The following is a 71,179-nucleotide window of genomic DNA, read 5'->3' as shown; positions in this document are numbered from 1 at the left end:
AAATGACTAGTGAAGTAAGGACCGATTTCACCAAGGTCGCCCAGTCGGTCGTAGTTATGTTCCTTCCCTGCCAGTGAGGTAGCTTCGTCGCGCCCTTATCCTCAAGGTGTTGGTAGTCAACCCTTTTCAGCTGCCGAATAGAGAGGGGGGGGGGGGGCTGAGGTTCTTCAGTGGAAGGACGTCCGCATGGCAGGAAGGCTGTGTAGAATGTCGGCAAGGACCCGGAGGGATCGACTGTCAAGACATGGTGTCCAGATAATTGATAATTCGGAAGCGAGAATGGAAGAGCCGCCCAAAGGTTGGCCCAAGCGACGGTTTCCTTGGATCCAAATGTTCATCGAAACGAGATGTTCCAAATCCCATTATGGATGGCCGAGGAAATGAACAATAGCAATCTTAGCAAATAGCAAATAAGGCTAGAAACTCATAAGCAAGTGGAGCTTCCCCCAACCAAGGGTATAGGCAGAATACCCCCCCCCCCCCCCAACGCCACCCATGGAGATAGTGAGACCTAGGCAAATCTCATTCTTGATAGATTTTATCGATTTTCAGAACTAGGATCCCTCCTTGCGATCACACGGAAGAAGGGGTAACCCCGAAAATACTTCGCTTTAATAAGTTGTAACCACAAGCCCCCATCATCACCGAGGATCCTCCAAGCCTAACGTACCATCAGGACCACATTAGGGGGTCTAGGGATGGCCGAGGAACTCTTATCCCTAGCCACAGCTGTTGCAGCACAAGGCTTTGTTGCGATTAGGCCATATGTCAATACTATATTCCCCGTGACGGGATAATACCTAGACCCCCATCCCCGGTCCTTAGACAAGCAGATCTCATCCCACCCAACCATATGATAATTCGGTTGCACGTCTGTGGCCTACAAGAAGAAGCAAGATGCATCCTTATCAATGGAGTTATGCACTCCTTCAGGCGGTGAATACAGCTCCATCATATACATGGGAAGACTAGAGAGCAAGAGTCAATAAGCACAGATTTACTCCCTTTGGACGTAAAGCGACTGCATCACGACTCAGACCTGGAGGACACACGACCCATAAGCGGGTCAAAATCCTAGATATGGACATTCGAGTCAGACAATGCCATCCCCAAGGAAGCAATGGGGAATGAGGACAACTTCTATTAAAGTTGTCCGCAATTTGCTGCTTGTGGCTATAAAATATACTAACACCATAACTTCAATCTTATAGAAATTGATCTTAAAGCCAGGCATGGCCCCAAAGCAAAGGAGAAGGACCTTAAGGGTATGATATATATTAAGTTTCGACCCCTCTACCATGATCATGGTGTCATCCACATACTAAACATGAGTAACCCCGCCTTCAGGAATAATATGCCCAACCACACCAGTGATGTGGCCCACCATTCTAGCTTGATCTAGGATGACTGCTAGGGCATAGACCATGGTGTTAAAGAGTAAGAGAGAGAGAGAGAGAGAGAGAGAATACCCTGGCCTCACCCCGCGAGAAGGCCTAAAGAAGGGGCTAACCTAACATTAATCGCGGTGCAACCGCTCTTGATCAACTGCGTGATCCATGAACACCAGCACTCATCGTATACCCTTCGCTCAAGAACGAAGCGTAGGAAAGACCGGCCAAAGCGGTCATATGACTTCTAAAAGTCCAGCTTGAAGGACACGTCTTTCGGACGTCCTACATTGACCTCATGAACTATTGCATGGAGAGCCAGCATCCCATTGGATTTGACATCCCTTCAGGAAGGCAGATTGGGGGGGGGGGTGGGGGGCGCTAGAGGCGTTTCATCATCGGGGCACATCGCGTCACGCACACCTCCGAGAAAATCCGTTGAAGAACTTTAATCATCGTGATAGGCTAAAGTGTCGAATATCCGTCACCCCAACTATTTTTTAGGGTAATGACACCCAAAACTTCCGTAAGAAGATGACCGGAAGGCCATCCAGATCGAGAGCCGAATTCACCTTCATCTCAGAAATCAAGCGACCAACCTCCTCAGACGAGAACAGGATGGTAAGTTCCGTGTTCTCCTCCGCAGTGACCTTGGCCACCATAGGCCAACAGTCAGCCGCCAGCGAAACTCCGGAATGGGGATCCATCGTGAAGAGCTCCTTATAAAAAAGGAGTGAATGCAATGGCCGATGGACAATATGCAAAATGAGTGGATTTTAATCCAGATGCTATCAGTAACATACACCACTACTATCTCAGAAGGCGAAGAGCAGTGATGTCACTGTAAAATTATACTCCCTCCGTTCCTAAATATAAATTTTTCTAGAGATTTCACTATGAACAATATACGGATGTATATAGACGTAGTTTAGAGTGTAGATTCACTCAGTTTGCTCCGTGTGTAGTCTCTTATTGGAATCCCTAAAAAGACTTACATTTAGGAACGGAGGAAGTACATTGGTTGCTCTGCTCACTCTACTTGGCATCCTTCCCTCCCGCCAAAGACAGCAAAACCGTGTGAGATGCCTTAACGTGCAGGGTGCGGAGTACACTACCAAGATGGCAATACTCACCCACTAGTCCACTACAAATTAATCGAGCCAAAATGAGGATACAAGTTGCATCCAATCTTTCGTCCATGTAGGAACAAAACGAGTCCTGTTGTACAGTACCCATACTCAATTTCAGTGCATGCACCCTGGCATTCATTCCCTCTCCTCAATCATGCCCCGTACGCCGCCGCAAAGAACCCACGCTCCGTACACGGCTCACAGAATACGTGCACGAAGCACCGCAGAGCGCAGAGAACGTACGGTATACGTGGCAAGACAAACAAAAATCATGCGCGCCCGTGTGCGTCTGCATGCGTTCACGTGCCACTTGTAGGAGTATCGTAATCGTACTCGCGCGCGTCGCGTCGCCGGCCGTGCCGTGCCGCGCGTCGTGGCGCATGATTGTGCCGGTGGTGCGCGGCCTGCATCCGGTCCGACAAGAACGCCTGGCCGCTTGATGATGAGTGGGGGAGAGGAAAAGGATGGCGCGCAAGCGAGCGACCCAGCCCACGTTCTCCCGCCCTCTTTCGAGCTGGCGGAGGAATCTTGTGCTCCTTCCCCTCCCCCCTTTCGTTCCAATGATCCGCCATCGGTTAGGGTTTAGCAGATGGTTAATGTGCGGTTCCCTCCCCGCACCATCGTCGCTGTTGTACGCGCGCACTCGCTGGTCCCGATCGATCACAGCAGTTGCGAGATCGACGGGGACGAATCATTGGGCCGAGGCCGGCAAGGGCGAGGTTCGCTCGCTGATTAACCAAAGCTGCAACCGACGTACGTATAATTTAGGAATCTGCTTTAGTTCATTAGTTGTGGGCGTTCGTGTAGGTTGTGGCGGCCGATCTTCTCCCTCGTCGTGATACGGCGAGCACATGCGCCGGATAATGCCCGATCGCCCCTGTTCGAGGGGGATACGCGTGGCTAAATTATTTGCTATGCTGGCTCGAGATGATTAGATTAGATGATGATGCCGCAAATCTGGTGGTTAGAGGGAGGCTCTTCTTCCGTGCGCATTCCTTCGATTTGATCCACCTATCTGTCTGACAAGTGGCCTACGTGCAACAGGAGAAGTACGGCGGAAGAGCATCGTCTGATTCTACGAATCATGTCTCAACAAATGTTTTGATCTATCCATCTACGTAGCTGATAGATAGAGAGCCACGTTCTTTGCACCAGTGCCGGTGACACTGCTGCAAGTTTAAGACCGGCGTGGTGTGTCATGTGTCATGTGCGTGGTGATGTGCAGCAGCGCCATTTGTTTTGGGCTGCCGGACATGTTCCAGATTGAGATGTATATCCAGTCCAACAGGGCATGCATGCATGCATGAACCTTATGGCACACCATGCGTTGATTTGTCCTACCACGATGAGCCGGCTTGCATTGCATGAGCCTCGATGATCCGACCTGAATGCAAGCATGCATGCATGCAGCATCTCCGGCCCTTGACCGTATGGTTCGGCCCTACGCGTCCATGCCGAGCTATCAGGCTTTCATGATTGGATAATCACCCAAGACTACCCGAGTGTTTCGCATGCAAATGCAATATGTCAAATTTTGCAGGCACACCACCACTTGGCAAGTAGCACGCCGGCCGCTTTCCAGGAATACGGAGACGAGCGACCGCTTTTGTCTGTGTACGTACACCAGCTGTTTTGGGACGGACGTAATTTCTTCTGTCAAATGGGTCCGTTCAAAATAGCCAGTTGTAGTAACTGTTACGACTTTGGATACCTATGCAAGTACTCAGCTTGTCAGGTATGCTGACGGCATCTTTTCCTCACTGCGAGTGCTTGTCAGGCGTTCAAGATCTCTGGCGGAAGGTACACTGCTATATGTGGCACCAACCCATTTACTGCGCGTTCAGTCGCCATTGACCGTCTCGGTAATATACTGCGACTCGTGACCGCCGAAACAGAAACCATGCTGCACCTTGCCATTGCAAAGAGAGGATACGTGCCACCCCGTCGCACGGACTCGTGACGGAAGCCAGACACAAAAATGGCGGATCGATTGGCCTTTACCAATCATTCACCGGCAGTCGAGTACAATAGATATTGGACGCACCACAAGAACAACAAAAAACGGCCGGCTGCACAACAAAAAACGACCACGAGAGCTTGATCTACGCCGCTGCACAACATGGCTAGGCCAAAACGGGGCCACGCCACCACGCATTGGATCGTCGTCACCGGCGAGGCTCACCGCGTCTCCCCACACTAGGCACGTACAGTACAGTAGGTCGACAACACCAAAAGCTCGCCGGCCCCGGTGCATGTTTGGACCGATCGACCGGAGTACAGATCCGCATTAAAACCCTGCCCCAACTCAAAAAGAAAGAGAAAACCCTGCCGCGGAAGGAATGGGAGGATGGAACGAACGAACGAGCCAACGATTGAACGAAACGCCGGCACGATCGGGGACGCGTACAAATCCGCATCCGCTCAACCAACTCCGGGACGGGAGACATGGCATGTGCGGCGGGCCCATTATTCCGATGCCAATCTTGCGGGAAAGCGCCCCACTTTCCGTGCCCGCCGAGCTACCGCGACCCGGGAGAGGGACGGGTGCGCGGCGGAGAGCAGGCTGGCCGCGGGACAGCCGTCGTGCGGGCAATGTGCACCGGTGCTGGGTCGGTCTCGGCGGAGGGTGGGACGCAGCGCATGATGGGCGGCCACGTACGTGGGCGACGTCCCCGCCGTGCCCTCGAGATGAACGAGCGAATGAATGGATGGATGGATTCCGCTTGCACCACATGCGTGCGTGCCTGCCAGGTTGGTGGATTGCACCACAGTTCCTTGAATAGCCGGTGCAGGGCTACGGGGCAACATCGTGTTGGGGCTAGCCTGGTCCATGTGTTGGGCTAGGCCAGGCCGGCCCGGGTCCTTCTCACATTTGGGAGCAGATGAATGAAGTCTGTGATTTCTTCCCAGAGTTGTTCGGCTCATTGACTCGCACAGAGCATACAATGCACCAACTGTGAATCGTGCAAGGTTCATTCACGGCTGCCCCCCTTGTAGTGCTGCGACAGTGTTACAGACTTCAGGTACAACAACAGTAAAAGTGCAGTTTCACTGGAAATAAAGATGAATCACACTAAACTGGATCCATGTACAGCAACGAAGACTCATCCTTCAGATGCGAAATGTGGAAGCATGGGGCCCCAGTTTCTGAAGAGCATCCAACGCTTGACGCCTTCGTCATCCCAGACTAAACCGTCCCACCAATGCGTCTCTCCCACTACTGTTGTGATAATGAACGTGCTGTTTTCAGTCACACCAACAGGAATCCTCTTCAGCTTTCCACAGCCTCTCACCTTCAGGGCCTTGAGAGACGGCAAGACTCCTCCACACACGCAGCTAAGAGCATCTCCAGCCGTTGGCCCCTAGGAGGCGCTAAAAATCGCCCCTTGGAGGCGCACCGGCGCTAATCGCGTGCTGGGGGCGTGATGCCCCCAGTCGCGGCGGTCACGTTTTTTTGAAAATTTAAATTCCGACACAAATACGGCGCAAATTTAACCAAACTTCGGCGAGTTCGTTCATATTTAAAATATTTTACAAAAAAGGAAAAAAAAAACGCTACTAGGCTGCTCCTTGCCGTCTCCCTCGCCGCCCGCCGCCCTTGTAGTTCTACATGCCGAGGAGGCTGTAGAACCGCGTGTAGTCGCCATCGTCGTCGTCGTCGTCATCGTCGCCTCCGCCGCGGCCGCCGTCCCTGCTGCAACCCTCCCCCGGTTGGCGCGGCGGGTTGGACGGTCCGGGGGCGTCCTCGTCGTCGTCGCTATCGAGGATCACGACGCCGTGCTCGTCTTCGCGCCCACGTTTGCGGGCGGCTATCTCCTCCAGGGCCCGGCGCTGCCGGACCATCTCGTTGCGGAGGTAGTCGTCCCGCGCCCACTGTAGGGCGTCCTCGTCGGAGAAGCCGCGCCGGGCTATCTCCTCGTACTCCGCGGGGAGGCCGAGCTCCGGCTTGGGCGCGACGAGGACGAGGCGGACAGAGGCGGGGGTGGAGTCGCCGATGCGGATGCCGGAGCTGCGGGTGTGCCGGCTGACAGGCGTGTCCTGGGGCTCCGGCTTGACGGGGCGGAGGCAGGGAGAGCCGGATAAGCGGCCGGACGATGAGGAGGACGCCTCGGGCTCCATGCGCCTCGGCGTCCACGAGCTCCCACGTTGGCGAGAGAAGGACGGGGGAGCGGGTTACTCCAGCCTCGGCGTGTTGCCGCCCTCGATGTACTCGAGGACGACCTCCAGCGTGCGACCGGGCATGCCCCACCATCGGCGCCGCCCCTCGGAGTTGAGCCTTCCGGAGTGTAAAACTATTGATGGAAACGTAGAACCCCTGAGGGCCGCGTGTGTTGTATTAATAGGAGACAAGCCTTGGCGTACAAGTAGTTGGCGATCGCTAGGATACACCACGAGAGTTTACAGGAGATCGGGAGAAGGTAAAACAGAAGAAGAGATAGAAAAGGATTACAAGAGTTTAAACATCTTTCCTATCTCTGAAACTATTCTAACACTCCCTCTCAATCTAAACCTTAAGGAATCCTATCAAGGTGAAGATTGTACTTGAATTCATCCAACCTTCTCATAGTAAGAGGTTTTGTAAAGCCATTGGCGAGTTGATCTCCAGTGGGTATGAATCGAATATCAAGTAGCTTTTGAGCTACTCTTTCTCTGACAAAGTGATAATCAACTTCAATGTGTTTTGTGCGTGCATGAAAAACAGGATTGGCTGTGAGATAGGTTGCACCAAGATTATCACACCATAGTCTCGCAGCCCTTGGAGCTTTAACACCAAGCTCATAGAGTAAAGTTTGTATCCACATTACTTCAGCTGTAGCATTTGCTAAAGCTTTATACTCAGCCTCCGTACTTGACCTAGATACAGTGGCCTGTTTTCTTGCACTCCATGACACAAGATTTGTTCCCAGAAACACAGCAAAGCCACCTGTGGATCTTCTATCATCAGGACATCCCGCCCAATCTACATCAGAATAGGCGGTAACAAGCATGGATGGAGACTTGACAATCCGAAGTCCAAGTCCTTCTGTAAACTTTAGATACCTCAAAATTCTCTTTACTGCAGTCCAATGAGCTGTACTAGGAGCATGCAAATACTGACATACTTTATTCACTGAATAGGAAATATCAGGACGAGTAAGAGTCAAGTATTGTAATGCACCTACAACACTTCTGTAGTTTTTTGCATCCTCTGATCCAAGTGCTACTCCACTCTCAACTGTGAGTTTTTCTGAGGTTGAGATTGGTGTACTTACAGGTTTGCAACTTTCCATTCCTACTCTCTTGAGTATGTCAGTAGTATATTTCTCTTGTGTAAGAATTATGCCATCTGTTACCTGTTTAACTTCTATGCCAAGGAAGTAATGGAGATTTCCCAAATCCTTTAGTGCAGACTCCAACTTCAGATCCTTAAGTAGACAGGTAGTGGCATCTGAACTGGAACTGGCAACGACTATATCATGAACATAAAGAAATACAAATATGGTAATGTTGCCTTTACTGTAGAAAAACAATGAGGTATTTGCCTTAGATGGAGTAAACCCAAGATGTTGTAACTGTGTGCTTAACCTGGAGTACCATGCTCTTGGTGCCTGTTTAAGTCCATATAAAGCTTTATCCAACTTACAAACATACTCTGGTTTGCGTTTGTTCTCATACCTTGGTGGCTACCGCATGAACACTTCTTCCTCCAGAACACCATGGAGAAACGCGTTCTGAACATCTAGCTGTCTTAGACTCCAACCTCTGGAAATAGCAATTGACAGCACAAGTCGAATAGTAGCTGATTTTACAACAGGACTAAAGGTATCTTCATAATCAATGCCAAACCTTTGTTTAAATCCTTTTGCAACTAGTCTAGCCTTGTATCTGTCTATACTACCATCTGACTTTCTCTTTATCTTGTAAACCCATTTACAGTCAATGACATTTTTACCTTTTTCTGGTGGTACTAGATGCCAAGTTTTATTATCCATAAGCGCATGATATTCAATATCCATAGCCTTTTTTCCATTCATCATGGGCAAGTGCATCATATAAATTAATAGGTTCACCAATACTAGTGAGGAAAGCGCGCTTGATCTTGTCATACCTTATTGTACCATCCTTGTATTCTTTTGGTTGAACAACACCTGTTTTGACCTTGTAATACGTGTAGGAATTTTTGGCACACGAGAAGGCGCTGCTGTCCTTATCACAGAAGACCTGGGCTGTTCCGTCGCTTCTGCCGCAGAAGATCCAGACGAAGCTGTTGTGGCCACAGAAGATCCCACCGGATCCAGGGCCGGTTCCCGATCCAAGACGGAATCCTCGGCAGGGATCTGCCTCGAGTTTCCTCCGCCACTAGTCACGCGCCAGGTAGCGCTATCGGGCGACCCAGACCCAGGTGTCCGGCACGGAGAGCCAGCGCTGGGCCCCGTAGTGGTCGCCTGGTCTCCTGGTGGGCTGCCCCGCTCGGACATGGAGCGAGACAAGTCGCTCGCCCATGCATTGGCTGGGCCACTGCGCCGTCCGGTGCGGCTGCACGCCCAGCTGGCCGCCTGTCGCCGAAATCCTCCTGGGATCGCGCACTGCCAGGCGCTGACGAAGGCTGCGCACCTAAGTCCACCTGGGATCTGGTGCTGTCTCCGTTGGCTGTTTCCTCATACATAAAATGACGTTCATGATCTGCACAGTCAACAGCGACATAATTTTCTTTTTCTTTCGGATTAATCACAAGATAAGCATCATTAGTTAATTCACCCCCGTGATCTGGACTAGGGAGAAATTCTGGAAGAAGTGCTATTTCAGCACGTAGAAGGGCGCCTGCATTGGGATGAAGCTTTGCAAAGGGGAATATGGTTTCATCAAAAACAACATCGCGCGAAATATAAATGCGTCCAGTTGCAACTTCAAGATATTTGTATCCTTTGTGGAGATTTCTATAGCCAATAAAAACGCATTGGTTGGAACGAAACTCAAGCTTGTGGCGATTGTAAGGACGTAAATTTGGATAGCAAGCACAGCCAAATATTTTGAGAGAATTTTAGTCTGGTTTTTGATGAAACAATCGTTCTAAAGGAGTGGAATTTCCAATCACTTTGCTAGGCAAACGATTGATGAGATATGTGGCTGCAATGAAAGCTTCATCCCAATACTTAAGTGGCATTGATGCATGTGCAAGTAGAGAAAGGCCAACTTCCACAATGTGGCGATGTTTACGTTCGGCAGAGCCGTTTTGTTGGTGGGCATGCGGGCAAGATACATGATGTTCTATGGCTATGTCTCGAAAGAAAGAGTTGAGTTTTTCATACTCACCTCCTCAGTCAGTTTGGACTGTGAGGATTTTTCTATCAAATTGTCGTTCAACAAGCTTTTGGAATTCTTGGAAAATAGCAAAAACTTCAGATTTGAATTTGAGCAAATATATCCAAATGAATTTACTAAAGTCATCAATGAAGCTAACATAATATTTCTTTCTTCCAAAAGAATCTCTTGCATGACCCCATACATCACTGAAAATAAGCTCTAAAGGAGCATGAGAAACACTAGTTGACCTAGGATATGGTAGTTGATGACTCTTGGCACAGTGACAAGCATCACAAACAGACTCTTCATTTGAACTATGAGACAATAAAAGGTTTCCTTTATTCACTACTTGCTTAACTATGACCGAAGATGGATGTCCTAATCTTTGATACCATCTTGCCAAGGATGGCTTGACGACGGAGTAGACTTGACGACGATGAAGACGACTAAGAGCTCCTGATGTGATGGGGTAGGGTTCTCCAACGCATCTACCGTGATGTATGAGCTCCCTCGTTGCCCGATCCTTTATAAATAAATATTTAGGATGAGTTTCAAAAAAGACATTGTTATCTTCAGTTAGGCGAGACATAGATGCAAGATTTTTGTCGGCTTGAGGAACATGAAGGACATCATTTAAGAAAAGATCATGTTTGCAAGTAGGGGAATTAATAATGGCTTGACCAATGTGATGTATATCCATACCTCCACCGCTCGCGGTGTGAATTTGATCTCGACCGTAGTACTTCTCACGAACAGCAAGCTTCTCAAGCTCGCTAGGTGATATGATCTGTCGCACCGGAATCAGCGTACCAGACCATGCCCGCATCTTCTTGCTGTTCCCTGATTGCTGCGGCTACATGACGTTCATCAGGGACGAAGTTCTCATCAAATCTGTGCCAACGGTCCATTACCTCATGCCCGGGCTTCTTACAGAGCTGGCAACGAGACCGACGAGCGTTGGAGGAGGAAGCGCTGCTGCCTGCATGCTGTCCATAGCAGCGCTACCTCCACTTGGATTCTGACCATAGCCGCCGCCGCCTGCGTGCTGGCCATAGCCTCCGCTCCCTGTGCCTGAACCTGGACGAGCATACTGGGGCGTGCCACGCCCGCGACCACTGCTGCTGTTGGCACGGCCGCGACCCTGGTGACCGCGCCCTCGGCCACCTGCTGCGCGCCCGCGAGATGCGGCGTTAGCAGAAGACTGTCTTGGGTTTAGGCCGTGAAGCATATTGATGCGGGCGTCGAAGGAGAGGAGTTGGCTGTAGAGCTCTTGCACCGTGACTGGTTCCACACGGGCAGCAAGGGCGGAGACGACGGGGTTGTAGTCGAGGTCGAGGCCGGCGAGGATGTGGGACGTGATCTCACCATCGGAGAGGGCTGGTCCAGCGCAGGCAATCTCATCCATGAGAGACTTGATGTTGGCGAGGTAGTCCGCCATGCTTGAGTTGCCCTTCTTCAGATTATGCAGCGCAATTCGAGTATTGATCAATTGGGCTTGGGTTTGAGCAGCGAACATGGCGTTGATGGCCCCCCAGACCCCGGCCGACGTCTGAAGTGTGACAACCTGGGCGAGGACTTCTCGGGAGAGGGACCCCATGAGGTACCCTTGCAGCTGCTATTGCTGCGCATACTAGAGAACACGCGCCATATTGACGCATTGCTCTTCTTTCCCGTCCTTGGTGACGGTGATCGTGGCCCGTGGCACGGGGTTTGCCGGACCAAGGAAGTGCTGCATCTGTGCGCCCTTGATTTACGGCAACACGACGGCCTTCCATAGGAGAAAATTGCTCCTGGTTAGCTTCTCTTGCGGTGGGGATCCAATGGACGAGGCGTGGGTAGTGGTGGATGATGGGGCGAAGATGTAGGAGGATGAATCGGTGGTGAGGGCACTCATGGTGCTGGCGAGGGCGGAGGAGGTAGTTTCGGTCATGGCTTTCACTAGGGCTAGATGGATTTTCGATCTAGGAGGAAGAGGCTCTGATAACCATATAAAACTATTGATGGAAGCGTAGAACCCCTGAGGGCCGCGTGTTGGGGATCGTAGCATAATTTTAAAATTTTCCTACGCTCACCAAGATCCATCTATGGAGTATACTAGCAACGAGGGGAAAGGAGTGCATCTACATACCCTTGTAGATCGCGAGCGGAAGCGTTCCAATGAACGTGGGTGACGGAGTCGTACTCGCCATGATTCAAATCACCGATGACCGAGTGCCGAACGGACGGCACCTCCGCGTTCAACACACATACGGTGCAGCGACGTCTCCTCCTTCTTGATCCAACAAGGGGAAGGAGAGGTTGATGGAGATCCAGCAGCACGACGGCGTGGTGGTGGATGTAGCGGGTCTCGGCAGCGCTTCGCCGAGCTTCTGCGAGAGGGAGAGGTGTAGCAGGGGAGGAGGGAGGCGCCCAAGGCTGTTATATTACTGCCCTCCCTCCCCCCTTTATATAGGCCCCCTGGGAGGGGGGCGCCGGCCAGAACCCATCTGGATGGGGGGGCGGCGGCCAGGGGGGTAACTTACCCCCAAGTCAAGTGGGGCGCCCCCCCTAGGGTTTCCAACCCTAGGCGCAGGGGGGAGGCCCATGGGGGGCGCCCCAGCCCACTATGGGCTGGTTCCCTTCCCACTTCAGCCCATGGGGCCCTCCGGGACAGGTGGCCCCACCCGATGGACCCCAGGGACCCTTCCGGTGGTCCCGGTACAATACCGATAACCCCCGAAACTTTCCCGGTGGCCGAAACTGGACTTCCTATATATAATTCTTCACCTCCGGACCATTCCGGAACTCCTCGTGACGTCCGGGATCTCATCCGGGACTCCGAACAACTTTCGGGTTTCCGCATACTCATATCTCTACAACCCTAGCGTCACCGAACCTTAAGTGTGTAGACCCTACGGGTTCGGAGACATGCAGACATGACCGAGACGCCTCTCCGGTCAATAACCAACAGCGGGATCTGGATACCCATGTTGGCTCCCACATGTTCCATGATGATCTCATCGGATGAACCACGATGTCGAGGATTCAATCAATCCCGCATACAATTCCCTTTGTCAATCGGTATGTTACTTGCCCGAGATTCGATCGTTGGTATCCCAATACCTTGTTCAATCTCGTTACCGGCAAGTCTCTTTACTCGTACCGCAATGCATGATCCCGTGACTAACGCCTTAGTCACATTGAGCTCATTATGATGATGCATTACCGAGTGGGCCCAGAGATACCTTTCCGTCACACGGAGTGAGAAATCCCAGTCTCGATCCGTGCCAACCCAACAGACACTTTCGGAGATACCCGTAGTGCACCTTTATAGTCACCCAGTTACGTTGTGACGTTTGGCACACCCAAAGCACTCCTACGGTATCCGGGAGTTGCACGATCTCATGGTCTAAGGAAAATATACTTGACATTGGAAAAGCTCTAGCAAACGAAACTACACGATCTTTTATGCTATGCTTAGGATTGGGTCTTGTCCATCACATCATTCTCCAAATGATGTGATCCCGTTATCAACGACATCCAATGTCCATAGTCAGGAAACCATGACTATCTGTTGATCAACGAGCTAGTCAACTAGAGGCTTACTAGGGACACGTTGTGGTCTATGTATTCACACATGTATTACGATTTCCGGATAACACAATTATAGCATGAACAATAGACAATTACCATGAACAAAGAAATATAATAATAACCATTTATTATTGCCTCTAGGGCATATTTCCAACAGTCTCCCACTTGCACTAGAGTCAATAATCTAGTTACATTGTGATGAATCGAACACCCATTGCGTCCTGGTGTTGATCATGTTTTGCTCTAGGGAGAGGTTTAGTCAACGGATCTGCTACATTCAGGTCCGTATGTACTTTACAAATATCTATGTCTCCATTTTGAACACTTTCACGAATGGAGTTGAAGCGACGCTTGATATGCCTGGTCTTCCTGTGAAACCTGGGCTCCTTTGCAAGGGCAATAGCTCCAGTGTTGTCACAGAAGAGAGTCATCGGGCCCGACGCATTGGGAATCACCCCTAGGTCGGTAATGAACTCTTTTATCTAGATTGCTTCCTGTGCTGCCTCCGAGGCTGCCATGTACTCCGCTTCACATGTAGATCCCGCCACGACGCTTTGCTTGCAACTGCACCAGCTTACTGCTCCTCCATTCAAAATATACACGTATCCGGTTTGTGACTTCGAGTCATCCAGATCTGTGTCGAAGCTAGCGTCGACGTAACCCTTTACGACGAGCTCTTCGTCACCTCCATAAACGAGAAACATATCCTTAGTCCTTTTCAGGTACTTTAGGATATTCTTGACCGCTGTCCAGTGTTCCATGCCGGGATTACTTTGGTACCTTCCTACCAAACTTACGGCAAGGTTTACATCAGGTCTGGTACACAGCATGGCATACATGATAGACCCTATGGCCGAGGCATAGGGGATGACACTCATCTTTTCTCTATCTTCTGCCGTGGTCGGGCATTGAGCCGTGCTCAATTGCACACCTTGCAATACAGGCAAGAACCCCTTCTTAGACTGATCCATATTGAACTTCTTCAATATCTTGTCAAGGTATGTACTCTGTGAAAGACCAATGAGGCGTCTTGATCTATCTCTATAGATCTTGATGCCTAATATATAAGCAGCTTCTCCAAGGTCCTTCATTGAAAAACACTTATTCAAATAGGCCTTTATACTTTCCAAGAATTCTATATCATTTCCCATCAATAGTATGTCATCCACATATAATATGAGAAATGCTACAGAGCTCCCACTCACTTTCTTGTAAACACAGGCTTCTCCATAAGTCTGTGTAAACCCAAACGCTTTGATCATCTCATCAAAGCGAATGTTCCAACTCCGAGATGCTTGCACCAGCCCATAGATTGAGCGCTGGAGCTTGCATACTTTGTTAGCATTCTTAGGATCGACAAAACCTTCCGGCTGCATCATATACAACTCTTCCTTAAGGAAGCCGTTAAGGAATGCCGTTTTGACGTCCATCTTCCATATCTCATAATCATAGTATGCAGCAATTGCTAACATGATTCGGACGGACTTCAGCTTCGCTACGGGTGAGAAAGTCTCATCGTAGTCAACCCCTTGAACTTGTCGATAACCCTTAGCAACAAGTCGAGCCTTATAGATGGTCACATTACCATCCGCGTCTGTCTTCTTCTTAAAGATCCATTTGTTTTCTATGGCTCGCCGATCATCGGGCAAGTCAGTCAAAGTCCATACTTCGTTTTCATACATGGATCCTATCTCGGATTTCATGGCTTCTAGCCTTTTGTCGGAATCCGGGCCCGCCATCGCTTCTTCATAGTTCGAAGGTTCACCGTTGTCTAACAACATGATTTCCAGGACAGGGTTGCCGTACCACTCTAGTGCGGAACGTGTCCTTGTGGACCTACGAAGTTCAGTAGTAACTTGATCCGAAGCTTCATGATCATCATCATTAACTTCCTCCCCAGTCGGTGTAGGCACCACAGGAACATTTTCCCGCGCTGCGCTACTTTCCGGTACGGAAGGGGTGACTATCACCTCATCAAGTTCCACTTTCCTCCCACTCAATTCTTTCGAGAGAAACTCCTTCTCTAGAAAGGACCCGTTCTTGGCAACGAATATCTTGCCTTCGGATCTGAGGTAGAAGGTATACCCAATAGTTTCCTTAGGGTATCCTATGAAGACGCATTTCTCCGACTTGGGTTCGAGCTTTTCAGGTTGAAGTTTCTTGACATAAGCATCGCATCCCCAAACTTTTAGAAACGACAGCTTAGGTTTCTTCCCAAACCATAATTCATACGGTGTCGTCTCAACGGATTTCGACGGAGCCCTATTTAAAGTGAATGAAGCAGTCTCTAAAGCATAGCCCCAAAATGAGAGCGGTAAATCGGTAAGAGACATCATAGATCGCACCATATCCAATAGAGTGCGATTACGACGTTCCGACACACCGTTTCGCTGAGGTGTTCCAGGCGGCGTGAGTTGTGAAACGATTCCACATTTCCTTAAGTGCGCACCAAATTCGTGACTTAAATATTCTCCACCACGATCTGATCGTAAGAATTTTATTTTCCTGTCACGTTAATTCTCAACCTCACTCTGAAATTCCTTGAACTTTTCAAAGGTTTCAGACTTGTGTTTCATTAGGTAGACATACCCATATCTACTTAAGTCATCAGTGAGAGTGAGAACATAACGATATCCTCCGCGAGCCTCAACACTCATTGGACCGCACACATCGGTATGTATGATTTCCAATAAGTTGGTTGCTCGCTCCATTGTTCCGGAGAACGGAGTCTTGGTCATCTTACCCATGAGGCATGATTCGCATGTGTCAAATGATTCGTAATCAAGAGACTCCAAAAGTCCATCTGCATGGAGCTTCTTCATGCGCTTGACACCAATGTGACCAAGGCGGCAGTGCCACAAGTATGTGGGACTATCGTTATCAACTTTACATCTTTTGGTATTCACACTATGAATATGTGTAACATCACGTTCGAGATTCATCAACAATAAACCATTAACCAGCGGGGCATGACCATAAAACATATCTCTCATATAAATAGAACAACCATTATTCTCGGATTTAAATGAGTAGCCATCTCGAATTAAACGAGATCCAGATACAATGTTCATGCTCAAAGCTGGCACTAAATAACAATTATTGAGGTTTAAAACTAATCTCGTAGGTAGATGCAGAGGTAGCGTGCCGACGGCGATCACATCGACCTTGGAACCATTCCCGACGCGCATCGTCACCTCGTCCTTCGCCAGTCTCCGTTTATTTCGTAGTTCCTGTTTTGAGTTACAAATATGAGCAACCGCACCGGTATCAAATACCCAGGAGCTACTACGAGTACTGGTAAGGTACACATCAATTACATGTATATCACATATACCTTTGGCGTTGCCGGCCTTCTTGTCCGCTAAGTATTTGGGGCAGTTCCGCTTCCAGTGACCACTTTCCTTGCAATAAAAGCACTCAGTTTCAGGCTTGGGTCCATTCTTTGACTTCTTCCCAGTAACTGGATTACCGGGCGCGGCAACTCCCTTGCCGTCCTTCTTGAAGTTCTTCTTACCCTTGCCCTTCTTGAACTTAGTGGTTTTATTCACCATCAACACTTGATGTTCTTTTCTGATCTCCACCTCCGCTGATTTCAGCATTGAATATACCTCAGGAATGGTCTTTTCCATCCCCTGCATATTGAAGTTCATCACAAAGCTCTTGTAGCTTGGTGGAAGCGACTGAAGGATTCTGTCAATGACCGCATCATCCGGGAGATTAACTCCCAGCTGAGACAAGCGGTTGTGCAACCCAGACATTCTGAGTATGTGCTCACTAACAGAACTATTCTCCTCCATTTTACAGCTGAAGAACTTGTCGGAGACTTCATATCTCTCGACCCGGGCATGAGCTTGGAAAACCATTTTCAGCTCCTCGAACATCTCATATGCTCCATGTTTCTCAAAACGCTTTTGGAGACCCGGTTCTAAGCTATAAAGCATGCCGCACTGAACGAGGGAGTAATCATCAGCACGTGATTGCCAAGCGTTCATAACGTCTTGGTTCTCTGGGATTGGTGCTTCACCTAGCGGTGCTTCTAAGACATAATCTTTCTTGGCAGCTATGAGGATGATCCTCAGGTTTCGGACCCAGTCCGTATAGTTACTACCATCATCTTTCAGCTTGGTTTTCTCTAGGAACGCGTTGAAATTGAGGACAACGTGGGCCATTTGATCTACAAGACATAGTGTAAAGATTTTAGACTAAGTTCATGATAATTAAGTTCATATAATCAAATTATTTAATGAACTCCCACTCAGATAGACATCCCTCTAGTCATCTAAGTGAAACATGATCCGAGTTAACTAGGCCGTGTCCGATCATCACGTGAGACGGACTAGTCAAGATCGGTGAACATCTCCATGTTGATCGTATCTTCTATACGACGCATGCTCGACCTTTCGGTCCTCCGTGTTCCGAGGCCATGTCTGTACATGCTAGGCTCGTCAAGTCAACCTAAGTGTATTGCGTGTGGTCCGAGGGCATGTATGCACATGCTAGGCACGTCAACTCCCGTTGTATGCGGACGTTAGAATCTATCACACCCGATCATCACGTGGTGCTTCGAAACAACGAACCTCCGCAACGGTGCACAGTTAGGGGGAACACTTTTCTTGAAATTATCATAAGGGATCATCTTACTTACTACCGTCGTTCTAAGCAAATAAGATGGAAAACATGATAAACATCACATGCAATCAAATAGTGACATGATATGGCCAATATCATTTTGCTCCTTTGATCTCCATCTTCGGGGCACCATGATCATCTTCGTCACCGGCATGACACCATGATCTCCATCATCGTGTCTTCATGAAGTCGTCACGCCAATGATTACTTCTACTTCTATGGCTAACGCGTTTAGCAACAAAGTAAAGTAATTTACATGGCGTTATTCAATGACACACAGGTCATGCAAAATAATAAAGACAACTCCTATGGCTCCTGCCGGTTGTCATACTCATCGACATGCAAGTCGTGATTCCTATTACAAGAATATGATCAATCTCATACATCACATATATCATTCATCACATCTTCTGGCCATATCACATCACATAACACATGCTGCAAAAACAAGTTAGACGTCCTCTAATTGTTGTTGCAAGTTTTTTTACGTGGTTTGTAGGTTTCTAGCAAGAACGTTTCTTACCTACGTATGACCACAACGTGATTTGCCAATTTCTATTTACCCTTCATAAGGACCCTTTTCATCGAATCCGTTCCGACTAAAGTAGGAGAGACAGACACCCGCTAGCCACCTTATGCAACTAGTGCATGTCAGTCGGTGGAACCTGTCTCACGTAAGCGTACGTGTAAGGTCGGTCCGGGCCGCTTCATCCCACAATACCGCCGAAACAAGATAAGACTAGTAGCGGCAAGAAGAATTGGCAACATCAACGCCCACAACTGCTTTGTGTTCTACTCGTGCATAGTAACTACGCATAGGCCTGGCTCTTGATGCCACTGTTGGGGATCGTAGCATAATTTTAAAATTTTCCTACGCTCACCAAGATCCATCTATGGAGTATACTAGCAACGAGGGGAAAGGAGTGCATCTACATACCCTTGTAGATCGCGAGCGGAAGCGTTCCAATGAACGTGGATGACGGAGTCGTACTCGCCGTGATTCAAATCACCGATGACCGAGTGCCGAACGGACGGCACCTCCGCGTTCAACACACGTACGGTGCAGCGACGTCTCCTCCTTCTTGATCCAGCAAGGGGAAGGAGAGTTTGATGGAGATCCAGCAGCACGACGGCGTGGTGGTGGATGTAGTGGGTCTCGGCAGCGCTTCGCCGAGCTTCTGCGAGAGGGAGAGGTGTAGCAGGGGAGGAGGGAGGCGCCCAAGGCTGTTATATTACTGCCCTCCCTCCCCCCCTTTATATAGGCCCCCTGGGAGGGGGGCGCCGGCCAGAACCCATCTGGATGGGGGGGCGGCGGCCAGGGGGGTAACTTACCCCCCAAGTCAAGTGGGGCGCCCCCCCACCCTAGGGTTTCCAACCCTAGGCGCAGGGAGGAGGCCCATGGGGGGCGCCCCAGCCCACTATGGGCTGGTTCCCTTCCCACTTCAGCCCATGGGGCCCTCCGGGACAGGTGGCCCCACCCGGTGGACCCCAGGGACCCTTCCGGTGGTCCCGGTACAATACCGATAACCCCCGAAACTTTCCCGGTGGCCGAAACTGGACTTCCTATATATAATTCTTCACCTCCGGACCATTCCGGAACTCCTCGTGACGTCTGGGATCTCATCCGGGACTCTGAACAACTTTCGGTTTTCCGCATACTCATATCTCTACAACCCTAGCGTCACCGAACCTTAAGTGTGTAGACCCTACGGGTTCGGAGACATGCAGACATGACCGAGACGCCTCTCCAGTCAATAACCAACAGCGGGATCTGGATACCCATGTTGGCTCCCACATGTTCCATGATGATCTCATCGGATGAACCACGATGTCAAGGATTCAATCAATCCCGCATACAATTCCCTTTGTCAATCGGTATGTTACTTGCCCGAGATTCGATCGTTGGTATCCCAATACCTTGTTCAATCTCGTTACCGGCAAGTCTCTTTACTCGTACCGCAATGCATGATCCCGTGACTAACGCCTTAGTCACATTGAGCTCATTATGATGATGCATTACCGAGTGGGCCCAGAGATACCTTTCCATCACACGGAGTGACAAATCCCAGTCTCGATCCGTGCCAACCCAACAGACACTTTCGGAGATACCCGTAGTGCACCTTTATAGTCACCCAGTTACGTTGTGACGTTTGGCACACCCAAAGCACTCCTACGGTATCCGGGAGTTGCACGATCTCATGGTCTAAGGAAAAGATACTTGACATTGGAAAAGCTCTAGCAAACGAAACTACACGATCTTTTATGCTATGCTTAGGATTGGGTCTTGTCCATCACATCATTCTCCTAATGATGTGATCCCGTTATCAACGACATCCAATGTCCATAGTCAGGAAACCATGACTATCTGTTGATCAACGAGCTAGTCAACTAGAGGCTTACTAGGGACACGTTGTGGTCTATGTATTCACACATGTATTACGATTTCCGGATAACACAATTATAGCATGAACAATAGACAATTACCATGAACAAAGAAATATAATAATAACCATTTATTATTGCCTCTAGGGCATATTTCCAACACCACGTGTGTTGTATTAATAGGAGACAAGCCTTGGCATACAAGTAGTTGGCGATCGCTAGGATACACCACGAGAGTTTACAGGAGACCGGGAGAAGGTAAAACAGAAGAAGAGATAGAAAAGGATTACAAGAGTTTAAACATCTTTTCTATCTCTGAAACTATTCTAACAAGGAGGGCACGACGCCGTTGGTGGCCTCGAGCTGCTCGGTGTGGCGGCGGCGGAAGTATGGCTCCTAGAGCGGGCTGTCGGGGACGTACCGTTGCCCTTCGCAGGGAGGCGCGGATACGCGCGATCTCCGCACGCTGCGCCGCCCCGGTGGGCGTTGGTGGCACCGGGATCCCGCCGGCGCTGATTCTCCACGCCCCGGCACCCGCATGTACGGCGGGACCGGGTATTCGGCCTCGAAGAGGAGCCGAGCTTCGTCCTCGTGAAGGTGGCGGCGGCCGAAGCCGTTCGCCGCCGCGCCGTTGCCTGGGAAGCGCTCGGCCATGCTTTGAACTGGAGACGGCGAGAGGAGAGGGAGGAAGGGGGAGAAATGGCGCGTCGGCGGTGGAGACTCTGTGCGTGTAACCGGCATGTTGGGGGTCGGCTTATATAGGCGGAGGCGCCGCGCGTACGCGTGGCGGGCGCGGGGACGCGCGTCGTCGGGTCTTCACTGCGCCGTCCGTGAGGCATCAATGGAGAAGGCTGTCAGCCATAATCTTGACTTAGCGCGTCGGTTGGCGCAACGTCGTTGTGCTCGCCGAGACTCCGCGCATGAAGTTGGGCAGCCAGACGTGCAGCAGTTTTTGGCGCGTGGAGAGGCTCGGTCTTGCGGCCGTTGAGGAGCTGCTCAAGTGCTAGAGCCATGAATGTAGCTAGCAGTAGTTTGTTACTGCATGTGCGTGTGCATGCATAGTTGGTTAGGCAGGCCGTGGGTTAGTTGAGTTAGTGGCCGGTGGTGGCCGGGTCATGCGTGCGTGAGTGCGTGCGTGGTAGCTAGCTAGGTGTGTGTGCGCGTTGGTATAAAAACCCATTCCCTGTGTATTGGTTGATTGCGCCGGTATGAGCCGAGCTTAGGAGCCAGAGAAGAGGTAGTCTTCGCCGGGACCGTGGTATGCGCCCGGTCGACTGTGAGAGAGCTCCTCTGGGTAGGCTGCGGTGTGTTGCCGCGCCCGCGTATGTGCCGAGTAAAGTGAGGCCGTTTGAGCGGCGGAGGCGTCGTTCGTGCGGCGGAGGCGTTTGTGCGCTGGAAAAAATTGTGTGCTCCATCTTCCACCTTCGTTTGTGCGAGTGAGAGAAAGAGAGCGGCAACAACAGAGGCTGACCGGCGCGGCAGCTTTGCATTGATTCGCCTCGGAAAACGAGGCGATGAGGACGACGAAGCGGTGAGAAGAGAGATGAGTCGCTGGCAAGGAGGGCCCGCGGCTCTTTCGCGCCAAAAACGATCCGCCCGGCGCCCCCGAGCGCCCCGGGTTCGGGTTGGGTCCGCCGGCGCCAATTTCGGTTCGAGCCGGCGAAAAATGGGCCCTTAGGGACGCGACTGGGCCGATTTTTCGATGCCGGCGGCCGAAAAGTCGCCTGGGGGGCCTTGTTGGGGGCGCGACTGAAGATGCTCTAAGCTCCGGGAGCTCCCACAGCTACAGTGACTGTAACCCTGGAAGAGCATTTTCTGCGGCGACCGATTCGTCGAACACCCTCTCCAGGCTATCACAGAACCTTATATGTAGACTACGAAGCTTCGGCAGGCGTAGCGATGAAGGGAAGAGGAAGTTCAGTCTCGGACATCAATCAAGGAGCAAGTGAGTCACAGAACTGAAACTAGTCGAACCTTCCACCCCTTGGCAGAAGTATGCTAAATTGTCCATGTTGGAGATAAATATATTCTGCAGTTTTCCTATTCTAGACAGTTCATCCACTTCTTCCCGGCAGAAAAGATTCTCCAGCTTGTGACATTCCTCTATCCAGAGTTCTCGTGCTGCTGTCAGTCTTCCAATATTCAGATTCCACACTTGATCTGCTGTTGTTACACTTCTTGATGATATCAGCTCAGTACGACCAAGAATCTCCTCAATACCATTAGGAATGCTCACACGGTTCATCTCCAGATACCGATCGAAATCACCGGAATGCGCGTCCACAGAAGAGAATTTTGTCCTCACTGCTCTGAAGTCCTTGTGCATGGTTTGATCAAACTTTGAAGATGATATAACTATGTGAAACTTTTGGAAGCAGGTTAACCATAGCGGAGATTCTTTATCCAAAGACCGAAAGAAATTGGCCTGACTTGCATGTACATACGTTTTGCCATTCTGATTTACATCTTCAGAGACCTTCGTGACAAATCTGTCACACTAGAAAACAGGGCTTTCGTTCGGGCATGGCAAGCCCATTAGTCCCGGTTCAGTCACGAACCGGGACCCATGTGGGCATTCGTCCCGGTTCGTGAGCCCAGGGAGCCGGCCGGGGCCTCGTGGGCATTGGTCCCGGTTCGTATGGAACCATTTGTCCCGGTTCGAGGCACGAACCGGGACTAATAGGCCTCGCTCCTGGCCCACAACCATTGGTCCCGATTCTTGGCATGAACCAGGACAGAAGGCCCGGATTTAGTACCGGTTCTAGCCACGAACCGGGACAAATGAGCTGCCTATATATACCCCGTCGCCGCAGCAGAGCACTCCACAGTGCTCTATTTTTTTCTGGCCGTCGAGGGGAGGGCATTTGGGTGCTCTAGCTCACCTCCTATGCACATGAGGTGTTCGATGGAATGTCTGAGCCACACTAGTTAATCTTTCTCCTCTCGAAACTCGACCTCCGAGCTCCATTTTCCCCAAGATTTGCCTAGGTTTAGCGGTCCGTCACGTCCCGTCCCCGTCTTCACCGCCATCGATCGCCCGCGCCGATCTCGTCGCCAGCACCACCGTGGTGAGCCTCTTGTTCTTATCTTCTTTCTGAAAGAAAAAAAAATTCTTACTTCAGATAGATACTTGTCTAATTTTGTTACTTTTATTATTCCTTCTTATTATATAGTGCGATGGTTTTGGTATCCGCCCCCGTCGGCCCTTATCCTGTCTATGATTCGGATGTGGTATATATTATCTTTATAACTATTGGTTCATTTATTGTTTATGAAAATTATGCCGACCAACGTGACATAGATTTTATTTATCTAGGAGGTATGTGAACCGGAAATTCCAACCGACCCTATTGTCGAGAGGTTAAATTTAGTTGAAGAAGAAAACAATTTCTTGAAGGAAAAAATAAAAAAAATGAGGAGGAGAAGATGATATTGGAGTTGCATGTTGCGGATGTCGTCGATGATCATAAGATCAAGATGGATGCAATGCGCTTGAAGATTAGAAAGATTAGAAAATATGCCATTCATACCGAGGCTTGGTATCATTATGCCGTTGGATCAATTGTTACCTTGGTTGCGATTATGATCGCATTTGTTTTCGCATTGAAATGTTTTACATAGTTTCAATGTATGGTTTAATTAATTAGATGCTCTGGAGAGCTATATGTTGTTAGATGAGAACTTTGGTTTTAATGTGATGATGAACTTCTATTAATTTGGTCACTTACTTATCTATTCATGATGTTTTGTAATGATTTTTGACACACTTAATTATATATAATGCACGCAGATGAACCGGCAATGGATGTACGGTGACAGACACACCTCCGAGTACATTAAGGGCGTGCATGATTTTCTCGAAGTGGCTGAGGCAAACAAGCAGAATGGTTTTATGTGTTGTCCATGCCCTACATGTGGGAATACGAAGTCTTACTCTGACCGGAAAAGCCTTCACACCCACCTGCTTTACAAGGGTTTCATGCCACACTATAATGTTTGGACGAGGCACGGAGAAATAGGGGTTATGATGGAAGACGGCGAAGAAGAAGAGGACGATGACAACTATGTGCCCCCTGAATACGGTGATGCTGCAATGGGGGAAGCTGCTGAAGATCAAGAGGAACCAGACGATGTGCCCAATGATGCTGCAACGTGGGAAGCTGCTGAAGATCAAGAGGAACCAGTGCCCGATGATGATGATCTCTGCCGGGTCATTGTCGATGCAAGGACGCAATGTGAAAGTCAAAAGAAGAAGCTGAAGTTCGATCGCATGTTAGAGGATCACAAAAAAGGGTTGTACCCCAATTGCGAAGATGGCAACACAAAGCTCGGTACCGTACTAGAATTGCTGCAGTGGAAGGCAGAGAATGCTGTGCCTGACAAAGGATTTGAGAAGCTATTGAAAATATTGAAGAAGAAGCTTCCAAAGGATAACGAATTGCCCGACAGTACATACACAACAAAGAAGGTCGTATGCCCTCTAGGATTGGAGGTGCAGAAGATACATGCATGCCCTGATGACTGCATCCTCTACCGCGGTGCGTACAAGGATGTGAACGCATGCCCGGTATGCGGTGCATTGCGGTATAAGATCAGACGAGATGACCCTAGTGATGTTGACGGCGAGCCCCCCAGGAAGAGTGTTCCTGCGAAGGTGATGTGGTATGCTCCTATAATACCACGGTTGAAATGTCTGTTCAGAAACGAAGAGCATGCCAAGTTGATGCAATGGCACAGTGAGAACTGTAAGAAAGACGGGAAGTTGAGAGCACCCGCTTACGGGTCGCAGTGGAGAAAAATCAAAAGAAAGTACTGGGCTAAGTTTGCAGCTGACCCAAGGAACGTATGGTTTGGTTTAAGCGCGGATGGCATTAATCCTTTCGGGGAGCAGAGCAGCAATCACAGCACCTGGCCCGTGACTCTATGTATGTATAACCTTCCTCCTTGGATGTGCATGAAGCGGAAGTTCATTATGATGCCAGTTCTCATCCAAGGCCCTAAGCAACCCGGCAACGACATTGATGTGTACCTAAGGCCATTAGTTGAAGAACTTTTATAGCTGTGGAATGGAAACGGTGTACGTACGTGGGATGAGCACAAACAGGAGGAATTTAACCTACACGCGTTGCTGTTTGTAACCATCAACGGTTGGCCCGCTCTCAGTAACCTTTCAGGACAGACAAACAAGGGATACCACGCATGCACGCACTGTTTAGATGACACTGAAAGTATATACCTGGACAAATGCAGGAAGAATGTGTACCTAGGCCATCGTCGATTTCTTCCGACCAACCATCAATGTCGAAAGAAAGGCAAGCATTTCAAAGGCGAGGTAGATCATTGGAAGAAGCCCGCCATGCGTACTGGTGATCACGTACTTGCTATGGTCAATGATTTACACGTAATCTTTCGAAAGGGTCCCGGCGGACTAGCTGTTCCGAATGACGCTGAGGGACACGCACCCATGTGGAAGAAGAAATCTATATTTTGGGACCTACCCTACTGGAAAGACCTAGAGGTCCGCTCTTCAATCGACATGATGCACGTGACGAAGAACCTTTGCGTGAACCTGCTAGGCTTCTTGGGCGTGTATGGGAAGACAAAAGATACACCTGAGGCACGGGAGGACCTGCAACGTTTGCACGAAAAAAACGGCATGCCTCCGAAGCAGTATGAAGGTCCTGCCAGCTACGCTCTTACGAAAGAAGAGAAAGAAATCTTCTTTGAATGCCTGCTCAGTATGAAGGTCCTGACTGGCTTCTCATCGAATATAAAGGGAATAATAAATATGGCAGAGAAAAAGTTTCAGAACCTAAAGTCTCATGACTGCCACGTGATTATGGCGCAACTGCTTCCGGTTGCATTGAGGGGGCTTCTACCGGAAAACGTCCGATTAGCCATTGTGAAGCTATGTGCATTCCTCAATGCAATCTCTCAGAAGGTGATCGATCCAGAAATCATACCAAGGCTAAGGAGTGATGTGACGCAATGTCTTGTCAGTTTCGAGCTGGTGTTCCCACCATCCTTCTTCAATATCATGACGCACGTCCTAGTTCATCTAGTCGACGAGATTGTCATTCTGGGGCCCGTATTTCTACACAATATGTTCCTCTTTGAGAGGTTCATGGGAGTCCTAAAGAAATATGTCCGTAACCACGCTAGGCCAGAAGGAAGCATCTCCATGGGCCATCAAACAGAGGATGTCATTGGGTTTTGTGTTGACTTCATTCCTGGCCTTAAGAAGATAGGTCTCCCTAAATTGTGGTATGAGGGGAGACTGACTGGAAAAGGCACGCTAGGAGCGGACTCAATAATATGCAGGGACGGGCATTCTTGGTCTCAAGCACACTACACAGTTCTATAGAACTCTACCTTGGTGACCCCGTATGTCGATGAACACAAGAACAGTCTGCGCTCCAAACACCCGGAGCAGTGTGACGACTGGATTACATGTGAACACATCAGGACTTTCAGCAGTTGGTTGGAAACACGTCTCAGAGGTGACACCACTGTTTGTGATAAGTTGTACTCGTTGTCCAGGGGACCATCTTCGACTGTATTGACTTACAAAGGATACGAGATAAATGGGAATACATTTTACACGATCGCCCAAGATCAAAAGAGCACCAACCAAAACAGCGGTGTCCGCTTTGATGCAGCAACCGAGAGGGTAAAGGACACATATTATGGTTACATAATGGACATATGGGAACTTGACTACGGACATGATTTTAAGGTCCCTTTGTTTAAGTGCAAATGGGTCAATCTGTCAGGAGGCGGGGTACAGGTAGACCCACAGTACGGAATGACAACAGTGGATCTGAACAATCTTGGGTACACTGACGAACCGTTCGTCCTAGCCAATGATGTGGCACAGGTTATCTATGTGAAGGACATGTCTACCAGACCGAGAAAAAGAAAAGATAAGGAAGCGAATACATCATACGATGAGCCAAAGCGCCACATAGTTCTTTCAGGAAAAAGGGACATTGTGGGAGTGGAGGGCAAGACAGACATGTCTGAAGATTATGAAAAGTTTCATGAAATTCCTCCCTTCAAAGTCAAGGCTGACCCAAGCATCCTGATAAAGGATGAAGATTATCCATGGTTACGGCGCAATAAGAAAATGACACAAGCGAAGAAAAAGTGAAGACTTTCTCCCGCAACTATTATGATGATACCATGCCAACTTTGTAACAGACGAGTATGATACCATTGTCCGTTTTGTACACGAAGTGCATCTAGTTTTTGCCGTAACCCTCTCAACTTTCTTGCACATCCTATGTGGATGAAATGATGATACCATGCCAACTTTCAACCTTTTCAGAGTTCATTTGAAATGCTTTTCAATTTTAGGGTCTTATAGCTCAAAATAATTAGTAATTGCATGAAAAATGATGCATGAAAAATAAAAAATAAAATAAATACGTAATTAGAAACAAAATAATATAAACTTTATTAAAATATATAAGTAGAAACAAAATAAAATAAACTTTAATAAAATTTATGAAACTAAAATTAACAAAGTATTTTCTGTTCAAAACATTATAAGAAACCTCTAGTATTATTGAAACTAAAATCATATAAAATTGATGCAACTAAAATTATCGAAGTATTTTCTATTCAAAATCATTAAAAGCAAAAAGAATTTTCGTAAAGAACTTTTTTGATAGAAACTTTAATAGCAAAAAGAATTATCATAAAGTAAAATAAATAAGTAATTAGAAACAAAATAAAATAAAATAAATAAGTATTTTGTTGTAAGTAGAAACAAAATAAAATAAATAAAGCAAAAAAGAAAACAAAAAACTGGGAAAAAAATAAAAAAATGCCACCTACTGGGCCACCACGGCCTGAATACGACTAGAAACCCATCCATGGGCCAGGATTCAGGCCCGCAGAAGGCCCAGCAGGCCCACAGGCATGTACAGAGAGGTTAGGCCCGTAAGCCTGCTTTAGAGAGGAGCTCGACAGCTCAGGCGCACCGCACCTTATAAACAGTTGCGGCTCTCTCTCAGCTAGCGAGGTGGGACTAAACTCCCACCACCACGCCGCTGTGCAAGGCTTTCCGTCCCGGTTGGTGGCAACAACCGGGACTAAAGGGTGCCTTTGGTGCCGGTTGGTGGCACCAACCGGGACCAATGCCCCCCCTTTAGTCCCGGTTGGTGCCACCAACCGGGACGGCCTTTGGTCCCGGTTGGTGGCACCAACCGGGACTAAAGGTAGGATTGGTCCCGGTTGGTGCCACCAACCGGTACCAATGCTCTTTGTATATAAGCAAACACTTAGCAGTTTCGACCAAATCCATCACTTCTTCACCCCCCGACGCCCCTGCTCCTCCTCGCCGTTGCCGCCCGACGCCCCTGCTTCACGTTGCCGTCGCCGCCGCCACCGACGCCGTCGGGCTGCTCGACGTCGCCGTCGCCGCCGCCACCGACGCCGTCAGGCTGCTCAACGTCGTCGTCGCCGCCGCTTTTGCCCTCTGCCCCGACGCCCCTGCTCCTCCGAGTCGCCGTCGCCGCCCTCTGCCGTCGCCGTCGCCCCTGCTCCACCGTGCCCCGCCGCCCCCTGTGAGCACCAGCCTGCTCCCGCGCCCCTCCCCTGTCCCGCGCCCCTGCGCCCCGCCCCGCCGGCGCCGGCACCGGCCCCTCCGCCGTGGCCCTCCGCCCCTGCGCGGTGCACTTAGATGTTTTTACATGTTTTTTAGATTATTTTAGTTTATGTTTAGTTTAGTTTTAAGATTAGGAAAATTTCAGATGTGTAGTAATATTTATTTAGATGTGTAGTTAATTTAGATGTTGTAATTTGTTCATAAAAATTGTGCACTTTTGTATAGAAACTTTTTTTTTTCATATGTCTGTAAGTAGTATTACTTCTATCATTAAGTCTCTCTATATAGGTCAGCTCTTTCATTGCATGTATTTATAATTATCCTCACTATATTATGCATATTGAAAATCGCCGAATTGAAGAAAAGACAAATCGGTGATATTGGGTTCATTAACACAAATCTCATAGATGCAACTGAGGTTAAATATCATGCCGAAAATACCGAGGCCAACTTGCTACGATCGTTGGTAATAAATAAAAACAAAGATATAATACTCTTTCCTTACAAATTCAAGTGAGTGTTACTGTCTTGTGCATATTCGGTTTCCCTTATTAGTCCAGTTTATAGTAATGTAATTGATGACTTATGCATGCGTGCGCAGCTTCCACTATATTCTCCTAGAGATTAAGCTTGAGCAGGGAGTAGTAACCGTCTTAGACTCGAGACGAAAAGATCCCTAGGACTATGCGGACATGACTCAAATGCTCGAGAAGTAAGTTAAATCGATCATTATCCACGATATCAGCAACTTTGTTCATTTCCTGATATCAAGTAATTGTTTTCTTTGTCTGTCAGGGTTTGGAGAAAATTCACCAAAAAAGCTCTGGGACTGCCGAAGAAGCTGCAATTTAAACACCCGAAAGTAAGTACTATAGTAGCATGTTCCGCGCATCTCCTAGTGATTCAAGTGCTAGTTTCATCAATACCATTTAGCATGCTTGCTTATCAGTTTGATTGACCTCTATTTCTTGTAAAGTGGTTGTGGCAGGAACCCGGGAATAATTACTGTGGATACTACGTTTGTGAGCCCATCCGCTACACGACCTGTGAGTGGGGCTACTCTGACGAACAATATGAAGTGCGTAAGCAATAATATTCACAATTTTATTTTATTACCATCATTTGTGTTGAGTTTCATTTATTCATATATATATGTATTGACCCCCTTCTTCAAATTAGATGTTTCGGAAGCGGGATGAACTCCTAGCACCAGATCGTATGCGAGCAATTCAAGAGGAATTGGTGGCATTCTTCCTTGACCACGCGATCGCTGAAGACGGAGAATACCATGTGGACCTTGACTTCGTATATAACTAGGAGATTATATTGTAAGAGATAATTATTGTATATATGTAGCCAGTAGTGTCGGATAGATATACGAGAACTTGTTGTTCGACCAATCTATCGGAGAAGGAGAGGTGGTCGATATCACTTCTCTCTGTATGCATATGTCTAGTCCTCTCTATACGTATATAGTACGTAGCGTCGACCAAGCACGGGGATAAGAGAGGACACTTCTCTCTATTAATTAGCTAGCTAACACAATATATGAAACACCTAAATTAACTCCCCAAACCCCCCTCCCCTTAAAAAAACAAAACCCCAGCCCCTGAAATGCTGACGCGTGGATGCCTATTGGTCCCGGTTAGTGCCACCAACCAGGACCAAAGGCCCTCCTGCCTGGGCTCGCCGCACCGGCCACGTGGAGGCCCATCTGTCCCAGTTCGTGTAAGAACCGGGACTAAAGGGTTAGGGCATTAGTAACGACCCTTTAGTCCCGGTTCAAAAACCGGAACAAAAGGCCCTTACCAACCGGGACAATAGGCCCTTTTTCTACTAGTGTCAGACAACTCAAAAGTCAGCCCGCCAGGCAACCAAATCCAGTCCACTAGATCCTCCATACTTACCCCTATTTGTACGTTCCTTACCGCACCTGTTTTTGAAACTCCATAAGGGAACTTAACAAAAATTGCATTGCAGGACTTGTCATTTGTTTCTGTAGTTTTCTGAGATTCAAGACATGGGCAATCCTGTAGTATGAGTTGTTGAAGTCCGACGCACCCAACTAGAGATGGCAAGCATGCAATAGAAGTCACCCCCCGGATGCCGGACTCCTCCTTCAACTCTTTTGGGGCAGTTCGACCATGGCACGGACTGCCCCGATTTTGCTGCGTTGTGGCGGCGGCGGGGGAGGGTCATCCTTCATTGCCGCTTCTCTAGATGCGGGCACGGAGGGCTTCCTTGTTCATGTCCAAGACGATGTGCGACTCTGCCTCCGCGGTCTTGGCCTCTAGGGCTTCGGTGACTTGTTGCACCCTGTTCCTCGCGCGTCGGGCATGCCGATCCTTCGCAGAGGTTGGGTTGTGCCACATGTCGGTGTTGACCTCCGACTCGGAGCCCAATGCCGTGGCGACAAGGCACCATCGCAGGGGTTGTGTCGCCAGCCCGGGGATGTCCGATCTAGCATCGCGATACCTCCACCTAATGGTCGCGCGGTCACGCTCCTCGAGCAGCCGAGGCTGCCGGATCCAAGCGTCATTTGCATGGACGGAATGGATTCCCACCGGAGCGACTCCGACTGCGGAGTTGGGATTTCCTCCAAAGACAGGCGGAGAGCCCGCCGGACGGCCAACTCCTCCTCGTCCTCGCATTATACAAGGTTCCGTCGACGGATTCGAAGATCTCAGAGTCAGATCCGCTGCCTGCAATGCCTGAGAAGGTCGGAGATCTCCACAGAGGAGCGTAGAGGTGGATTGGGGGTGGGTGTACTGAAGTGGCTAGGGTTTGGTTTGAGATGCAGATAGGGATTGGACGACAAAGTGGCGGCTAAGCTGGGGGCGAACGCCAGACTCATGATAGTGGCGGTGGCGTGGAACAGCGAGATCCCGCCGGCGACAGAGGTAGGGGAGAGGCGGGTAGTGAAGGAAATATGCCCTAGAGGCAATTATAAAGTTATTATTTTATTTCCTTATATCATGATAAATATTTATTATTCATGCTAGAATTGTATTAACCGGAAACTTGATACATGTGTGAATACATAGACAAAACAAAGTGTCCCTAGTATGCCTCTACTAGACTGGCTCGTTAAATCAAAGATGGTTAAGTTTCCTGACCATAGACATGTGTTGTCATTTGATGAACGGGGCCACATCATTAGGAGTGATGTGATTGACAAGACCCATCCGTTAGCTTAGCATAATGATCGTTTAGTTTTATTGCTATTGCTTTCATCATGACTTATACATGTTCCTCTGACTATGAGATTATGCAACTTACGAACACCAGAGGAACACCTTGTGTGCTATCAAACGTCACAACATAACTGGGTGATTATAAAGATGCTCTACAGGTGTCTTCGAAGGTGTTTGTTGGGTTGGCATAGATCGAGATTAGGATTTGTCACTCCGTGTATCGGAGAGGTATCTCTGGGCCCTCTCGGTAATGCACATCACTATAAGCCTTGCAAGAAATGTGACTAATGAGTTAGTTGCGGGATGATGCATTACGAAACAAGTAAAGAGACTTGCCGGTAACGAGATTGAACTAGGTATGATGATACCGACGATCGAATCTCGGGCAAGCAACATACCGATGACAAAGGGAATGACATATGTTGTTATGCGGTTTGACCGATAAAGATCTTCGTAGAATATGTAGGATCCAATATGAGCATCCAGGTTCCTCTATTGGTTATTGACAGGAGATATGTCTCGGTCATGTCTACATAGTTCTCGAACTCGTAGGGTCCGCACGCTTAACGTTCGATGACGATTTGTATTATGAGTTATGTGATTTGATGACCGAAGTTTGTTCGGAGTCCCGGATGAGATCACGGACATGACGAGGAGTCTCGAAATGGTCGAGAGGTAAAGATTCATATATTGGAAGGCTATATTCAGACATCGGAAAGGTTCCGAGTGATTCGGGTATTTTTCGGAGTACCGAGGAGTTACGGGAATTCACCGGGAGAAGTAATGGGCCTTATTGGGCTTTAGTGGAGAGAGTGGAGAAGGGCCAAGAGGTGGCGTGCGCCTCCCCCCTACCCAAACCGAATTGGACTAGGGGTGGGGGCGCGGCCCCCCTTTCCTTCTCCCTCTCCCTCTTTTTCCTTCTTTCCTACTCCGAATAGGAAAGGGAATCCTACTAGGACTTGGGACTCCCTATGCTTGGCGCGCCCCCTAGGCCGGCCGCCTCCTCCCTCCCTCCTTTATATACGGGGGAGGGGAGCACCCCAAAGGGACTCAAGATTTGTCTTAGCCGTGTGCGGTGCCTCCCTCCACAGTTACACACCGCGGTCATATCGTCGTAGTGCTTAGCCGAAGCCCTGCACCGGTAACTTCATCATCACCGTCACCACGCCGTCGTGCTGACGAAACTCTCCCTCGTCCTCAACTGGATCAAGAGCTCGAGGGACGTCATCGATTTGAACGTGTGCTGAACACGGAGGTGCCCTACGTTCGGTACTTGGATCGGTCGGATCGTGAAGACGTTCGACTACACCAACCGCGTTACTAAATGCTTCCGCTTTCGGTCTACGAGGGTACGTGGACACACTCTTCCCTCTCGTTGCTATGCATCTCCTAGATAGATCTTGCGTGATCGTAGAATTTTTTTTGAAATACTGCGTTCCCCAACAGGTAGGGTGGTAACAGCAACTCTAGCAGACCCCGTATAAACGCGCAAACGGTAAAAATCCAGCGACTACACGGGTTTGACCCTTTTTTGGGCCAGGCCAGAGCCCGTATATTCGCCCAGCCCGTAATTTTTTTTATGGTGGCCTGCAAATTGCCACCCCCAATGCAGTATATCTACAGGTTTGCCATCCGGATACGGGCCGAAACCCTATCTCCCCGCCGCCGCGTCTCACCCATTTCCCACTCCATTTCTCGTCGCCGGTGAGAAATCAGCCGTTCCCCCCCAATCCGCGACAATGTGGAGCTCTGGCTGGTGCAGTGGCGACGACGACCCGGAGCATAAACGATGCGTCATCTCCGACGCGGCGCGCAAGCGCGCGGCCAAGCGGTACACCAAGTATGGGCTGCCGGTGCCGGACTCCCTCCTCTGCCGTGAGACGGAGGAGTATGACCTCCACTATGCGAGGCGCTCCAGCGCGGGGCTGCTGCGGTGAAGAGGGAGAGGGAGTCCGATGACCTCCCCGCCGTCAAGATCGAGCCTGGGGAGGAGCGCTCGCGCGACCGCGGCGTCATCGGGTCGGAGGACTACCTCGTCGGGCCCGACGCGGACGCCTTCGAGGCGGCGCTCACCGAGCGCACTGCGCGTGAACAGCAGGAGGAGGATACACGTCGCCGGCGGGACGATGAGCTCAGGGACCTCCTCTTCGAGCAGGCGCTCGCCGCCGACCGCGAGCTCCACGAGAAGCTGGGCGCATGGCGCCGTGAGCATGAGGAGCAAGACAAGAAATACATCGATCTTGTGTCTTCCGACTCCGACGAGTGAACGCCGCCGCCGCAGGGTCGCCGCCGCACCCGGAGAGATCCGGTGAGCTCAGATTTTGCTTTTGCTTAGTTATAGGGTACGACGGTGTAGCATTGTATTGTAGTATATGTAGTGATGATTGCTCTATGTACCCATGATCAAACTATGAATATGCTATGTGTTTTTTAATTTCGCCCGCGAATGATTTGTTTTCAATTTTACGGATCCAAATACGGTTTGTGTTCGGCCGCAGCAGAAATGACCCCACAAACCCTTGCTTTCCCCTTATACCGCGTTTACATGCATATAGGCTGCGCGCATGCGTTGGTTTTTTCAACAACCGGGTGGAGTGCCCCAAATACTTGGGGGCAAAATATCAGTTGCTCAAAAAAAATTACATCACCATCATTTGCTGGAGCATATTTTTTGGATCCAAATATCTTAAATATCAGTTTTTTATACCAAGCAGCAAACTAGCGACTAAAAAACGAAGTGACCTAAATCTCAGCTTTGCCCCGTTGTCTCCGCGAAGAGCAATACAGATGCAGAGCAGAGCAGGATCATCGTCTCGCCGAGCTCGTGAAAATATACAGGACCTGAGACTGGCGGCGCTGTAAAGACACGAGGTATCGACTGACTACCGCCGCCGCCTTCTGTATTTTCGGGTAATTTCCCTTTTCTTCGCCGGCCTGGATTTCCCCCTTTTATTCCCCTTTACCTGTTGTAGCGGAAAGAGTAAGAGCTCCGCATCTAGAGTTCAAATTTCTATTCCTAATACTGTTTCACGGTTGCCTAGTGACGGAGTAGACGCTCGCTATGCTCCATGGCCTGGCATGTTTTTACGAACTGGATAGATGTGCCCTAGCGAAAAACTGTCGGCCTGGGCTGTGTGCCCCGTTTACAATAAAAATGGGGAAACCACTTTTGATCAAAAAAATGTGCCCTAGCGAATCCGGTTCAGTGATGGCATCCATGCTCTTTAGTAAGCAAGTACGTAGTATGTTTTTCTTCTGAATTGCAATTAGCAAGTTAGTACACCGCAAACTTTCACATCTAGTTTTCTTATTCCAGAAATAAATAAAATCAAATCACATCTGATTTGAAGATCCGAGCGACACTTGGGCATTTTGATTCATTTCGCCTGAGACTACACCTGATTAATCAATTCATTGAACCAAGTTAGCGGCGCCCTATGTCAAATTAATTCCTGGAAAACTTCATTGTGTTTTTTGATCTTACCGAACCACCAAAGTAAAGGCAGCAGAGCAGAGAATGCTACTCCCTCCGTCCCATAATATAAGAACGTTTTTGACACTAGTGTAGTGTCAAAAACGTTCTTATATTATGGGATGGAGGGAGTATGATATACAAGCTGGCTACAATGCACTTGTCTTACGAACAGAGTGTCAGTATAATTTTCTCCTTTTGCCCTACGGTTTTTTTTTCTTTTCATGAAGTGACAGGGGAGCTGTCATTTGGTTTCAAAGAAACACCGTAGATCATCGGCCGGAGAACACAGTTTGCTATGTTTGTGACTATAAGCACTATTGAAACATCATATCTGTGCGTGTCTGTCGTTAATTCTTATGTCTGTTTCTCTTCAGAGTTTCAGTTCATTGACCAAAAAAGATGTCACACGAAAGGACTTTGGAGGAAGTTGTGTCCCCCTTTCTCATGCAGTTATCGAAAGCACGAGTTCATTCGTTGACACTGGATGGGGATAGTTTACCTTCAGAGATCAAACTTCTGTTTGAAAATATCGAGAGAGAAGCACGTGACATGGAAGATGTACTAAAGCGGGTGTCTAGATGGGAAAGTGAGATTATCAATGACTTTGGAGGAATAGCTCGGCATTTAGATGACATCATAGAAGAAGATACCCAGCAGCAATTTGTACATTCTAAGCTTCAGATCGTGAACACTGAAATGTCCAACTTAAAAGACCGCTTGAAATTTCCTCTCCATGTTCCTTTGATCAAGTCAGCAGCTCCTGTGTTGTTATCATCATCTTTACCATCGAAATTGCTGTCCGCAAATGCTTCAGAGCAATGGAAAAAATTGGAGATTGAGAGGAAAATCCTTGAGAGCTCCACGATATCTAGCTTGCAGCTCAGCTATTATAATCTTGACCTTCAGCTGAAGCTGTGCTTGTTATGCTTCTCTGTATTCCCAGAAAATTCCATTATTAGCAAGAGGGCCATGATCCATTGGTGGATTGGTGAAGGGTTAGTAGAAGCCACAAGAAGTCAGACAGCTGAAGATATTGGGAAGGAGTGCTTTGAGAAGTTGATCACTGCAGAGATGATTGAACATGTACGCCATAAACGTAACTGTAGTGTGAACCAATGCAAGTTGCATCCTTGGATTCGGCGTATGTTGATTACCGTTGCAAGGCAAGAACGATTTTTTGAATTTGATTCCGATGGCAGTGCAACATGGGGCTTTTCAGGTACTCGCCGTGCTTGTCTAGTTGGAGAACATATTCAGGCAACAGAAACGGCATCACTCAGAAATCAGTCCAATCCAGATTACCTTCTTGCAATATTCAATGTGAGCGAGCAATACCTCCAGTTCGACAAGAATTGGTTCTTGGATTTGAGGAAGATCGAAGTTCTCCAACTAGGTCGGTGGCATAACTTGTACCGACACCATATTGAGGTTGACAGCACGGAATATTTGGAAGGGTTGCAGTCATGCAAACAATTGAAATATCTTTGTCTGCGGGGTATCTCCCGTATCACAGAGCTTCCTGCTTCAATCGGCGCACTCTCAAATCTCAGGATCTTGGATCTCCATGCTTGTCATAACCTTGAGAGGCTTACTGAGAGCATCACGTCTCTTCAGATGCTGACCCACCTGGACGTTTCAGAATGCTACCTTTTGGAGGGCATGCCAAGGGGCATTGGTTTGCTTACTGAACTCCAAGTGCTGAAAGGGTTTGTCATTGGTGGATCTACAGGCAAGTACAATTGTCAGGTAGCGGAGCTGATCAGGCTGGGCAAGCTGAAGAAGCTAAGCATATATATTGGAAGCAAAGTTCTAGTGACAGAAGACGAACTGCATGAAGTTGAGAACATCAAAGCCCTTTGTGTGCTGACAATTACATGGGCTGTGTTGCTGTCAAAGAAAGGAGCGGATGAACAAGATTCAGCAGCAACGGCATTGTTAAATTCGTTATCCCTTCCTCCCCATCTTGAGAAGCTAGACTTGCGTTGCTTCCCTGGCGAGAACATGCCGGTTTGGTTGAGTCCGAGTAGGCTGTTGAGATTACGCAGGCTCTACTTCACAGGAGGAATGCTGCGCACTTTTGGAGAGAAGCGCATGTCTGAGCAGTGGAACATTGAGATATTGCGTTTGAAGTTCTTGAATGACTTGGTACTAGAATGGACCCAGGTGAATGAGATGTTTCCAAACCTGACCTTCCTGGAGGTATTCAGATGTAGCAACATAGAATCTTTCCCTTGTGACAAGGATGGAGTGTGGATGAACTACGATACCCAGGAAACCAGAGAGTAGAGCAAAGCACCAAATAAAGTGAGTTCTCATTATTACATATGTAATAAGTCAATTTCTGCCCTCAATGTTGAAACAAAAATACAAAGGAAAAAAAGAAGATGCACGAAGCCAGGTTATCCATTTGTTGTCTTAATTATTTGATTGCATATGGTGTACAGCTTATCAGCTACACAATGTTGATAAATTTGAGCTTCATCAAACAAATCTGTGGCCTATGGTTATGAACTTATGATGTAGGAACACAAATAGTAATTCATCCATTTTCACTGATTTCCCGAATCATTCTTCTTTTCAGGCTTTTTCATGTGAGCGCATTGTCAGGAAAGAGTGATGTATTAATGGAAAGCAAGTTTGATCAGAGTCTCTACCAAAGTTGTGCAAGTTATGGTCAGTCTCTCTCACACATGTTATTTCACGGCGTCATGCAGAAGTTTGTTACGGCCTTCAAGTGAAAATTTACTAGCCTTTTTAACTTTCTACAAAATGTATGTTTGTCTTGAATTTTTGTCATAATATATTTGTGAAAGCCATAAAGGTCTGACACCTGCACTTTTTGTTTATGAGGAAACCGGAAGCACTGAACATTCAATTCTACGCGGGGTTCAAACTTATTTTGCAGGGAGAAATGGGAGCATGCGTGTAGATCTTCTTCTCACAGCCATTCATAAGAATTTATGCCATAACTTTCATGTGATAAATCCATAAAATTCGTATACAGTTGTTATGTAGTGTCTTTTTGGTCCATGACAGGCATATTGCCTGCCTTACATTTCCACTACTCAAGCTTAAGTTCCTGGCTAGAAGTTGATGCTGGTAACGTTAGACTTTTTGCGAAGATGTCTGCCATTGCCTTGGCCATTGACGGTAGCCCACCACAGGTCTGAAGAATTTCCTCTTTCAGGTCGTTAATAGCTGCGAGATCGATTGGCTGTCTTTCCTTATTCAGTGCATCCATAAAGATCGCCCAGGCGCTCTCTCTGTCGGCCAGTGGCTGCACACGGTACACACTACCCTTCCCCACCATCATCTCTGCTGCCTGCTCCTGCCGGCTGGTAACGACCACAACTCCACCTCTCTCTTTGGGCAACCCGAGCACAAGGCCGTTCGGCAATTGTTCGCCCCTCGACAAGGCATTTGCATGGCCTGCAACGTTGGCGTACCAGTCGTCGATGTTCCAGACATCATCGAATACTATGAGGTACCGCTTCCCCTTGAGCTGCTCATGGACAGCTAACTCCAGGTCTCCCAGGCTATCAATGGCCAATATGAACTCCTCTTCGAGTCCGAGGGCCATAAGTATGCTTTGCAAGACTTCCTTGCGCACATCCTTGCCAATGCAAGAGGTGCGCGACAGGCACACCCAGATCCTGGGGAAGAAGCGGCGCCTGGCCAACGGGCTGTTGAACACGAGCTGCGCGAGTGCAGTCTTCCCGATGCCGCCCATGCCGACGATGCCGACGCCGGTAAGTCGTCCGGGGCTGCTGTTCCCGAACGCCCTGGACTCTAGCTCCGCGAGCTGTTGGTCGAACCCGTAGACCCTGCTCTGCTCAACCCAAGAAGTACTCCACCGGCTGAACCCAGCGGTGGTGGCATTCTCCTCCGGCGAGGCTGTAGCATCGCCGTTGGGGTCGTCGTTCTGGACACATTGCAGGACTCTGCGCTTCACGGCGATCACCCGCTGCTTGACCTTGTTGGAAAGCCACGCTTCGGAGGGGGAGAAGTAGCAGCTCCGCGTGATTGGCCGGTTGGTGAGCATGCGGCACTGCGAGAGCAGGTTATTGAGTTCGTACATGCACTCTCGGAGCTCATCGGTGTTGGTGGAAGAAGTGGCTGCCTTCTCCAACCCGGCCCTCATGTCGTAGAAGTGGGAGCTGAAAGGGAGCTCCGCGTCTCCCTCCTCCGCAAGGCTATCAACGAACTTTCTAACCAGAAACTGCACCACCACGGCCATCGACCCCTTCGGCTTTTCCGGTCAGAAATTGCTCGTAAGAAGGTAGTTTGATGGAGGATTTTTCAGTAGTTGATTGATGGATTCACAGGATAATAAAGGGATAAAGAGAGGCGGGGGGGGGGGGGGGGGGGGGAGCTAACTGAACCATGAGGCGCAGAGCGCAGAGACCAAGACAGTGACGGCCCTTTGGCTCTTGTTTCTTCTTCCAGACGCGTAATGTCCCATTGAAATCATTAAGAAAACCAATGACGCGTGAGGTTGACCCCATGGAAGACCAGGAGCCAAGTCTCCCCACGAGCATTAGGATATGATGATCCTGGAGAAGTGCCAGCCGCCGGAGTGGAAGGCAGAGATGGAGGGGAACGGCATGAGCACACACTCCATGGGAGGCCTACTCACTGTGTGGAACGAGTGGGAAATCCGCGTGCTTGTGCTCACCAGCCTTGCGCTGCAGGTGTTCCTCCTCTTCTCCGCCGGCATCCGGAAGCGCAACGTCTCCGCCTTGCTCAGCGTGCTCCTCTGGCTCGCCTACCTACTCGCCGACTCCATTGCCATCTACGCGCTCGGGTACCTCTCCCAGACGCGCGTGCCCAGAGGCGGCAGTGACGATGCACAGTCGTTCTTCAACCGCAACCACCGCATCCAGGTCTTCTGGGCGCCGTTCCTGCTCCTTCACCTCGGTGGCCAGGACACCATCACTGCCTTCTCCATTGAAGACAACGAGCTCTGGAAGCGTCACCTGCTCAGCCTGTTGTCGCAGGTATGGTTAATTTCTCGAATCTTTTGCACTTCAGACAGAGTTAGTACTGCTCACTTCACAAACTTGAAATAACCAAGCCTTGCCTTGTCTTGTGTTATAACAGGTTGCCCTTGCTGTCTACGTCTTCTCCAAGTCTCGCCCTGGTGCCGATATCCTATACCCGGCCATGTTCATGTTCCTGAGTGGCATTCTTAAGTACGGCGAGAGGACATGGGCGCTCAAGTGCGCCAGCATGGACAACCTGCGGAGCGGCATGGTCACGACGCCGGACCCGGGCCCCAATTACGCCAAGTTCATGGAGGAGTATCGCTTCACACGTGAGGCGGGGCTCCAGGCGGAGATCATCATCGAGCCAGAGCGACGCGCTGGTGTCACCGCCCCGGCAATCACAGAGGAGACCGTGCCTTACGCCACGGTCATCACCGAGGCGCGGTGCTTCTTCGTGACCTTCAAGCGCCTGTTCGTGAACCTCATCCTCAGTTTCCAAGACCGTACCATGAGCCAGGCCACGTTTCTGCGGCTGATGCCGGAGCAGGCATACAAGATCATCGAGATCGAGCTGTCCCTCATGTATGACACCCTGCATTCCAAGGCGGCGGTGATACACACCTGGTATGGCCGCCTGTTCCGCTGTGTCACACTCGTCTCCACGATGACAGCGTGCGTCCTCTTCAATGTGCCACACAAGGGTCGACGCGGGTCGTACGACGGCATCGATGTCCTCATCACCAATCTGTTATTCGGAGGAGCACTTTGCTTGGAGGTTTCTGCCATTGGTATGATGCTTGTATCATACTGGACATACGCAGCTATGCGAGGTTCCATCTGCCATTCGCTCAGCCATCTGATCCTCCGGTGTATAAAGTATTTCCGGCCAGAAAGCCGGGCGAAGTGGTCCAATTTGATGGCGCAGCACAATCTCATCAGCTTTTGCCTCCAGGACAAACCAACATTGGTCACCAAGATCCTGAGCCTGCTCGGACTCAAAGGGCACTTGGACAGTTGGCTGTACATCTGGCACATAGACGTGTCGCCCGAGCTGAAGATCTCGGTGTTCAGGGAGCTGAAAGACAAGGCGCTCAGCATCGTGGACACCGAGAGTTACCGCAAGTTCAGCAACCACAGGGGCCAGTGGGCGCTCCAGTGCAAGGGCTACTACAAGGAGCTCGGCTGGAGCGTCGAGGCAGAGTTCGACGAGAGCATTCTTCTCTGGCACATCGCCACGGACCTCTGCTTCTTCTCGGACGACGGCAACAACGACGACGCCAAGCTCACCGAGTATGTCAGCATCAGCAGGGCGGTGTCAAACTACATGCTTTTCCTGCTCGTGGCTCGGCCGTTCATGCTGACTGCGGGCATCGGGCAGATCCGGTTCGGGGACACATGCGCGGAGGCCAAGAACTTCTTGGGGCGGGAGGCGACACGGCCGGATGAGCGTGCCGCGGCAAGGATGGTGCTGGAGGTGAACGCGGAGATTGCGCCGAGGGACGTGAAGGGGGACAGGAGCAAGTCGGTGCTGTTCGACGCGTGCCGGCTGGCCAAGTCGCTGCTGGAGCTGCCGCCCGGCAAGAGGTGGCGGCTCATTCGCGTGGTGTGGGTGGAGATGCTCTGCTACGCCGCGAGCAAGTGCCGGAGCAACTTCCACGCCAAGCAGCTGAGCAACGGCGGCGAGCTGCTCACCGTCGTCTGGTTCTTGATGACGCACCTGGGGATGGGCGAGCAGTACCGGATAGAGGCTGGACATGCAAGAGCTAAACTAATTGTGGAGAAGAACTGAGATTGAGAAGATCACCAAACGGTGGTGTACTCTGTAGTCTGTGCTACCTTCAAAATTCTTAGGTAATATGTGCGCTTTCAAGGAACTTGAACTGATCTGTCAGTTTGGTGAATTGGAATGCGATGGCAATACGGATGTACTCCCTCGGTTCCACTGAAACCACTACAGTACGAGGGATACCACACTTCACATGATACCACGGTACCACTCCTCAAATTTCAAATTTGCAAGTCTCCACAAATTTCGATAAAAGTTGTGAACGTTCAACAAGATATGTTTTATACCATCCCTTAAATTTTCAGACCCAAATCCGAAATATACAATGAGAAACAAAAGGGACAAATCTAGCATGAACAGTGTCACAAAAAGACAAATAGCACTATTCACAATTGAATTTGTCTTCTTTGTTTCTCTGTGCGCATTTCGAATTTGGGATTGAAAATTTTGGAGATTGTAGACTCATGTTGTGAACATTCAGAGTTTTATGTTTTCATTGTATCATGGTATGACGATCATGCAGAGCATGCATGCACAGCACAGGAAACGAAGTCGAGTCAACGAACCAAGCGCCATACGGCTAGATCTACGCAGAACGAGTATGTAAGTGGGCCCCGACGACTAAGTTAAGCCAGGAAATCATGAAACACACGATCTAGCGGGCTGACCGGCGGTGTGCCCCTCCACTCCACCACCACCCGCCACCGCGACCTTACCCGGCCACCTCACTATATACCGGTACTGCGCTAGCTAGACGTACTACGTCCTCCCCATTCGCTCCAAGGCGTTCGAATTTGTGTGCACCGGCCGGCGAGCGCCATGTCCCAAGCGCCGGACGCCGAGCCCGACGAGCGCACCGGCTTCACCTGCGGCACGCTGCTCACGTGCTTCTGCCTCCCAGGATTCTCCAAGAAGAAGCCGGAGGAAACCGGCGAGAGCCAGCAGGAGCATCCAGCGGCGCCGGAACAAGACCGGCGCACGGAGCAGGAACCCCCGCAGGTGCTGCTAAGCCGCGCGGCGTCCCTGGAGAAGCTCGAGTGCTCCTCGCTCTACTCCGGCAGCAACATCGTCTTCGACTTCCTGGTGGAGGCGGGGGAAGGGGACGACCGTGGCGCCCGGGCGGTCCATGGATACTGCCCGTCGCCGTGCTTCGACCTGCCGGTGGAGCTGATACGGGCCGGCGAGCGATGCGGGGCCGTCGCCAGCGACGCGCCGGTCACGTCCGCCTTCGTGTTCGACGGCCACCGAGATGGCGCAACTCTGAAGAGGATGGCGTCGTGCCTGGCGTCCAGCGTGCCGACGGGCGGCGAGGGGCGGCCAACGCATCTCGTGAGGTTCCTGTCCGCGTCGGGTTGTGCCTTGCCGGTGCGGCCTCCCGTGACGTCTTTCGGTGGCCCGGCAAAGGGGGGCGGCGGTTGACGAGTCGTGCCCGCGGTGGCATACAACGTGAAGCCGAAAACGATGCGAGAGGGAAGCCGTCGTTGCATGAAGTTGGTGTCGCATTTGGTTTTCACAATTTTGACATAAGAAATCCAATTCCTTTGGGCAATTTTTTTAGAAGAAACATTCCATTCTATTCATATTCGATCATGACAGTAAAACGAATACCAGAAATAATAAAAATTGTATCCAGATCTGTAGACCACGTAGCGACGACTACAAGCACTAAAGCAAGACGAAGGCGCGCTGCCATCACCGTCCCTCTGTGACGAAAAAGGGTTTTCCCGCTTTATATTATAATAAAGCAAGGACAACGCTAACGCCCACATGTGTGGTGGAAGCCAAACCCGCTCACACGCTCTATAACACACAGACTACGCCATGTCACCGCATGCATGCATGTGGAAATCTTTTTGGATTTTCTGTTTTTAAAATGTTTTATCTCTTAAATGAAAAATCCGATTGAAGATTCATTTTTACCGTTAAATCCCTCGCGACGAGATCTTTGAAACTAGATCTCATATCAATATATTTCGCTGATTTTTTTTGGGTTAAAAGTTGCCATGTCTATTGCACATGAATTACCGTGATATTTACACTGAAGTTGCCATGATATGTTTCAACTATTTTTTTCTATATTTAAAAGTAAATTTTGACATATTATAAAACGGGCAATTAAGAAACTAGACTTGCCATGCACCATAAACTAAAATTGCCATGATACATGCAGTTAAAATTGTCATGGTTCATACAAAACAAATATTTTCATGGTCAAAGTACTGGAATTGCCATCATCAATAAACTAAAATTGCCATGATCTACAAACTAAAATTGTCACATGGCAACTTTAGTTTGAGCACTATGGTAACTACAGTGTAAACATCATGGCAACTTCTGGGCAAAAAAAATTTCGTCGAAACATATCAACATGGGTTCTAGTTTTGAAGATCTCGTCGAGACGGATTTAATGGTGAAAACGGATTTTTAATTCGCTTTTTTAATTAGGAGATAAAACATTTCTAAGCCAAAAACCAAAAAGATTTCTGTGATGTCATCTGTTCATACGTGGCAAAATGAGTGGTGATGGAGGCGTGTGGGCGATGTGCAAACGCCCGCACGTGTGGGCGTTAGTTTTTCCGTAAAGCAATCATCACCGCATTACAACCGAGAGACGATACAAACCCATGCCACCACCGCATCCGCCGTCATCGCCCTCTCTTGTTGAAGTCGGGCAAAACTTGTTGCAGCAGACAGTCGGGAAGTGGTCGTGCTATGACCCCATGCTATCACGCGTAGCAGACGATGCTAGGACTAACGCAACAGAACAACAACCACCGGCGATGAAGAGTAGCGTAGATCAATAGGATCCAACCTGAAGAGACACCAACGTTGTCGGGGGGATGAACCCCGGGCAGACAACGGAACCCGGATCCTTTTCAAAAACATCAAGGCCGACTTCGCCCCTCAATCCAGCTTACGCTTGGCTGGGTTCCTCAACCCGGCCAAGCCCCGGAATCCGGCCAAACCCCGCAATCCGGCCAAGACCGCGACACGACCGGGGCCGTTGGCGCATGCCGGCCGACCCCGCCAAGCCAAGACTTCCTCAACCCGGCCTCGGGTCAGCTCTCGTCCCATACGAGGCGTACGGCGGATCAAGTCCCCATAAAGGAGAAGAGCATGGCTACAGTGGCTCATCAACTCCTCTGAATGGCAGGAGCGTGGCAATAGTGGCCCACCTACTCCGCTGAACAGGGCCGGCATGGCAACAGTGCCCCCCTCATCCTGCTGACACAAGCCAATGGCGACCAGGCGATGCGCCACCGTAGCCGAGCCGGCCCAACCACTCCGTGACGCAAGACAAGATGGGGAACAGTGCCCCCTGGCGCACGGGGCCCGCGACCGGAGAACCCGGCGTACCCTAGTACGCAGCGGGCCCCAGCGCCGGCTTCCCAGGCGCTGACATCCCGGCCCCGCGGCCATGTAACTTTACCATTGTAACCCTGGGGGGTTGACCTATAAAACCCCCCAGAAGGCCTCCATGCACGGGGGACACGCGATCAGATCATTTAGTAGAACACAGACACACCAGGAGAAGGAGCAGCCTAAGCCTTGGCCTGCCTTCCTTCCTCCCCAAACAGCTCTAGGAGCAACTCTGTATTGCTACGTGCATCCACATATAAACCACACTCGGCAGGACTAGGGGTGTTATCTCTCCGGAGAGCCCCGAACCTGGGTATGTCTTGCGTCCCTCGCTCGCTCATGCTGACCTCACCTCTGGAGCCCACCGGTGCCCTCGAGCCTATCCCTCTCTTTAGCCATCCTTTGGCATCTGCCGTGCACCCACCACGACAAACGTAGACTAACTACGACTAGATCCGAGCAAATCCACCAAGGACAGATCTGCCAGAGACACACCTCCGCACACCCACTGACGATGCTAGACACACCATCAGGGCGGTGTCTAGGCGGGGAGAACCTTATTCCATCTTCAGGGAGTCGTTGTCGTCTCATCTTTTTGAGCAGGACACAAACCCTAACAAAACTCGAAGGAACATCTATAAATAGAGCCCTCGCACCGGCAATGGCCGGTATCCACCGCGTCATGGCCCTAAAGCTACCGGAGACAGGGCGAACCGGTGGCGGCGCCGACGAGAGGCAGAGGATCTTTACTTAACTTGCAAGCTATGACTCGAGTCTCCCTCTCTAGGGCTTCTTTAAGGGCATGCTCAAATCGCGTCCCCTGTTCATCTATATAAGGTAACAAATGTTGTTTTGCGTATTGTGAAGGAGTTAAAACTGCGGAATCGATCAATGACACGATCCTGGTTCTCATTCCTAAAGTCTAAACCCTTCAGCTTTATCTCAATTCCGTCCTCTCAGCCTGTGGAATGTACTCTACAAGATCGCTTCAAAGAAGTGGTAATTCTCCCACACATTATTTCAAAGGAGCAGTCAACTTTTGTCACTTAATAAAAAATAACATTATTTTGGTATTTGCACTTCATGAAGCGGAACACAACAAAGAAACATAGATCTTGTGACCTAAAGTTAGAGATGGCAAAGCCTATGACCGAGTTGAGTGGAGTTATCTTCTTATGATCATGCAAAAGTTGGGTTTTAATCACCAATGGATCTCCATCATTACGGGTATGATAAGCTCAGTTTCTTTTGTGTGATGTTTAATAGTACAAGGTTGTACAATTTTAAGCCTTCACGTGGAATCCATCAGGGAGACCCTCTTTCACCGTATCTCTTCTTGTTAGTAGCAGAGGGCCTCTCATGCCTATTGAAAGCTAATGACGGTCATCGTACCTTTATGAATTAAAGTGCCTCAAACTGCTCCGGCAGTAAACCACTTACTTTTTGCAGATGAAAACATGTTGTTTATTAAAGCGACCAGAGGACGAGGGAGTTTCACACCTTTTGGATGTTTATTATAAGGCATCAGGTCAGAGAATCAATTGGAAAAACCATCTAGATGCTTTAGTAAAGGGTGTCCTCGGTCCGTTAAACAGGAGGTATAATTGGCGCTAAATCTGCAAAATGAATCTCTAAGTGAAAAGTATCTTGGCATGCCCTCCGAAGTGGGAGGTCAAAAAATGGCACGTTCAAGTATCTAAATGACATAATATGGAACAAGATCCAATGCTGGACGGAAAAACTCTTGTCAGCCGAAGGCAAAAATGTTTTGGTGAAGCCTGTTGTCCAAGCTATTCTAGTGTATTACATGGTGTTGGGAAACATTCCATGTAAAACAAAAAAAATTCTACGCACACACAAGATCTATCCATGGAGATGCATAGCAACGAGAGGGGGAGAGTGTGTCTATGTACCATCGTAGGCCGTAAGCGGAAGCATTTAGTAACACGGTTGATGTAGTCGAACTTCTTCGCACTCCAACCGATCAAGTACCGAATGTACGGCACCTCCGAGTTCTGCACACGTTCAGCTCGGTGATGTCCTCCGCCTTCTTGATCCAACAAGATGGCGAGGTAGTGGATGAGTTCCGACAGCACGACGGCGTGGTGACGGTGATGGTGAAGTGATCTCCGCAAGGCTTCGCGTAAGCACTACGAAAATATGACCGGGGTGTAAACAGTGGAGGGGGCGCCGCACACGGCTAAGATGATGTTCTAGTGTGCTTTACCTCGTAACTAACTCCGTAGTCATTTGCTTGCAAGCTTATGATGTGTATTACCGAGAGGGCCCAGAGATACCTCTCCGATACTCGGAGTGACAAATCTTAATCTCGATCTATGCCAACTCAACAAACACCTTCAGAGATACCTGTAGAGCAGCTTTATGATCACCGAGTTACGTCGTGACGTTTGATAGCACACAAGGTATTCCTCCGGTATCCGGGAGTTGCATAATCTCATAGTCGAAGGAATACATATTTGACATTAAGATAGAAAATAGCAATAAACTGAGCGATCAATATGCTAAGTTAACTGATGGGTCTTGTCCATCACATCATTCTCCTAATGATGTGATCCCGTTATCAAATGACAACACATGTCTATGGTTAGGAAACCTTAACCATCTTTGATCAACGAGCTAGTCTAGTAGAGGCCTACTAGGGACACAGTATTTGTTTATGTATTCACACATGTATTTAAGTTTCCGATCAATACAATTCTAGCATGAATAATAAACCTTTATCATGAATAAGGAAATATAAAACAACAACTTTATTATTGCCTCTAGGGCATATTTCCTTCACATGGCTCGCTTTAAATTACCAAGGGGCTGTTGTGGACATATAAAATCTATCATAAGAGGAGATAGAGAAGATGCTTCAGTGTCTTGAGAGGTGATGACACACCCAAACTTTATGGGAGGTCTTGGTTTTCATGATCATTTCGTTCCCACGCGACACCCCTCCTCCTGTTTGTAGGGTGTTTCGGGTGGCAACCGGATAATGCTAAAGGTTTCACCTTGCTTGGTTAGATGAGATGGATGCCGAGGACCTACTCCACTTGCTCGAGCTAGCACTGAAGCCGAGTTAGTGTTGTTGTGGTGTGCATGTTGTTGTGGCTATTTCATCTTCTCTCCGAAGAAGTTGAATTAGTTTTGTGCTCATCTTAAGCTATGTAACAGTTTCTTCATGGAATGAAATGCAGATCGACATAGCTTGGATCTTTGTCGGCGTACACCAGAGCGTCGGCATCTGGTGGTGGTGCTTGGCGTCGGAAGGGCGACACGAGCGGTGGCTCCAGGCGGTGTGGAGGTGGTCAGCCGCGCCCGTGGAGCTGGGATGTCGCTGTTCGGTGGATCTGGTAGCGGCGTGCGGGTCGGGCGTGCGTGCGGTGCGGTGGTTGGTGGAGGCTCGGTCGGGCCTCTGTTGGGCGGTGTCCCTCGATGAGTGCACCGGTTCGACCAGCGCCAGGTAGGGGTGGCAGTAGTGGCTGGGCTCGTGCTGGACACACAAATTTGTCACAGCACTAGTGGGGCGGCGCGGGCCTGGCATGGTGGAGCTGCTCAGGCTCTCCGAGTGTCTGTAGGGCAGCCCGTTGCTCTCTGGAAGCGATGGTTCGTGTCACCGACGGTCGGTGTTTGCCGCCGGGGCAACCCAAATCTGTTTGGCAGTGATGAATGTCCGACATAGTGCAGGTATTGAGAGCAGACCAAGTCCGCGCTGGCTTGCCCTCGCGTTAGTGCTCTCCTTCGTATTTCTTTATTGTGGCGTGTTCCGAGTATGTGCCCTTGTTGTTGCTACGTTGTAGGTCGAATCAATGCCGATGGCCATGGGTGTGGCGGCGTGTGAGTATGACTCGATCAGGTCAGGGACCGTGCCGGGGCTTTCTCGGTGGTGGCCATCGACAACCACTAGGTCGTCTTGAAAGGGCACGTAGCCCTTAAGTGTGGTTTTGCTAATTAATGACAATCTCTGTGGACTAATGCTTTGACTGAGATATACTTGAATGGATATTACATAGGTGGGCCTTAAGGATGATTGCCATAAGGATGAATATTTGCTCTTAGATGTGGTATTGGATGACAATTCCTATGGGGCATTAAGGTCATTGTATCTTATATGAAGAAATGTTCCATAGTGATGTATGAAGAATGTTGGATTTATGTGGGAAGAGTTCCATCAAAAGCCTCTCAAATAAGTCCTCGCGGTATTCCTATGGAGCTTTAATGTTATAGATCATAGACTTCAAGATTTATCATGAATAAACCATCTCAAAATAAAGGTTTAATCAAAAACATATTCTCATAATAATTTGAACAACTATTGTTTAAAACTTATAAGAATATCCATCGCATAATCCATAGGATAATGCATTACAACTCTGAAGTAAAATAACTATTATTTTAGTTCTAAGATAAATCTCAAACATAAACTAAAGACATGACTTCGAGAGTCTCCGAGTAGCAATCCCATCACCAATCCCGACTTGTATCACGACTTCATTTCTTCTCTCCTTGTGAGCTTTCTGTAATCCCTGTATCGGTTTGCAAAACATGAGCAATCGATTAATATCAAATACCCATGACATATAGAAGTTTACAAGTAGAATAACATTAACTTTGTATAACTATTATACCTTTACCGGAAGAACCGTTCTTCTTATCTGCCAAATACTTCTCACAGTTGCGCTTCCTGTGTCCCTTCTGCTTGCGGTAGAAACATTCAGTCTCTTTAGAGGCTCCGCCCTTGTTCTTCTTTTGAAACTCGGTCTTACCGGCTTCAATAGTTTTCTTCTTCTTGGGCTTGCCCTTCTTCTTGAAACTGGTGGTTTTGTTGACCATCAATACTGTCTCGTTCCTCTGCATTCCAGCTTCCGCAGTTTTGAGCATAGCAAACAACCTGTTTGCACTTTTCTCCATCCCATTCATGTTGTAATTCATGATAAAGCCATCGTAAGATGGTGGGAGTGAAGCAAGCACAATAGCTGTACCGAGTGTTGGTGGAATTCCAAATTCCAAAGAAGCCAGTCTATCAACATAGCCAACAAGCTTTACTATACGGCCACTCACTGAGGAACCCTCTTTCATCTTGCATTCAATCAAGGCCTTGATTAATTCAAAATGTTCGGTCCTTGCATGTTTCTTATACATAACTTCCAGTGATGCAATTATGAATTGGGTAGTAGATCGTCAAAATGCTTTTGTAGCTCAGGATCCATGCAAGTTAACATGAGGCACTGGACTGAATCATAGTCATCACTACGAATAGCGTAAGCATCAACTTCTTCTGGTGTTGCATCCTTTCTAGGAGCATCACCTAGGGGTTGATCCAACACATACTCCTTCTTAGCACTCCTGAGAAGAAATCTCGGGTTCCAGATCCAATCCCCATAGTTTCCACCATCAGCAGCCGACTTTTTCTTTCTCTAATATAGGGGCTAAGTTGAACATATTGCGAGCCATTGCTCTACAACGATAGACACAAAAATATTTAGACATTATTACAATTAAACCTTGCACTAAGTTGTTTAATTTTAATAATATAAAGTGCACTCCCACTCAAATTAATATCTCTCATAATTAATAGTGAGTGATCCAACATCCAAATCTAGTTCTCAGTCATTGATGTAGACATCACTGATGATGAGAATTTTGAACGGTGGGCAATCTATTGCCGACCATATCACCAAATAACTCTTGTTCATCTTTCGATGCTTTGTGCTCCGAGTTTAGAATGATTCCGCTAGAAATTCAAGTTAACCGAGTGTTATATGCACATATGGTCTAACCATCTCTGTCTTACATCTCTCATCTCGTCTAAACTCATGTGGACATGACGAACTCCAAGATGCTAGAATGTCGTAGACGGTTGCAACACTGGTAAGAACACATTTTAACTTGATTTTTACTGTGAGAGATCACCCTAATAATTGACTACCGCAATCAAAGGGTGCAAACAACAAAGGGATAAACATCTCAGATAGTTCATAAAAGCATGATATGGTATAGCTCTGGGTGCCGGGAATCTCCGTGATCATCTCAATCTTCAGTCGAAGCGTCGTGACGGCCAATATTTCATTGTCGTGGCAACCATTTCAAAAACATTGTCGTGGCGGCAATTTCAGAAAACATTGTCATGGAGATTGTTTCAAAATTGTTGTCGTGGCACTAATTTCAGAAATTCTGTTGTGGCACGAAATTATAGCTCCTCGTCCCGCGCCATGTACACCTTCTCCTCGTCGGGGTCCTCCCTATACGTTTGCCATCGTCACCTGTAACTTGTAGTCTATCTCTACGGATTTTACATTAACGTGGCAATCTCGTGGCTCCAACCATCATGCCGTGACGCGCAGGTCACTTAACATTACAACATATAACCATCTCATACATATACTCATTATCATGATGAAGGCTATACCACATCATATGCATACCCTGCAAAACCAAGTTAGACGTCCTCTAATCGGTTTTAGCAAATTTTAGCTACACAGTTAACCAGTTTTAACAAGTAGTACTAGCTACCTACGCCCATAATTAAGGTGATGATCCTTAATGCTAGATTAAGTTTTGGGGTGTGTGAAACAAGAGACTTAATTAAAAACTCTAGCCCCACACTAAACTTCGTCAATACGCGTGACCCCCTAAAAGATCGTCCATCTTTGGCACCCTCTTGTGTACGCAACAGTTAACTATTCTCAACTATGGTGAAGCCCAAGAAACTGTTAGAAGATCATCGACAGCCAGAGCTAATCGATTGTCAGAACCTTGTGAAAAGCTACACCATGCTGTCGATGAATTGAACCGAAGCAACACCCAAGGGAAGCATGGCAAGAACATCAACCCTCACAATCACATGCAATCTAGATCGCAACCTACACCTACTCATAATCCCGCTCTGATACCAGTGTTGGGAAACATAGTAGAAAAAAAAAATGTACCTACGATCACCCAAGATCATATGAAGATGCATAACGGGTTGGGATCACGATCGTTACCGTCATCGAGTTACAGTGGAAGAAGAACGTGTCGGTATAGATCATACTTGGATTCCCTTGAACCATCGATGACCGATCCCTAGTACCACCCACGAACAGTCCCTCGAACCGAAGACCAAAAGCACGGCTTCTCTACTTGGTTGCAAGCGTGCAACCTTCACGATCCGGTAGCGCTTCGCCGTGTAGAGCTAATCATCGCCGGAGAATTAGAGAGATGAAATTAGAACCACACCGAGCTTCTAATTACAAGGACAAGAGGATTAGCCATGCTCTAATTAGTAACCTAGGACCAACTAGAACATGAACTAGAAGAACTAGAGGAGGCTCCAAAACTTGTGTATCCAATAGAGCAAAAAAACCTAGTATATATAGGTTTGAGGAGGAGGAGAGGGCAGCCACCAAGGGGGAAAAACTCCTCTTGGGGCGCCGGTCATGGGGAGGGAGTCCTACTCCCTCCCCTTGTCCAATTCGGCCCCCACAAGGAAAGGGGGGCGTCTTCCCTACTTGGGCCCTTGTGGCCCAAGTTGCGTTCTACCTCTTGGCCCTTTAAGGCCCATTGATATTTAATTAAATATAAAATAATCTAAATACATCTAGACCATTATATATATTTTAACATCTTCGAAAACATTTTCCACCTATATAATTTATTGGTAATACCCAGTATTACCCGATACTCTCCGAAACCCTTCCGGTGACCACCGAAACGCTTCCGGATCCTCTCGAAACTATTCTGAATATTCATGAAAAAAATCCACAAATATATTCTCATGACTCCCGTGCTACTAACACTCAGCAGATCATGATTTCGTTAAGCTTGTGACACCGTAGGTTCGGTAACCCATAGACATGAACGAAACAGTTCGTTCAATGACCGGCAGTGGGACCATGGACGTCTGTATCGGTCCCTATGAGCACACGAATGATATTCGAGTGAAATTTTGGTTATCATGTGATGTTCCCTTTGCTTCGTGATACTTCACATCGGTATCCTCCCGAGTAATCACTATGCTCGTTATATCGAAATCCTCGTTACCAGTATTGTTCTTCTTTCTCGTTATTGTGTTCCGGCATCCCCGTGACGAAGTCACGTGTGTCTGCCCAGGCGATGATTGATGCCATAACACCAAGAGGTCCCTAAGAATATCTCTCCATCGTCGGAGGAGCAAATTCCACTCTCGAGCTATCCGGCCACTTGTCAAATTTTCCGATGAACCTGCAAGTTGTTGGTATGATCACCATGTTACAGGTGACGTTTGAGCAACCCCAAAGCCCACCATACGGTAAGAAGTGACCACGACACTCTCATGGTCTAAGGAGTAGTTTCACAAGTTAACACTCTATGTTATTACAATTGAATGCAGGCGATATTAACTTAATTCATAACAAACAAGATTGGGTCAATTCAATATGATCGCTCTTCCAATGTCATAATCTCAATGTTGTTTTAGGACTATCATTACACTTAACGATATCCTAAAATTCAGAAAACATGATCACCAACAACATTTGAGCTAGTCTTAGAGGCGAGACTAGGAACCTTTTATTTTACCGTTTATCATTCCACACGTGGATATGAGTTTTCCGCTGAATCGCACATTCCATGATTATAGCAGTTATAGCATAGAATATAAACTCTTTAATTATGAACATGGAAATATAATAATACAAAGGACTTGGCTAACTTCTGACTAGTCGAAAGATAGGAATAGATACGAACGATCATTCTTTCCTTCTTTAATAGCTAATCCGCTTGCTAATCCTGCACTAGGGCTAATCCTCATGATTTATTCATTTTTAGTTGCTAATTCCTCATTATTTTATTAACAAAATATATGGACCGAGGGAGTTTGCACGCATTTGATATCTCTAAACATGTATGCATGCATATAAGACAAAATTGGTGATGTCAGCAAAGATTCTTCCTATTTCGAAACTTTAAAAAGTTTTATAGCTCAAACCGTCGCCCGATTCAAAATTCATTTTCACATAAAAAAATCATCGCGACGAGATCTCCGAAATTAGATCCAATATTGGTATGTTTCAACGACTTTTTTGGGGTCAAAAGTTACCAGACCTAGGCTAAATAAGTTATCATCCCGTTTGTGCTACGTCAGTTACCATCCCGTTTTCATAGAAATTACCGGGGCATAAAATGGCTCCTCCAACATTCTTTCCACATGCAAATGCACTAGAGCACATGAAAGCTGATGTCAATGTAGATTCTCACTATTTCAAAATTGTAAAATGTTTTATAGCTCAAACTGTCGTTTCTGATTGAAAAGTTGTTTTCACATTAAAAAAATCACTGCAACGAGAACTTCGAAGCTAGATCTCATGTTGGCTTGTTTTGATAACTTTTTTGGTAAAAATTTATCGGTTATGTTATATGTATATTAACATGTTATTTATGCAGAAGTGACCGGGGATGTGTTTTCAGCGACTTCTTTCCCCCGGGTCAAAGTTACCATGCTATTTGTACCTAATTTATCAGGTATGTGATGCATATATTACCGTGCTATTTGCATAGAAGTAAACAGGGGTATTTCTCAACAACTTTTTATTCGGGTCTAAATTTACCGCGATGTTTGTACCTAAGTTATTAGGTCTGCGATGTGTGAGTTACCATGCTATTCACACAAAAGTTACCGGGGGTATATTTCACCAACAACCCTTTCCTGCCCCTCACCATCATTGTGAAAGTTACCAAGACTGGGGTACATAAGTTATCAGGTCTATGATGTGTGAGTTATCATGTTATTCACAAAATAAGTTACCGGGGGTATATTTCATGAACTCCCCCCCCACACACACCTGGTCGTCAAATTTACCAAGACATGGGTACATAAGTTATCAGGTCTGCGATGTGTGAGTTACCGGGGGTATATTTCAGCACCCTCCTCGCTAAAGTTACCAGGACCGGGGTGCATAAGTTATCGGGTCTCCGATGTCTGAGTTACCATGCTATTCACATCGAAGTTACTGGGGAATATTTCATCAACCCCTCCCCCCCAAAAAAGTTATTAGGACCGGGGTGCATAAGTTATCGGGTCTCTGATGTCTGAGTTACCATGCTATTCACACCAAAGTTACTGGGGGATATTTCATCAACCCCCTTCCCCCAAAGTTATCAGGATCGGGGTACATAAGTTTCTCAGGTATGTGATGCATGAGTTATCATGATATTCTCACAAAAGTGACCGAGGATATTTCATCAACGCCTCCCTCCCGATCCCCAAAGTTATTAGTACCGGGGTACATAAGTTATCAGGTATGTGATGTGTGAGTTACCATGCTATACACACACAAAATTACCGGCAGTATATTTCATCAACCCCCCTGCCAAAATTACCATGGTGTCATCAACTCGAGACGAGTTGATAAAATAATCTACTTAAGTGCGAAAAGGATCGCACATTACCGGCGGTACTTCAGCCCGTACTACCATCTCCACTACCGCTTGCGGATTTTTCCTCTATGCAAGGTTGTGTTCCCACTTTGCTCCTAGCGGTAGTAGAGCGGCACTAGGACGGTAGTACCGCTTGGCACGATACGGCCGCCCCTGGCACCCTCTACTACCGCTGCCCTCCAGGTCTAAAACCCAAGGCGGTAGTACCGCCGGGGTCAGCGGTAGTACCGCTCAGGCGGCACTACCGTAGATACACTCTGTGTATTTTAAGGCTTGTGTGGAGTAGTACCGCCTAAGAGGTAGTACCGCTCCTAGGAGCGGTAGTACCGTTAGCTGCGGGCCTGGGCAGAAAACGGTTGGATTTTGGTTCCCCTATATAAAGGGGGGGGGGTCTTCTTCTTCCTAGGGTTGACCTCTTCCCCCAAGCTCCATTGCCTTTCAAAAGCTCATTCTTGCCCGATCTCTCTCCCTAACCAATCAAACTTGTTGATTTTCTAGGGATTGGTTGAGAAGGGCCCGATCTACACTTCCACCAAGAGAAATTTGATTCTCCCCACTAGTCCCTTGCGGATCTTGTTACTCTTGGGTGTTTGAGCACCCTAGACGGTTGAGGTCACCTTGGAGCCATATTCCATTGTGGTGAAGCTTCGTGGTTTCGTTGGGAGCCTCCAATTCGGTTATGGAGAGAGCCCCAACCTTGTTTGTAAAGGTTCGGTCGCCCCTTCAAGGGTACCAATAGTGGAATCACGGCTTCTCGCATTGTGTGAGGGCGTGAGGAGAATACGGTGGCTCTAGTGGCTTCTTGGGGAGCATTGTGCCTCCACACCGCTCCAACGGAGACGTACTTCCTCTCAAAGGGAAGGAACTTCGGTAACACACCCTCGTCTCCACCGGCTCCACTCTTGGTTATCTCTTACGTTTACTTGTGCAAGCTTATATTGTGTTGTATCCCTTGCTTGCTTGTGTGCTTGTTGTTGTTGCATCATATAGGTTGCTCACCTAGTTGCATATCTAGACAACCTACTTTGATGCTAAGTTTAATTTGGTAAAGAGAAGCCAAAAATTGTTAGTTGCCTATTCACCCCCTCTAGTCAACCATATCGATCCTTTCAATTGGTATCAGAGCCTCGTCTCTTTATTAAGGACTTTCTCGTACGAAGAGTATGGTTGACACCACAGACGAGGTGGAGGAGCACCCCGATGTGAATCCGTTCTTGCCTACAGCTGATGGGGGATCCTCGGTCTCTCGTGAGGAGTACAATGTGGCTTTGGACACATTAAAAACCTCCATGACGACCAAGGTCAAAGTCATGCTTAAGTATTTTCTTGATGGTCTTAAATTATCCACCGCACCGTTGGAAGTGGTCGATCCCACTAACAAGGTGACAGATGCTAACTCCAATAAGGGGGAAGCTACTAGTGATCAAGTTCCTTTGCCTAGTGGTAGAAGTGGTAGTGGCATCTTTTCCCATGTTGAACCTCCACTTACTTATGGAGGATCGGTTCCCTCCACACATATGAATCATGTTGGTCCTCCTCCTAAGCTTGTGAAAAATGAGGATTTTGCCTCTTGGGTGTATCGCTTTAAACGTCATTTAAATCATAGTTCTACTAATCTTTGGAGAATTATTGAGCAAGGTTTCTACCCACACGACCCAAGCAACTTCACTCCTAGAGAAGCCGCGGATCATCAATTCAACGAGTCTGCTCTCTTCATTCTCCAAGAAGCAATTCCACCCGAAGATATTGTGCACCTCCGACCTTTTACCGTGGCCAAGGAAGCATGGCAACATGTTGTGTCCATTTACAAGGGAAGAGCAAGCATTCAATGTTCAAACTTTGAAGTGGTGCAAGATGAAGCCGATGAGTTTGCAATGATTGAAGATGAAGAACCTCGAGAGCTTTACCGGAGATTAACCACTCTCGCGGTCTCACTCCGAGATCATGGGAGCAAGGATACGGATGACAATTGGATCAAGCGCAAGTTTCTCAAGGCCATGATGCCTTACCATAAGGCCATGTACTCTACATCCGTCAAAGGCCGAACTTTCACACCTTGTCCTCAAGTGAAGTGTTGGATGATTTTGTTGCAATGAGGATCTTGGACAAGACTGCCGACAATGCGGTGTTGCGTTCTCAACGATCAAAGAAGCCCAACCTTGGTTTGAAGTCCAAGGCTAGTGTTGTCGGATTTCGGGTTCCGGCAAAACCCTGAAGGTTCGAACACTGGGGTGCGCGCGAAGATCTCCCACTCACCGATCACGCCCTCACACACTTCGCAATCTCTAAGCTAGGCACGACGAACTCACAACACACGGGAACACAAGATTTATACTGGTTCGGGCCACCGTTGTGGTGTAATACCCTACTCCAGTGTGGTGGTGGTGGATTGCCTCTTGGGCTGAGGATGAACAGTACAAGGGGAAGAACAGCCTCCTGAGGGGAGGTGTTCTTGTGCTTAGTGGGTGTGAGGATCGCTCGAGGTGAGTTCTGGTAGGTGAGGATCCGATGCCCTCTACTACGGTGGCTAGCCCTATTATAGGGGCCCTGGTCCTCTCCCCAAATATTGAGCGGGAAGGGAGCCAACAATGGCCAATTTGAAAGGGGACAACTAGTACAACTTGTCCTGACAAAAGTAGTCTTCGCCTGCCAAAGGCTCTGGTGGTGACGCCGTCTTGGGCTCCATGGTGACCTCTGTCTTGCCGTTCTGCTGGTCTTGGTCTCGTTGCACCAATATGGAAACCTTTGCCTGATGCCTCAGAACTCCTCGCCTGTGCTTGCCTCCTTAGCACCAAAGAGGAAACAAGGACACTGTGCACGCTGGCGCCCGCCTGGCGCTCGCCTGGCCTTGGTCGTCATGGCTCACGTCATGAGAACCTCGCGAGGTCTGCCTTGCCTTGATCTCTCCGCCCCTCGTGAGCCAGCCTGGTGAGGCCACTCCCGAGGAGGTCTTGTGTCGTCGGCCTCGCGAGGCTTAGCCCCTCGCGAGGGTCTTGAGTGCTTGTTGGTGAAGATGGGTCGTACAGGCCCGCTTGTGGAGCCATGTCGTGGGCCGCAGGCAGGCAAGTCTGGGGACCCCCGTTCCCAGAACGCCGACAGTAGCCCCCGGGCCCAAGGCGCGCTCGGACTTGGCTTTGAGGCAAAGCGAAAGGGCAAGTGCGGAGCTCCGCGGGCCCTAATAGCCTGCGGCCTTGGTCGACATGTGGCGGTTAATTGGACGTGGGCGTCTCTGCTTCCCCACGCTGCCTCGGCAACTGCCCGGCTAACAAAAAGGCTGGCACGGGCTACCCTTGCCTTCATTGCTTCCCTTCGTCTCGCTCCAGATCCCCTTTCTCGCCCCTCACTTCCAAAGCTTCCAGATCTGCTCAATCCCCTTCCAAGCTTCCGACCAATGGCTCCCCACAAGGTCAAGCCCGCCTCGTCGCCGGCCTGGTATGAGCCAGCTCTGGACGCGCCCAACGTCTCAGAGAAGAACCTCGCCGCCACGCGCTTGTTGACGGCGGGGGAGAGCAACGAGAGGGGGAAGACCGAGCTCCGGGCTGGCTCCACCGAGCCGGAGGCCTCGAACAGTACCTTTTACCCCTTCTTCTCGAGCGGCATCGTCGCAGGCTTGGTCCCCCTTTCTCTGACTTCTTTTATGAGGTCCTCGGCCATTACGGGCTGCAGGTGCTGCATCTTCACCCCAACTCTGTCCTTCTTTTGTCAATCTTCGCCTACTACTGCGAAGCGTACCTCGGCGTGATGCCGTCCGTGGCTCTGCTGCGCCACTTCTTCTTCCTTCACATCAACGAGGGCCATACTTCCGGGTGCACCAACTTCATCGCGGCCGGCAAGGCCAACTCGATCTCGAAGACTGGGAAGAAGGCTGACGGCTTCAGGAGCAAGTGGGTCATGATGGATGCTAAGTGCGTCCACCCACGCTTGGCGCTGCCAACCGAGATGCCCCAACCGGTCAAGGGGTGGTCTTGCACGAAGCTCACTGATGACCGGGCGGCGTTAGTGTTGGAGCAGATGAACGCCGACCTAAAGCCGGGCGACGCGAAGGCAACGAAGCTGACGGGAGCCATGCTCCTGAGGGAGTTCTTGACGCTGCGGGTGGCTCTGCTTCAGGCGCGCCCGCGTCCTTTGTGGAGGCTTGGGGACGAAGAAGACAAGGTTCGCTTGAGCCCATCAGCCCTGTCTGACAAGGAGCTAGCCGCAGCTCTCCGCCTCCTGGTCGGGGACGACCAAGAGTATCCGCCGAGCGTCTTCTTTCCCCTGTTCCGCCGCACGGACATGGCGCAGGTTGTGGCCACCAGGCCAACCTTTGACGGGCGCGGGCTGGTGCCACCAGCGCCTCCTGCGGTCTCGGCTGCGATGGTGCCGGTGGAGGTGTCCTCTGACGATTCTCGCAAGGAGAAGGAGGAGGGAGATGAGGACGAGGAGCGTGACTCGAAGGCGACGCCCGAGGGTATGGGGGAGACCTCCCCCATGCGCAAGGCTGACCTCCTCTGCACCATGCCTGACAACGACGATCAGGCCGACGACCTCCGGTGGGGGGAACCGCCGGTGATCCCGACGAGGGGCCGGTCGGCGCTGATCTCCCGAGATGCTGCTTCTGCTCCGATGCCGCCTTGGGCTACTTCTGGCCCGTCTGCCGCTCCTTCCTCTGCCTCTGGGGCCCGTGCGCCCGCGCCCCAGGCTGGGAAGCTCTCAGGCTTCAGACTTGCGAAGAGGAAGGTGGACTACACCGCGGTGGACCAGTAAGTGCTTCTTCCTTGCTTCATTCTGGCTTCTGTTGCTTGATCTTGACGCTTCTCCGCTGCGTGATTAGGCCAACGCCTATGACGAAGAAAAGGAAGGAGGGGGCGGTGGTGCTGCTCGGGACTAGCTTGCCTGCTCCGGCTGCGCCTCCCCCCGTGGCGAAGGGTAGCGCTGACGCTCGTGTATCTCCGGCCCGGTCGTCCTTGCGAGGCACGAGGGAGAATCCTCGTGAGGAGTCAGCCCCCGTGGCCCTGCTGGCTCCGAAAGTGCTGACACCCGGCGCGGCTGCTGAGGCGCCCAAAGCTTAGGAACCCCCAGTCTCCCAAGCCTTGGTGACGTCGTCGCCTCTTCCTCCTCCTATTGTGCCGCTGGTTCTAGGTCCTTCCGCCTCCCTTGGTGTCTTGGAGCGTGCCTTTTCTGAGATGGCCCGGCTGCGAGAAGATCTCCAGGGTGCCGAACCCCACCTGGCAGCTGGGCGCCTGGAGCTGGCCCCTGGCTGGCTTCATGCCGACATGTCCGTTCGGGCGGCGCTGAGCCAGGCCGTGGCGACTTCCGAGGGGGAGAAGCAGGCTGCCGCCCAGGCGGCAGCTGCTCGCGAGGCGGCGGTGAAGGACGTCGAGGCCGCCCAGGGTCGTTGCCGGGCGCTGGAGGCCAAACTGAAGGCCCTGCGGGACGAGCATGCAGAAGAAGCTCGTGGTCGCAAAGCAGAGGAGGAGAAGATGAAGGCCCGGGAGGATGCCGTCAAGGGTCGTGACACCAAGCTGACGCAGTCGGCGAAGGCGCAGGCCGTTGAGCGCGGCCGGCTTGAGGAGCTGGAGCAGAAAGTGAAGGCGGAGAAGGCCGAGCTTGACGCCAAGGCGGAGAAGGCCGAGCTTGACGCCAAGGCGAAGGTCCTGGCCGAGGACCGCGCGGCCTTCGCGCTCTTCGAGAAGAGGTCTTGCACGGCATTGAAGGCACTCTATGAGAAGGGCCCGGAGAAGCCGCTGGCCACCGACGAGGACGGCCCCGCCCAACTGCTTCCCAACTTGGTCGAGGCGTGCTACCTCTTGAGCACTGCGTTGGTTTTTCCTTGAAGAGGAAAGGGTGATGCAGCAAAGTAGCGTAAGTATATCCCTCAGTTTTTGAGAACCAAGGTATCAATCCAGTAGGAGGCTACGCGCGAGTCCCTTGTACGTACACAAAACAAATAACTCCTCGCAACCAACGCGATAAGGGGTTGTCAATCCCTTCACGGTCACTTACGAGAGTGAGATCTGATAGATATGATAGGATAATATTTTTGGTATTTTTGTGATAAAGATGCAAAGTAAAATAAAAGCAAAGTAAAAAGCAAAGAAAATAACTAAGTGTTGGAAGATTAATATGATGAAGATAAACCCGGGGGCCATAGGTTTCACTAGTGGCTTCTCTCAAGAGCATAAATATTTTACGGTGGGTGAACGAATTACTGTTGAGCAATTGACAGAATTGAGCATAGTTATGAGAATATCTAGGTATGATCATGTATATAGGCATCACGTCCGAGAGAAGTAGACCGACTCCTGCCTACATCTACTACTATTACTCCACTCATCGACCGCTATCCAGCATGCATCTAGAGTATTAAGTTCATGAAAACAGAGTAACGCCTTAAGCAAGATGACATGATGTAGAGGGATAAATTCATGCAATATGATAAAAACCCCATCTTGTTATCCTCGATGGCAACAATACAATACGTGCCTTGCTGCCCCTACTGTCACTGGGAAAGGACACCGCAAGATTGAACCCAAAGCTAAGCACTTCTCCCATTGCAAGTAAGATCAATCTAGTAGGCCAAACCAAACTGATAATTCAAAGAGACTTGCAAAGATAACCAATCATACATAAAAGAATTCAGAAGATTCAAATGTTGTTCATAGATAATCTTGATCATAAACCCACAATTCATCGGTCTCAACAAACACACCGCAAAAAGAAGATTACATCGAATAGATCTCCACGAGAGAGGGGGAGAACATTGTATTGAGATCCAAAAAGAGAGAAGAAGCCATCTAGCTACTAACTATGGACCCGAAGGTCTGAGGTAAACTACTCACACTTCATCGGAGAGGCTATGGTGTTGATGTAGAAGCCCTCCGTGATGGATGCCCCCTCCGGCGGAGCTCCGGAACAGGCCCCAAGATGGGATCTCGTGGGTACAGAAGGTTGTGGTGGTGGAATTAGGTTTTTGTTTCCGTATCTGATCGTTTGGGGGTACGTAGGTATATATAGGAGGAAGGAGTACGTCGGTGGCGCAACAGGGGGCCCACGAGGGTGGAGGCCGCGCCCTGGGGGGTGGGCGCGCCCCCTACCTTGTGGCCTCCTCTTTTGTTTCTTGACGTAGGGTCCAAGTCTCCTAGATCATATTCTTCCTAAAAATCACGTGCCCAAAGGTTTCATTCCGTTTGGACTCCGTTTGATATTCCTTTTCTGCGAAACTCTGAAATAGGCAAAAAACAGCAATTCTGGGCTGGGCCTCCGGTTAATAGGTTAGCCCCAAAAATAATATAAAAGTGGATAATAAAGCCCAATAATGTCCAAAACAGTAGATAATATAGCATGGAGCAATCAAAAATTATAGATACGTTGGAGACGTATCAGGCATCCCCAAGCTTAATTCCTGCTCGTCCTCGAGTAGGTAAATGATAAAAACAGAATTTTTGATGCGGAGTGCTACTTGGCATAATTTTAATGTAATTCTTCTTAATTGTGGTATGAATATTCAGATCCGAAAGATTCAAGACAAAAGTTTAATATTGACATAAAAATAATAATACTTCAAGCATACTAACAAAGCAATCATGTCTTCTCAAAATAACATGGCCAAAGAAAGTTATCCCTACAAAATCATATAGTCTGGCTATGCTCTATCTTCATCACACAAAGTATTTAAATCATGCACAACCCCGATGACAAGCCAAGCAATTGTTTCATACTTTTGACATTCTCAAACTTTTTCAATCTTCACGCAATACATGAGCGTGAGCCATGGATATAGCACTATATGTGGAATAGAATGGTGGTTGTGGAGAGGACAAAAGAGGGAGAAGATAGTCTCACATCAACTAGGCGTATCAACGGGCTATGGAGATGCCCATCAATAGATATCAATGTGAGTGAGTAGGGATTTCCATGCAACGGATGCACTAGAGCTCTAAGCATATGAAAGCTCAACAAAAGAAACTAAGTGGGTGTGCATCCAACTCGCTTGCTCACGATGACCTAGGGCATTTTGAGGAAGCCCATCATTGGAATATACAAGCCAAGTTCTATAATGAAAAATTCCCACTAGTATATGAAAGTGACAAAATGAGAGACTCTCTATCATGAAGATCATGGTGCTACTTTGAAGCACAAGTGTGGTAAAAGGATAGTAACATTGTCCCTTCTCTCTTTTTCTCTCTTTTTTTCTTTTTTTATATATTTGGGCCTTTTCTCTTTTTTTATGGCCTCTTTTTTTTCGTCCGGAGTCTCATCCCGACTTGTGGGGGAATCATAGTCTCCATCATCCTTTTCCTCACTTTGGACAATGCTCTAAAAATGAAGATCATCACACTTTTATTTTCTTACAACTCAACAATTACAACTCGATACTTAGAACAAAATATGACTCTATATGAATGCCTCCGGCGGTGTACCGGGATATGCAATGAATCAAGAGTGACATGTATGAAAGAATTATGAATGGTGGCTTTGCAACAAATACGATGTCAACTACATGATCATGCTAAGCAATATGACAATGATGGAGCGTGTCATAATAAACGGAACGGTGGAAAGTTGCATGGCAATATATCTCGGAATGGCTATGGAAATGCCATGATAGGTAGGTATGGTGGCTGTTTTGAGGAAGGTATATGGTGGGTGTATGATACCGGCAAAAAGTGCGTGGTATTAGAGAGGCTAGCAATGGTGGAAGGAAGAAAAGTGCGTGTAATCCATGGACTCAACATTAGTCAAAAAGAACTCATATACTTATTGCAAAAATATACAAGTTATCAAAGCAAAGTATTACGCGCATGCTCCTAGGGGGATAGATTGGTAGGAAAAGACCATCGCTCGTCCCCGACCGCCACTCATAAGGAAGACAATCAATAAATAAATCATGCTCCGACTTCATCACATAACGGTTCACCATACGTGCATGCTACGGGAATCACAAGCTTTAACACAAGTATTTCTCAAATTCACAACTACTCAACTAGCATGACTCTAATATCACCATCTTTATATATCAAAACAATTATCAAGCACCAAATTTCTCATAGTATTCAACACACTCATAAGAAAGCTTTTACTATTCTTGAATACCAAGCATATTAGGATTATTTAAGCAAATTACCATGCTATACAAGACTCTCAAAATAATCTAAGTGAAGCATGAGAGATCAATAGTTTCTATAAAACAAATCCACCACCGTTCTCTAAAAGATATAAGTGAAGTACTAGAGCAAAACTATATAACTCAAAAGATATAAGCGAAGCACATAGAGTATTCTAACAAATTCAAAATCATGTATGGCTCTCTCAAAAGGTGTGTACAGCAAGGATGATTGTGGTAAACTAAAAGACAAAGACTCAAATCATACAAGACGCTCCAAGCAAAACACATATCATGTGGTGAATAAAAATATAACTCCAAGTAAAGTTACCGATGGAAGTAGACGAAAGAGGGGATGCCTTCCGGGGCATCCCCAAGCTTTGGCTTTATGGTGTCCTTAGATTATCTTGGGGGTGCGATGGGTATCCCCAAGCTTAGGCTCTTTCCATTCCTTGTTCCATAATCCATCAAAAAAATTCACCCAAAACTTGAAAACTTCACAACACAAAACTCAACAGAAATCTCGTGAGCTCCGTTAGCGGAAAAAAAAAACCACTTCAAGGTACTGTAATGAACTTATTCTTTATTTATATTGGTGTTAAACCTACTGTATTCCAACTTCTCTATGGTTTATAAACTATTTTACTAGCCATAGATTCATCAAAATAAGCAAACAACACACGAAAAACAGAATCTGTCAAAAACAGAACAGTCTGTAGTAATCCGTAACTAACGCAAACTTCTGGAACTCCAAAAAATCATCCAAAATAGGAAGACCTAGGCAATTTGTTTATTGATCAGCATCAATTGGAATCAGTATTTTATCACGTTCTGGTGATTTTTAACAATTGTTTTCGTGAACAGAAAGTTTCTGGAAATTACAGCAAGATCAAATAACTCTCATCCAAGAAGATCCTATAGGTTTAACTTGGCACAAACACTAATTAAAACATAAAAACACATCTAACCAGAGGATAGAACAAATATTTATTCCTAAACAGAAGCAAAAAGCAAAAAAACTAAAAATAAAATTGGGTTGCCTCCGAACAAGCGCTATCGTTTAACGCCCCTAGCTAGGCATAAAAGCAAGGATAGATCTAGGCATTGCCATCTTTGGTAGGCAATCCATAAGTGGCTCTCATGATAGATTCATATGGTAATTTTATTTTCTTCCTAGGGAAGTGTTCCATGTGCTTCTTTAATGGAAATTGGAATCTAATATTCCCTTCCTTCATATCGATAATTGCACCAATCGTTCTAAGAAAAGGTCTACCAAGAATAATAGGACATGAAGGATTGCAATCTATATCAAGAACGATAAAATCTACGGGCACATAGTTCCTAGTTGCAACAATAAGAACATCATTAATTCTTCCCATAGGTTTCTTAATAGTGGAATCCGCAAGGTGCAAGTTTAGAGAGCAATCATCAAAATCACGGAAATCTAGCAAATCGCACAAAGTTTTGGGAATAGTGGAAACACTAGCACCCAAATCACATAAAGCATAGAATTCATGATCCTTAATCTTAATTTTAATAGTTGGTTTCCATTCATCATAAATTTTTCTAGGGATATAAACTTCCAACTCAAGCTTTTCTTCATAAGATTGCATCAAGGCATCAACGATATGTTTAGTAAACGCTTTATTTTGACTATAAGCATGAGGAGAATTTAGCAGGGATTGCAACAAGGAAATACAATCAATCAAAGAACAATTTTCATAATTAAATTCCTTGAAATCCAAAATAGTGAGTTTATTAACATCTAGGGTTTTGATTTCTTCAATCCACTTTTATCAATTTTAGCATCAAGATCTAAAAACTCCGAATTTTTGGAACGCCTTCTAGGTAAAGGTGGATCATATTCAGTCCCATCATTATCAAGATTCATATTGCAAAACAAAGATTTAATAGGGGACACATCAATAACTTTTAGATCTTCATCTTTATTTTCATACAAATTGGAAGAACACGCTTTTATAAAGCAATCTTTCTTAGCACGCATCCTAGCGGTTCTTTCTTTGCACTCATCAATGGAAATTATCATGGCTTTGAGAGACTCATTGATATCATGCTTAGGAGGAATAGATCTAAGTTTTAAAGAATCAACATCAAGAGAAATTCTATCAATGTTCCTAGCCAATTCATCAACTTTAAGCAATTTCTCTTCAAGCAAAGCATTGAAATTCTTTTGCGAATTCATAAACTCTTTAACACTAGTGTCAAATTCAGAGGGCATCTTATTAAAATTTCCATAAGAGTTGTTGTAGGAATTTCCATAATTATTAGAGGAATTACTAGGATAAGGCCTAGGATTAAAGTTTCCTCTATACGCGTTGTTACCAAAATTATTCCTACCAACAAAATTCACATCCATAGATTCATTATTATTCTCAATCAAAGTAGACAAAGGCATATCATTAGGATCAGAAGAAACACTCTTAGTAGCAAATAATTTCATAAGTTCATCCATCTTTCTACTCAAAACATTAATTTCTTCTATCGCATGCACTTTTTTATTAGTAGATCTTTCAGTGTGCCATTGAGAATAATTAACCATAATATTATCTAGGAGTTTGGTAGCTTCTCCTAAAGTGATTTCCATAAAAGTGCCTCCCGCGGCCGAATCTAAAAGATTTCTAGAAGCAAAATTCAATCCGGCATAAATTTTTTGTATAATCATCCACAAATTCAAACCATGAGTAGGGCAGTTACGTATCATTAATTTCATCCTCTCCCAAGCTTGTGCAACATGTTTATGATCAAGTTGCTTAAAATTCATAATATCGTCTCTAAGAGAGATGATCTTAGCGGGAGGAAAATACTTAGAGATAAAAGCATCTTTGCACTTTGTGACGCCCCGAGACCGACGCTCCAGAAAACTTCCTTATTTTCGTGATCGCCGTGTGTTTCTTTTGTGCTTGCTCTTTTATTTTTGCATTGCATCATGTCATCATGCCATCATGTCATTAATTTTTTAAACTCAACTAAATAAATTGCATGGATCTTCGATCTATTTAAATCGAGGGAAGGGTGACTTCTCTTTAGAACATATCCTCCCAATATTAGGGAGCTATATTATAAATATTCCTTTAGTTTGGAATTAACCGGAACACACTTGCAAATATCCCAATGCCTTTGTTATCTTAATTCTTGGTCTCCAACCTCGCATCATATTTTTTTCATATTATTCCGGAGCTCCACCAAAAATCCGAACATTTTTGGACCTTCCCAACCCTCACTTCCTTCAAATCATTTAAATTTATATCGTCCAATCAGGCCACTTCTATTTTTCCTGGATCAAGCGCATTTTTGTGAGTCCGGGAAAATTGTTCGCATGCGCAAATTCTTTCTCTAACCCTCTCTTTCTTTTCCTTTTCTCTATTTCTTTTCTGCCAAAGAAATAAGGGAGAGAGAGAGCCCAGCCAGCCTCCCAGGCCGGCCCATCCTGTAGCCGCCGCCCGAAGGCCCATCCCCGCGGCCCACCTAAGCCAAACCCTAGCCGATCTATTCCCCATCTCTCCCTCTGCCGTCGCCTCTTGCCCGATCCCCTCTCCTCCCTCGCGCTCCTCCCTCCCCTCGCTCTCATGGCGCCGACCTCCTCCTCGCTCCCATGGCGTCGCCGCCCGTCAAGCTCCACCGCCGGCGCCCTGAGCCCTCCGCTCCGCCGCCCCGAGCCTGGACTCGTCAAGCCCCGCCGCCGCCTTGCTGCTCTGCTCGACCCCGACCTCGCCGGCTTCGCGCGTCTACTCGCGTCCAGCCCCGTGGCCCGGGAGCTGGCCGTCGCGCCGTTCCCCGACCTCCACCATCCCGCTTCGAGCTCCGCCATCACCGCGTCCTCCCTCTGCCTCCTCGCGAGCCTCCTCCCGCGCTGCCACTGGAGGCCAACTCCGGCGCCCCTGCCTCGCGAACTTCCTCACCGACTTCGTCTACGCCGTCTCCTGCTCCTCGCCCTCTCGCCGACGCCACGCTAAGACCCCACCACGCCAGTAGCCGCCGCTGCCGTGGCCTTCTGCATCCGCCTCCAGCAGCTCTCCCTGCGACCTCCTCTTCATCACCGTCTCGTGCCAGGGCCCCGTCGCTTCTGCGGGCGAGCGCCGCGCGCCCAACCTCCTGCTTCGCCTGTCCTCTGCTCCGCCTCCATCGCCGGCGACCACGACCAGCACCCTCTCGTCGGTGAACCTCCGCCGCACGCTTCCCTCCGTCCCGGCCATCACCTCCCCGACGCCCTTGCTGTTGCTGCTAGACCACCGTCGCCTCCTTGCTGCTGGCATCCCGAGGCCTTGTGATGTTTTGTGTTGCTTCGTTGTGGTTGCGCCAAGATTCTCTCCGACAAGTGTACAAATATCCGGTGATGCGCCAAGTACCCCTTGGATCGTCAAGTTCGACTACACGAAACCACCAAGTACCACTACGATTGCCGTGTACATCTACGGACGCCAAGCCCGGAACAACAAGTACCCCGACAACATGGGTAACTCTAGCGTCGACCCCGTGGACGTCAAGTACCTCTACCGACGACCCCGAACATTTACGAAAACGTGTACCACTACCGTCGCCGTGTACCACTACTTCCCTCGGCGACCCGTGAACAACTACTCCCACTACCGTCGAACCCGAGCCACTCCGAAAATGCACGCTTCGAAGGTATAACCGCCGAGACGACGCCCGTGAACGAATGCATGTGTTGTATGAGATGCCCGTGTTTGCATCGTGTTCGAGTTGTCTTTGCGCGTTCCTCGTTTCCTTGCCACCGTCTTGTGGGACACCCGGTAACCGGGATCACCCCACCATCTTGCATGACACGCTCACGCCACACTTCCTTTTGCACCGGTATCTCCGTGAGCTACCGGAACCGATATGTTGCCGTGGCATCATTTTCGGATTCGTTGCCGTGGCACCCCTTTCTTCCACCACGGCGACAAATGCTCCTAATCATCTTCATGTCAACATTTTCATAAAATTGCTTAAACCTTACATCTGTCATTCGCATCATGATAACAACATTTAAGATGTCTAAAATTGATGTTCGCTTTAAAATTGCTAAATGGCATGAGGATTTTCCGGAATTATTGTTTGTTGTTCCGGCCTCATTTAAATTGCCTAAATAGGTAGTTTCCATATGCTTCACCTCTTGCCATGGTTAATAACATTTAATATTGTTGGACACATAAATGAGAGAGAACTAAATAATTAAATGTGGTGTTTCGTCAATATGCAACTCGTTGCATATTGAGCTCCACTTAACTTGTGGTATTGTTTGTTGCACTTTGCCATGCCATGCATATTTAAACCGGACATGCATCATATTTGTTTTGCATCATGCCATGTGTATGTGGTGGTTGTTTACTATGTTGTTTGTTTCTTTCCGGGTTGCTTCTCTCGTTAGCTTCGGTTTCGTTCCGGAGTTGTGAGGATTCGTTCGACTACGTCCGCTTGTCTTCTTCATGGACTCGTTCTTCTTCCTTGCGGGATCTCAGGCAAGATGACCATACCCTCGAAATCACTTCTATCTTTGCTTGCTAGTTGTTCGCTCTATTGCTATGCAGCGCTACCTACCACATGCTATTTCATGCCTCCCATATTGCCATGAACCTCTAACCTTTGTCACCCTTCCTAGCAAACCGTTGTTTGGCTATGTTACCGCTTTTGCTCAGCCCCTCTTATAGCATTGCTAGATGCAGGTGAAGATGAAGATTGCTCCATGTTGGATTATGTTTATGTTGGGATATCACCATATCTCTTATATTATTAATGCATCTATATACTTGGTAAAGGGTGGAAGGCTCGGCCTTATGCCTGGTGTTTTGTTCCACTCTTGCCGCCCTAGTTTCCGTCATACCGGTGTTATGTTCCTTGATTTTGCGTTCCTTACGCGGTTCGGTGATTTATGGGA

General features: G+C 48.3%; 5 protein-coding genes across 10 annotated transcripts; 3 read left to right on the top strand and 2 right to left on the bottom strand.

Moving 5' to 3' along the window:
* The first annotated feature begins 34,783 nt into the window (after window positions 1–34,783).
* On the top strand, window positions 34,784–38,696 carry LOC109779823 (disease resistance RPP13-like protein 4). 6 transcript variants are annotated; one of them, XR_005773296.3, is made up of 4 exons: window positions 34,893–35,101; window positions 36,041–38,064; window positions 38,248–38,339; window positions 38,517–38,696. XR_005773296.3 is itself a non-coding variant. In XM_073510775.1 (3 exons), the coding sequence occupies exon 2, from the start codon at window positions 36,066–36,068 to the stop codon at window positions 37,950–37,952; it is 1,887 nt and encodes a 628-aa protein (XP_073366876.1). In that variant the 5' UTR covers window positions 34,784–35,101; window positions 36,049–36,065; the 3' UTR covers window positions 37,953–37,970; window positions 38,248–38,495. The 6 variants fall into 6 exon arrangements, 3 of the variants coding, with proteins under 3 accessions (XP_073366876.1, XP_020194035.1, XP_020194033.1); XR_005773295.3 differs by having other exon boundaries at window positions 34,894–35,101; window positions 36,041–37,970; XM_073510775.1 differs by lacking the exon at window positions 38,517–38,696 and having other exon boundaries at window positions 34,784–35,101; window positions 36,049–37,970; window positions 38,248–38,495.
* A 31-nt stretch (window positions 38,697–38,727) lies between these two features.
* On the bottom strand, window positions 38,728–39,903 carry LOC109779825 (probable disease resistance protein At5g45440). Its single transcript, XM_020338448.4, has one exon. The coding sequence runs from the start codon at window positions 39,901–39,903 to the stop codon at window positions 38,728–38,730; it is 1,176 nt and encodes a 391-aa protein (XP_020194037.1).
* A 104-nt stretch (window positions 39,904–40,007) lies between these two features.
* On the top strand, window positions 40,008–42,656 carry LOC109779822 (uncharacterized). The gene is made up of 2 exons (XM_020338443.4): window positions 40,008–40,663; window positions 40,767–42,656. Exons 1-2 carry the CDS (start codon window positions 40,211–40,213, stop codon window positions 42,438–42,440), a joined length of 2,127 nt encoding a protein of 708 aa, XP_020194032.1. The 5' UTR covers window positions 40,008–40,210; the 3' UTR covers window positions 42,441–42,656.
* Window positions 42,657–42,739: 83 nt separating this feature from the next.
* On the top strand, window positions 42,740–43,986 carry LOC123493420 (uncharacterized). Its single transcript, XM_045234957.2, has one exon. The coding sequence runs from the start codon at window positions 43,257–43,259 to the stop codon at window positions 43,854–43,856; it is 600 nt and encodes a 199-aa protein (XP_045090892.1). The 5' UTR covers window positions 42,740–43,256; the 3' UTR covers window positions 43,857–43,986.
* Window positions 43,987–50,294: 6,308 nt separating this feature from the next.
* Window positions 50,295–50,714, bottom strand: LOC109779804 (uncharacterized). Its single transcript, XM_020338422.1, has 2 exons — window positions 50,432–50,714; window positions 50,295–50,329 (listed from the first exon to the last, which is right to left on the bottom strand). Exons 1-2 carry the CDS (start codon window positions 50,712–50,714, stop codon window positions 50,295–50,297), a joined length of 318 nt encoding a protein of 105 aa, XP_020194011.1.
* Window positions 50,715–71,179: the final 20,465 nt, after the last annotated feature.

This window comes from Aegilops tauschii, chromosome 3 (genome assembly GCF_002575655.3).
Source record: "Aegilops tauschii subsp. strangulata cultivar AL8/78 chromosome 3, Aet v6.0, whole genome shotgun sequence".
Lineage (NCBI taxonomy): Eukaryota > Viridiplantae > Streptophyta > Magnoliopsida > Poales > Poaceae > Aegilops > Aegilops tauschii.
Note: the sequence above shows the minus strand (reverse complement) of the source record. Positions and strands in the feature narration are given on the sequence as shown.

Coding starts and splice junctions, on each gene's coding strand:
- LOC109779804 (XM_020338422.1), bottom strand. CDS start 50,714: ATGGAGAAAAGTGCAAACAGGTTGTTTGCTATGCTCAAAACTGCGGAA. Junction 50,330..50,431: donor GAACGGTTCTTCCGGTAAAG/GTATAATAGTTA, acceptor AAACCGATACAG/GGATTACAGAAAGCTCACAA.
- LOC109779822 (XM_020338443.4), top strand. CDS start 40,211: ATGATGATCCTGGAGAAGTGCCAGCCGCCGGAGTGGAAGGCAGAGATG. Junction 40,664..40,766: donor TGCTCAGCCTGTTGTCGCAG/GTATGGTTAATT, acceptor GTGTTATAACAG/GTTGCCCTTGCTGTCTACGT.
- LOC109779823 (XM_073510775.1), top strand. CDS start 36,066: ATGTCACACGAAAGGACTTTGGAGGAAGTTGTGTCCCCCTTTCTCATG.
- LOC109779825 (XM_020338448.4), bottom strand. CDS start 39,903: ATGGCCGTGGTGGTGCAGTTTCTGGTTAGAAAGTTCGTTGATAGCCTT.
- LOC123493420 (XM_045234957.2), top strand. CDS start 43,257: ATGTCCCAAGCGCCGGACGCCGAGCCCGACGAGCGCACCGGCTTCACC.